Below are 71,547 nucleotides of genomic sequence, written 5' to 3'. Positions count from 1 at the left end.
TGGGTTTGATTGGACCTGTATACCTTCTACTTGTTGTTGCCTGTGATGACTTTCACAATGGCCTTGTCCTCTTGGCCTCTCCACGCACACTCCTCCAACTGCACCTCCCCCTCTACATGCTCACTCTTCTACCTGCACCTCCCCCTCTTCATGACATCCACTCCCCCTCCCCCCTCTCATCTCCATCCCTCCCTCCTTCCCTCACCTCCCTCCCCCTTCCCTCACCACCCGCAGTGTCTCCTCACCACAGGAGCGGTTACAGATTACAGATTATTTTTTCCGAAACTCCTTAGGATCTCTAGGATTATCCAGGTGCTTATCCCCGGAGTCGGCTTTGGGAAGCCTGCTTTAGTCTCTCTTACAGCACAAGATTTGGAATCCTGGCAGCTCTGACTAATTAGCATGGGCTCACTTTTAACACCCTGTATCGACACACAACCACACACAACCACACACGGACACAATTAGGAACACACAACCACATACAACCACACACATGAACACACAGGCACACAAAAAGACACAGAGACACACAAAGGTATTCACACTCACGCACACATGCACGCACACACACACACACATGCACATGCACAATTGATGAACTGTACTACCCAGTGTACCAAATGTCTTCTCAGAACAGTCATCTGTATGGTACATTATTCTGTACAGATTTGTTACTATATGGTGCTTTATTTATTAATTTAAAAAGTTATAATTCAGTGTAAGCCTTTTCTCGTCTGACAGAAATCAGTGACACATTGCTGGGTGAGTTTTTTGTTTATTTATTTGAAATTGTGCAGATATATAAAATATTGCAATATGTTCATCAATATATTTACAATTAATTTTCTTCATATACAGAATTAATCAAATGCAATATACATGTATAATATTACAGTACAAATCTGGTGTATTACGTTTCAAACAATAAATAGTGCAATATCGTACTTTGGTGCTTTGGTACTCTTATTTGTGCCAGCCAGCCACAGATTTCACAATCATACTCAATACATCTCTCTCAGCCATCTGTCATACAAAGAACAGGCCAACATCCAACACGCATCCAATTCTATGTGGTTCTATTGAACCGGAGCGTGGTTGGGTGTCGTCTGGCCTGCAGGCTGGGCCAGCTCCAATACATCCTGGCTGAGAGGTAGGACAGAGGGTGGGCCGCGGAGAGAGGGTGGGCTGGGGGACAGCACCAGCACGACACCCCCCTGGGCCTATGGAGGGGGTAATAGGGTGTGTGCAGGGTGTAGGGGAGCTGTCCTGTCACCCTGCGGATCCTGCGGCGAGCCCGGCGCCGATGGTAGTCCCCATTGGAGAAGTCCTGGAAGTTAGCGGGGTGGATGGCCCAGAAATGGCCTTTACCATTGTCACTCCGACCAGCCTTCACAAAGCACTCATTCAGGGACAGGTTGTGTCTGACGCTGTTCCTCCAGTTCTTATCCTGTAGAACAACAATAAAGTTGACATATGAGACATGAAGTATAAAGGTGAGTAATGAATTAAGTGTTGTATGTGGCCCTGGAACAGAAACTGTTCAACATATCATCCTTGTCCTCATTTATTAGAAACCAATAATCGTTTTACCTCACGGCTGAATCCCCAGTATATGCATTGATACACTGTACTGAGAATATGGCAATTTGCCCTTGCTTTCATTTAATTGGTGCCAAGTTCATGTGAAGGGTCCACGGTGACCTTTGGTCAAGTTTGTTTGAGTTGGCTGCCAGACGAAACCACCACATTCACCTTGTCAAACTCCCCCAATCCTATGAGGTAAACCTGTTGTTACACCTGTTAAAGACCTAGTTTTAGTTTTTAGCCAGTTGCGGCTATCAACAGGTTTACCTATAGCCTTGAGATTACTTAGACCTTCCATGCAACAACAGGACCAGCCGAGCCAGGGTCCTGCATGCAGTAATTATACTTATTACTGAATCAGACCACCCTGTTTCAACAGTTCACAATAGGAATATAGTGAACATTTAAAATTATAGATATACTTTTTTCAAGCTCTTTATTTTCAGATGCTGCCTTTTGACTACAGTAGAGGATGTGTGTAATGTCCCAAATAGTACTTTAAGTTTTGGAAACTTTCCACACACTAGTCATTGCTTGATCAAAGAGCTTTGCAAAGGTTTTTCTCATGAGTATCTTGTCTACTGTTATTCAGTTAAATTGATAGGAATATCAGTAATTGGCTATTGACTATACAGGGAGTTGTCAATTTCAATTAAATTCAGTCCATATAAGAAGTGAGTTGAAATTGCATTTCAAGAATAGAAAAAATCTGCTTTCAAAATAAATTGCACTCTTTTCAATTATTGAATTGGAATTGGAATGTACTGTATCTCCTGAATTGAAATGAAACTGACCCCAACCCTAATTCAGACAAATTCTCAACTTGAAATGAACCCTGAAATGAATCACTTGGACATACCTTGCTCTTGAAGTAGGGGTAGTTATCCATGATCCACTGGTAGATGTCACACAGCAAGAGCTTCTTCTCCTCTGAAGCAAGTATGGCCATGGAGATAAGGGAGATGTAGGACTGGGAAGGCTTGTCCTGTGGGCTGTCTGTAGTGGTTGCCTCTTGGTCTTTTCCCCCTTTGATCTCCTCCTCCTCCTCATTCTCCTCCTCTGACCCCTCTTCTTCTTCTGGCCCCTTCTCAGGGCTCCCAAGTTTGATACGTTCCCTCTCTGAGAGGATGTCAGGACTCTGCCCCTCCAGTGGGCTATGAGGGGTCTGCTCCACTGGGGGATTAGTTTGCTCTTCTCTCATGCACTTACTGTCCTTGTTGTACAGCAGGTAGTCTATGGTGAAGCATATTCCCAAGCGCTCCCGGCCTCTGTTGCAGCTGCTTCTGTCCTCCATGGTCCTTCTTACACTTTTAAGGCAGTTACTAATACTTGCTATGTAGATTACCTATGCCCACCACAATAGGCAATTGTCAGCTTCTTTCACAGGTGTTTTTGTTTCTTTTTGTGTCTAGGACACTGCTGTGCTCTCCATCAGGTAGGATGCCTCTCTTCAATGTCCTTTGGGTAAGTAAGTTAATGACTGAAGTCTCTCTGGTCACAAGATCAAGTTAGGACAATTAAAAGGGATCGTCCCAACTTACTCTAATTGTTTGGTGACTCAAACTCAATGTGATGCCAAAGCTTGAATAGGTTTAGAACAATCTAATTTGTTAGACCAAATAGATCTGATAGAGAAAAAAACGGTATTTTTTAAAAATCTATGCAGTGTTACTCAACTGTATCTTGTGGACACTAGATCAGAATGGATCACAGTTGTGAGGGTACCACTATTTAAATGTCTGTGAATTTATCCTTCACAGTGAGAGGCAATAGAGACAGGAGAAGCGCAGGTAGGGGGTCTAATCGAGGCAGATTAATTTGATTAACCACAGCAAATCTTTGTAATTACGGGAGATTAAACACTCTGATTTAGTAGGACATGGTGTTCAGAGGGTGCTTCAGCAGCACCAAAAGGCATTTAAACAGCGTTATCCCTACTTAAATGGTTTTCGGACAGAGGATGCGCTGCATAGTGCGCATTATCAGAGTTGGGCTTACTGTAAGCCATTCTGTTAGAAAACAATAAATCATTTATCATAAATTATATGCTAAAATCAAACTACTTTTTTCCTGTTCGAACTTGCAGTGAAGCACAATGACAATAGCCAAGAGGCTAGACATACTAATTAAAACTATACTGAGTAGAACCACCTTGCTTGAGTTGATTTACTTAATCTAAATTCAATAATTTGGTTGCAGATGTTGAGTGCCGAATCAAGAGCAGAACTATCTCAACTTCATTATTTTACGATTATTCTACTATTTCTCGCATAGGTCTTGTCACGGTTGCGAGGTTCCAAACTGAATATGAAATGTTTAATTGTTCTATGTAAAAAGCTTTAATGCTGCTGACTATTTGTAACTATTATAACACCGACAAGTGTTGCACTTGTGCTATTCTAGTGTTAAACTACAATAGGCCTAGCCCTGTTCTCTGTATAGAAATGATGCTACTGCATTTTGTTCTGTACATCATCTTGCTATAAAATGTATTATACTCAATTATATTTCATTTCATTTGGTTAGAGAGCACACTCAAAGTGCTACTTTCCAGAAATGTCCCTAGTGTCAGTAATACAAAGCTAAGTTGTAGTACTGTTTTAGAACAAATTATCTCACACTGGCCAAGAATGAGAGGAATGAAGAACCACCAGTGGACTATATCACCCTCGTCTGTCTGAGTTGTGGAACTACTACTACAACCTGCCTGTACAGTCCCATCCAAATAGAATGAATGAGCCATGTGGTAAAATGTATCATTAATTCAAGCTAGAATCCTTAATGTAAAGAATAACAAAGCGGTTACATCCACCTATGTTTTGGTAAAAAGCTGAGGGATTGACCTGGAGAAATGTAACCACTCACAAATGTATAGACAGAGCTATGGATGCAAGCACTGACCATCCATGATATGAACATTTTGAGGCTATACAGCAGGGGTGTCAAACTCATTCCATGGAGGGCCTAGTGTCTGCAGGTTTTAGTTTTTTCTTTCAATTAAGACCTAGACAACCAGGTGAGGGGAGTTCTTTAATTAGTGACCATCATTCATCAGTCAAGTACAAGGGAGGAGCGAAACCCCACAGACATTCGGCCCTCCATGGAATGAGTTTGACACGTGCTATACAGTGGTTGTTTACAATTACATTGTTTACAAAGATTGGAGTAAAACAAGCTTGTAGGGTTCAGATGGAGTATGACAGTTTAACTAAGCTCATGAGGCATTTTTAAGTTATATTCTTCAAGAACCATGTATAATTAATGTATAAATCCATAAATTGATGTAGCAACTAAGGAGTCCAGCTTTAAATATAAATGATTCCGTAATATAAAATATTATAATACCAACATCATGTTGTAGCCTATCAACCAAACCCCACACTGTTTGATTATAATATGGAGGATATATTTTAAAGAACTGGAGGCATTGCAAGACACCGTTCCGTGAATATAATTTGTGCTTGAATTTGTGTGTGCAAACCAGATGTAGTTCTGTCCTTGAGCTGTTCTTGTCTATGAATGTTCTGTATTATGTCATGTTTCATGTTTTGTGTGGACCCCAGGAAGAGTAGCTGCTGCTTTCGCAACAGCTAATGGGGAACCTATTTCAATTGACTGAAATAGGTGTCAGTACTCATTTTCTGTGCCAGTGAGTTGACACACTGATGGTTTCGCAGAACTGATGGCTTCTATGGTTGTGGCTTGATGGAGTAGGCCTATTGCATTTTAGCTAAGCCTTACCATAACCCTTTTCCCAACCTTAACCTAATTTCCCTAACCTGGTACGTTAATTCTCCTAACCTGGTACTTTAATTCTCCTAACCTGCTACATTAACTCACCTAACCTGCTACTTTAATTATCCTAACCTGCTACGTTAATTCTCCATCTAGTCACAACGTAGAAGCCATCAGTCCAGAGAAACAGTGTCAGCACACCTGTGCTGTTTATATTTAGGTGCAGGAACTCTGCAATACTTTTGCACTAATATTCTGTAAGAGGTGCAGTAACTTAAGCAGTAGAACAATTGCGGTGCCGGTACTCAGTTCCGGTGAGCTCTTGCCACAGTCAAGCAAGCACTTGTGCAAACAGCAAAAAATAAAACACAGGGATGAAATGAAAGTAGGCCTACATAGAGCAGAGTTAGGCTACTATTTATTGTTCCAATTGTTTACTTAAGTTATGGCAAATTTGAGGTGAAAGTAAAATCATGCAAAGATGATATATGACAGTGTATATCATCTTTTAATTAGATTTTATGAATCAATTTTTAACCATTTCTGTTCTTCAGCGCAAATCAAGAAGTTTGGAAATCCAGAAATGGATTCAGGGCAGAGTGTGAAATCTGGATTTATTTAAGGCATTACATTTACATTTTAGTCATTTAGCAGACGCTCTTATCCAGAGCGACTTACAGTTAGAGTGCATACATTCTTTTTTTCATACTGGCCCCCCATGGGAATCGAACCCACAACCCTGGTGTTGCAAACGCCATGCTCTACCAACTGAGCTACATCCCTGCCGGCCATTCCCTCCCCTACCCTGGACGACGCTGGGCCAATTGTGCGCCGCCCCATGGGTCTCCCGGTCGCAGCCGGCTACGACAGAGCCTGGATTCGAACCAGGATCTCTAGTGGCACAGCTAGTACTGCGATGCAGTGACTGCTCTTATTCAATGCACTGCATTTTCAAATTGATAATCAAGTATAACCTCTTATCAGAACGTGACTTCAGTACGCAACATCTGTGTACTGCATTTTCACTTGGCTCCCTGTGATTATTTAGATTTTGTGTTAAAAATAGACAAAGCATTTATAGTTGATAGCTAATAGTTCATTGCAAATCCCGAAGTGGAGTTTTTCACTCAGACAGGAGTTGATTTGGCCATGTGCCTCTCCCCATTTAACAGGTCATGCTTTCCTCTTGTGTTGAATTTGAATTATTTCCACAATGCATATTCTCTTTGACTCGATAGTATAAAACTCAGCAACCCCCAACGTTCAGCTATTTGGAGGCTGGTTATGTTTTCTTATAATTGAGGCCTAACATAGAGGTGAGGCCTGTCTTTGAGTGTTTAAAAAAAAGTTGTACTGTCACTTTAAAATAATGCTGGCACGCCTACTTTCAACGCACTCCTTGAAACTCGTAATGTAGTTGCGCTGTGATTGGAAGCAGAGAATCGTCGACCAGCGACCCCTCTGCTCTCATTGGCGAAGGACTATCTTTCGGTTCTGGCTCTCGCGGGGCTGCTTTACGAAGATGGCGGCCGAACTGGTGGAAGCAATGGTAAGCAGAGCTCCGCTCGCCAGGGTTGATAGAAAAGGGGCTGCTGTAGTGTTGGAGATGGGCTGCTAGGCTAGGAAACTGTAAGGGTGTCTCATGAATACTGTCTAAAATGATTTAACTTCGCTACCTAGTGATGGTTGATTAATTGGTACATTGAAACTGGTTTCCCTGCGCTGCTAAGTGCGTCTAGCTAACAGCAGGGACATGGCAAATTAATGATGAGACCATAAAAACATTCGCCAGCAGGGAGTCGGCGTTTAATTGTATCATTCAATGTTTAAGCAAGATATTGCATTAAGCATTCAGTCCATCCACTGTCCATTTGACATGGATTTATTTTCAGTATTGGGGGGTGACAACAGAACAAGTGGAGTTAGCTTAGCTAGCTAGCTATGTAACCAATAGCCTAGCCTCTGTTGTCAGACAAGGCAATTGCTCAATGTCTCTGTCCCCCTATACATGCGTACTGTCTTAACAAAACAGCCAGCATGTCACTGTAAGCCTAACACACGAGCTGTAGAAATTAACTCAATTGATGAGATTGACTGATGTAGCTACCTAGCTAGCTTGTAAGATACATTTCCTAACTAAATAGCTAGCTACATGCATTGCTGGGTATTCGACTACACCGGTGTTGTATCCTACAGTAGTTAAAGAAGGGACCAGTCTAGGTTTTGCTTGCAGGAAATATATTATATGCATGGCGTTAGGAACAGAAAGGGGTCATGTTACTGAATTCTGGAGGGTATGGAGGGGAAATATTGCTCCAAGCAAATACTAACACGAATATTTCAACCGAGTTAAAAAATAAATAATCTGAGTGTACACTTTAAACAACTTTTTTAGACACCTGTGCACATCTCTTTGTGTAGTATAGGCTACCTTTCTTATTGGGACTTGCCTAGCTCAAGGAATCCAAAGATGGTCATTCAAAACCTCCCCTCTTCTTCCTATCTCTTTCTCCTTTGTCTTCCCTCCAGAACATGGTAAAGAATTTTCGGGTGTCTGACCTGCAGACGCTGCTGGCCTCCATGGGCCGCAGTAAAAGTGGTCTGAAGCAGGACCTGGTGGGACGGGCGCTGAGGCTGGTGCAAACAGAGTGCAGCCCAGAGCTACTGAAGAATGTGCGGCAGCTCTATGAGTCACGCTTCCCCAAGGCTTCGGGTTGGCTGGCTGCCCGGCGCCCGGAGGTGGTCCCGGTGGCCTACTCCTCCCTCAGCTCCTCGCCCACGGGCACACAGGGCGCAGACTACCTCAACGGCATCCCCAAGCTGTCCTCCACACCTGCAGCTGAGGTCAAGCTGGTGTCACTGCCCTTCTACCAAACTCTGGAGACACTGTTGCCGCCAACGGAGCTGAGTGAGTGATTTCTCTTCAGTGAGATGTAGAGATTTCAGGCTAGTCATGTCCTTGTATAGAGGCCCAAACGTTTTTACTGATCGACCTATAACTAAAGCTCAGCAGAATACTTCCTGGTCAGGTCTTATGGTCAGGAAAAACCCTGGCAACCGGGCCCTGGCACTACACATACAGTGCATGCGGAAAGTATTCAGACCCCTTGACTTTTTCCACATTTTGTTACATTACAGCCTTATTCTAAAATTGATTACAAATAATAATAATCCTCAATCTACACACAATACCCCATAATGACAAAGCAAAAAATGTTTTTTAGAAATTTATTAAATACAAAACCCCAGAAATATTACATTTACATAAGTATTCAGACCCTTTACTCAGTACTTTGTTGAAGCACCGTAGGCATCGATTACAGCCTCGAGTCTACTTGGGTATGAAGCTACAAGCTTGGCACACCTGTATTTGGAGAGTTTCACCCATTCTTCTCTGCAGATCCTCTCAAGCTCTGTCAGGTTGGATGGGGAGCATCGCTGCACAGCTATTTTCAGGTCTGTCCAGAGATGTTAGATCGGGTTCAAGTCCGGGCTCTGGCTGGGCCACTCAAGGACATTCAGAGACTTGTCCCGAAGCCACTCCTGCGTTGTCTTGGCTGTGTGCTTAGGGTCGTTGTCCTGTTGGAAGGTGAACATTTGCCCCCAGTCAGAGGTCCTGAGCGCTCTGGAGCAGGTTTTCATCAAGGATCTATCTGTACTTTGCGCCGTTCATCTTTCCCTCGATCCTAACTAGTCTCCCTGCCACTGAAAAACATCCCCATAGCATGATGGTGCCACCACCATGCTTCACCGTAGGGATGGTGCCAGGTTTCCTCCAGACGTGACGCTTGGCATTCAGGCCAAAGAGTTCAATCTTGGTTTCATCAGACCAGAGAATCTTGTTTCTCATGGTCTGAGTCCTTTAGGTCCCTTTTGGCAAACTCCAAGCGGGCTGTGATGTTATTTTTACTGAGTAGTGGCTTCCGTCTGGCCACTCTACCATAAAGGCATGATTGGTGGAGTGCTGCAGAGATGGTTGGCCTTCTGGAAGGTTCTCTCATCTCCACAAAGGAACTCTGGAGCTCTGTCAGAGGGGCCATCTGGTTCTTGGTCACCTCCCTGACCAAGGCCCTTCTCCCCCGATTGCTCAGTTTGGCCGGGCGGCCAGCTCTAGGAAGAGTCTTGGTGGTTCCAAATTTCTTCCATTTAAGAATGATGGAGGCCACTGTGTTGTTGGGGACCTTCAATGCTGCAGAAATGTTTTGGTACCCTTCCCCAGATCTGTGCCTCGACACAATCCTGTCTCGGGGCTTTACGGACAATTCCTTCGACCTCATGGCTTGGTTTTTGCTCGGACATGCACTGTCAACTGTGGGACCTTGTATAGACAGGTGTGTGCCTTTCCAAATCATGTCCAATCAATTGAATTTACCACAGGTGGACTCCAATCAAGTTGTAGAAACATCTCAAGGATGGTCAATGGAAACACAATGCACCTGAGCTCAATTTCGAGTCTCGTAGCAAAGGGTCTGAATACTTATGTCAATAAGGTATTTATATTTTATGTTTAATACATTTGCAAACATTTCTAAAAACCTGTTTTAGTTTTGTCATTATGGGGTATTGTGTGTAGATTGATGAGGACACAAATGTATTATCAATTTTAGAATAAGGCTGTAACGTAACAAAATGTGGAAAAAGTCAAGGGGTCTGAATCCTTCCCGAATGCACTTTAATGACAGAAACCTGCCATGGCATTACAATGAAAAATGCTAAGGACATTTTGGACATTACAAAGCATAGTGATGTTGTGCAATGTGTTTGATCTTCTTTTTTTTCTGCACCTGTCCTTGTAGTTGCCCAGAACAGTGAGAAACTGCAGGACAGTCAATGCGTATTTGAGTTAACACAGAGCCAAGCGGACCAAGTCAGAAACTCAACGTGAGTATAACACTTTTATTAAAAGTTAACTGTCTATTCTACTGCTTGTGACTTTTAATGAGCACTGAGGGTACCATCATTTTCCCCTCCCTTGTTGTTTCAGTGAGCTTCGACCAGGAATGAAGGCAATCCAGGTGGTCCTTAGGTGAGTTAAGAGTTCTCAACTGTTTTACACACAGCAGCACCCCAATCCCACTGTTAATATAATTGCATAGGTAGTTAGCATATTGCATATAGTTGATACATATATACATGTTAGGGACATACAGTTGATTTGCCCAATCAAGTATGCAGTTATAGCCTATGCTATATCAGTAGCTAGGTTTCCATCAATTTGTAAAAAGATTTTCATGCGAATATTTGTTTAAAATATGCATATTTTACCAGCAGTGGTCTATTTCCATCAAACTGTCTTCTTGTTAATTAAAAGCTGTGCGTAATGATGTATTGCACATAAAAAGCACTTTGTCGTATAACTTCTCATTTACCAAATAAAAAACAAGGACAGTGTGTTTCCATCCCATTTTTAACTGCCGTTGGTTTTGGCACAAAAAGTCTGCAACAAACAGAAAATGTGCCCACTGTTCTTAGCGTGTGCGCTCTAGCCAACAGATCGCAGATACAGAGCAGAGGGTAGGCTTCATGATGAGGTTATGGAGAAGAGCAAGATCATTTTTATTTGTCAATTGACAGCCAAGCATTGATCGTCATGTCACTAGCATCAAACTAAGACCCTCAATATTTACCGGAAAGGAGCATCAAGATCATCCCTGTGCACTTTCACAACCCTGTGAAGTTCATAACTATTTCATCTGTAGCCTAATAAACTGTGCAGTGTGCATGCTTTTCCAAGTCGTGGGAGAACCACACAACAAAGCATAGCGTGACTGCAATTTTACTTTGAGATGATGGTTATTCTATCAAAAATGTGCATCTTAGCATTTCTACTGCATTTGCAGCATGATAGAAGGATTACTGTTATACAGTGAGGGGTAAAAAGTATTTGATCCCCTGCTGATTTTGTACATTTGCCCACTGACAAAGAAATGATCAGTCTATAATTTTAATGGTAGGTTTATTTGAACAGTGAGAGACAGAATAACAACAAACAAATCCAGAAAAACGCATGTCAAAAATGTTATAAATTGATTTGCATTTTAATGAGGGAAATAAGTATTTGACCCCTCTGCAAAACATGACTTAGTACATGGTGGCAAAACCCTTGTTGGCAATCACAGAGGTCAGACGTTTCTTGTAGTTGGCCACCAGGTTTGCACACATCTCAGGAGGGATTTTGTCCCACTCCTCTTTGCAGATCTTCTTCAAGTCATTAAGGTTTTGAGGCTGACGTTTGGCAACTCGAACCTTCAGCTCCCTCCACAGATTTTCTATGGGATTAAGGTCTGGAGACTGGCTAGGCCACTCCAGGACCTTAATGTGCTTCTTCTTGAGCCACTCCTTTGTTGCCTTGGCCGTGTGTTTTGGGTCATTGTCATGCTGGAATACCCATCCATGACCCCTTTTCAATGCCCTGGCTGAGGGAAGGAGGTTCTCACACAATATTTGACGGTATATGGCCCGTCCATCGTCCCTTTGATGCGGTGAAGTTGTCCTGTCCCCTTAGCAGAAAAACACCCCCAAAGCATAATGTTTCCACCTCCATGTTTGACGGTGGGGATGGTGTTCTTGGGGTCATAGGCAGCATTCCTCCTCCTCCAAACACATTGAGTTGATGCCAAAGAGCTCCATTTTGGTTTCATCTGACCACAACACTTTCACCCAGTTCTCCTCTGAATCATTCAGATGTTCATTGGCAAACTTCAGACGGGCATGTATATGTGCTTTCTTGAGCAGGGGGGCCTTGCGGGCGCTGCAGGATTTCAGTCCTTCACGGCGTATTGTGTTACCAATTGTTTTCTTGGTGACTATGGTCCCAGCTGCCTTGAGATCATTGACAAGATCCTCCCATGTAGTTCTGGGATGATTCCTCACCGTTCTCATGATCATTGCAACTCCACGAGGTGAGATCTTGCATGGAGCCCCAGGCTGAGGGAGATTGACAGTTCTTTTGTGTTTCTTCCATTTGTGAATAATCGCACCAACTGTTGTCACCTTCTCACCAAGCTGCTTGGCGATGGTCTTGTAGCCCATTCCAGCCTTGTGTAGGTCTACAATCTTGTCCCTGACATCCTTGGAGAGCTCTTTGGTCTTGGCCATGGTGGAGAGTTTTGGAATCTGATTGATTGATTGCTTCTGTGGACAGGTGTCTTTTATACAGGTAACAAGCTGAGATTAGGAGCACTCCCTTTAAGAGTGTGCTCCTAATCTCAGCTCACTACCTGTATAAAATACACCTGGGAGCCAGAAATCTTTCTTATTGAGAGGGAGTCAAATACTTATTTCCCTCATTAAAATGCAAATCAATTTATAACATTTTTGTCATGCGTTTTTCTGGTTTTTGTTGTTGTTCTGTCTCTCACTGTTCAAATAAACCTACCATTAAAATTATAGACTGATCATTTCTTTGTCAGTGGGCAAACGTACAAAATCAGCAGGGGATCAAATACTTTTTTCACTCACTGTACTATTCCAGGTATTTCTTAAAGAGGTAGGGTTTCAAGTGTCTCCGGAAGGTGGTCAGTGACTCCGCTGTCCTGGCGTCGTGGGGGAGCTTGTTCCACCATTGGGGTGCCAGAGCAGCGAATAGCTTTGACTGGGCTGAGCGGGAACTGTGCTTCCGTAGAGGTAGGGGGGCTAGCAGGCCAGAGGTGGATGAACATAATGCCCTCGTTTGGGTGTAGGGTCTGATCGGAGCCTGAAGGTAAGGAGGTGCCGTTCCCCTCACAGCTCCGTAGGCAAGCACCATGGTCTTGTAGTAGATGCGAGCTTCAACTGGAAGCCAGTGGAGTGTGCGGAGGAGCGGGGTGACATGAGAGAACTTGGGAAGGTTGAACAGCAGACGGGCTGCAGCGTTCTGGATAAGTTGTAGGGGTTTAATGGCACAGGCAGGGAGCCCAGCCAACAGCGAGTTGCAGTAATCCAGACTGGAGATGACAAGTGCCTGGATTAGGACCTGTGCTGCTTTCTGTGTAAGGTAGGGTCGTACTCTGCGAATGTTGTAGAGCATGAACCTACAGGATCGGGCTTTGATGTTAGCAGAGAACGACTGGGTGTTGTCCAGGTTACGCCAAGGTTCTTTGCACTCTGTGAGGAGGACACAATGGAGTTGTCAACCGTGATGGCGAGATCATGGAGCGGGCAGTCCTTCCCCGGGAGGAAGAGCAGCTCAGTCTTGCCGAGGTTCAGCTTGAGGTGGTGATCCGACATCCACACTGATATGTCTGCCAGACATTGCAGAGATGCGATTCGCCACCTGGTTATCAGAAGGGGGAAAGGAGAAAATTAATTGTGTGTCGTCTGCGTAGCAATGATAGGAGAGACCATGTGAGGATATAACATAACCAATGATAACCTCCTATGCTGTTTCTATGATCCTTTACAGAATCTGTTACACAGACTCCATTGGTGTCCAGGAAGATCAGTACCCTCCCAATATTGCTGTCAAAGTCAACCAGTCTTACTGTCATGTACCAGTGAGTAGTCAAGATGGGGAATCCGATGCCATCAGGCATACAAACCAACTAACTAATCAGAAGAAAATGCCTAAGCCTATATCTTAGAGGCTTAACATGTCTATTTGTTCTGTACAGGGTTACTACCCTTCTAATAAGCCAGGTGTGGAGCCGCGTCGGCCCTGTCGCCCAGTCAACATCACACCCTGGTTACAGCTCTCCACTGCCACCAACCGGGTCACCGTCACATGGGGCAAATTTGGGAAGGTCAGTCTCTGGTTGACATTTTGTTCTGTTATTTTAAACCTCGCTGCTGTATTCCAAACTTGTTTTGATTCATTTCCATTACAAATATTTGAAATGGTGTGGTTTGTTTTCTGTAGCTGTTATACTGCTTAGAAAGCAGATATCTACTGCTTTCTAGTGTTCATTCCGCTCAGTGCTCACTCCTCTCATTCTGTGTGCAGCGCTACTCGGTGGCAGTGTATTTAGTGAGGGTCTTCACATCAGCAGAGCTCTTCAGCCAACTCAAACACTGCTCAGTGGAGAGTGCAGAACGCTGTCGTGAACGCAGTAAGTGGCCTCGACATTTTTCTCTTTCTCCCTGTTTTTCATGCTTCATGCATTTTAGTAACATTCACCGCATAATGCAGTGTGATGTTGAACTAGTTTCTCTCTGCTCTGTCCAGTCCAGGACAAGCTACGCTTTGATCCAGAGAGCGAGATCGCTACCACAGGGCTACGGGTGTCCCTCATCTGTCCTGTGAGTATCTGCGCTCACACCCTAATCCATATCCACCCAGTCATGCTTTGATTTCTTATTAGAGAGGAAGTCACAAACCTTTCAGTTGTTACTGACCAAAACATAGAAAAATCACAACACGACGAACAGGCTACAACCCACCATTTGTCTACAGATTAATACTAATGACATATCTCCCTTTCCTCCTCCTCTCAGCTGGTGAAGATGCGGATAGGCGTGCCGTGTCGGGTGCTCACCTGTGCCCACCTGCAGTGTTTTGACGCCATCTTCTTCCTGCAAATGAATGAGAAGAAGCCCACGTGGACCTGCCCTGTGTGTGACAAACAGGCTCCCTTTGAGCTGCTCACCATCGATGGGTAAGTAAGGCATGCTGAGGCTTGACACTTAACAGCAGCACCACTACCATTCACTCTGCAGGAATTTGAGAACCACGCTTCCTCTTTGCATGAGTCATTGCTTGTTCAACCTTGGAAACAAACATTTGCATTTTTGGAGCAATTTGTAGACTCCTGTTAACTTGCAATGGCCTACCTACACTGGGCTCCATTTTCAATACGGCTGTTGTCTCCCTGTTCTATTGTGGAACAGAGTAGAATAGTAGACCTAATCAAACCATTTCTACAAACTTCCTATCTAAGATTTGAGAGTTGATAATGAGTGTTGTGGGACACATCTGATCGATCCCTGCTTGTGTGTCCTGGTATGATATGTACTGACGGACTGTTTGTCTCATGTTCCAGGCTGGCATCTGAGATCTTAAAAGAGACCCATGAGGATATCGAGGAGATTGAATATCTGACTGACGGTTCATGGAGACCCATCCGAGATGAGAAGGAGAGGGACGGGGAGAGGGAACGGAGCAACACGCCTGACTACCCTGTTCTGGATATATGTAAGTGCATGTCAAATATTGCCTTTACAGCTGTTGCAAACGAACGTTTTGATTTCTAAAGTTAATTTAAGACGCCACGCTGCGTAGGTCATCTCTGTCTGTTTTGTAAAGAATGCTATTGGTTTGTAATAGTGTGTGAACCTGCTCCCTCCTCCCAGGTGTTCCTGAGGCGAATGGCCACTCCCCGGCCCACAGCAGCACCAGCCAAACGGGGAAGTCAGGAGCTGGGTCCACGGCGGGGGGGGCGGGAGGAGGAGTGGTGGTTGATCTGACTCTGGACTCTGAGGAGGAGGAGGAGGAGGAGGAGGAGGGGGGGGGAGGGGCTGGAGGAGACAGCGACGACACTGAGGACAGCCAGGACAGCCCCGCCCCCAAGAGGGGCCGATATGACTATGACAAGGACCTGGTAACAGCCTACTGACTGGCGGACTGACCCCACAGACTGGGAAAGAGGGTTGGGCTAGATTGGAGGACAGGAAATCATTAGTCCCTACTACATCCCCCGCCCGCCCTCTCTACTCTGGCATATATTCACACACACAGACACATACTGTCAACCTCTGGAGTGGTTAGGCTTCCTCAATACACCACTGGGAAAAAAACAGCTCCCTAACAATTGTGGCCCTCCCCCTCCCAGCATTCAAATCCTGTATCCTCCATCATAAAGACAATTGAAAAGAGTAACCTCCCAAACTATTCCCCCCCCCCCCCTCTCCATCTTGTACTTTGTATTTGACTTGAACTTAAGGCTCTCAAAGCCACAAGCATTTGGTGTTTGCGTCTCAGAATTTTGCCACTTTCTGTGATCGCAGGAAGTGGGAGATATGGAGCCTCCTCCGTATTTCAGTGGTAAGAGTTCAAAATAACTTATATGAAGAATTTGGGACACGAGCCACAGACTAGATTTTTCTGGAATATGATGGAATTGAACAACACCCCTACTTTTTCTTTCTGTTTAATTTATTCAGACAATGAAGACAAAAAATTTGCTCTAACAGTGTTTAAAAATGAGTTGTTTTTTTAAGTCCGATTTGAAAATCCCTAAAAACCTTTGGTTTGATACTACCCCCATTTTTATTTTGTCTTTAGATGCTGACAAACCTACCTCAGTCATACACAGCAAACTTACTTGACCAGAGAGAGTAGCACCTGAACTAAGGTTGCTATAGTATTTTAACAAGAGGGTCTACTTTTGTATTATTTTCTTTCGCTCACTCGCCTCACTTTTCCAAACAGTTTATGTATGGCCTTTCTAAGGAAAGGGTTCTGGGAAGCAGGGTCGTGTTCATTAAGGCAGACTTAGCAAAACATTTTTTTAATGGTTTGTAACGGAAAATGAGCATTTCTTATTGGACAAGTACAGTTGGTGCCTCCCTGTTTAACTCCATTAGGGCATTTTTGTTCCGATTTGTGCCTACTGAATACGACCCAGGAATGCTGTATCTTTGACAAGTTCTTGTATGTACTCCCCACTGCATGGAAATCTATGATTTTATTTGTTGGCTGAATTTTTTTATTTATTTTTATTATTTTTTTCACCTGTATGAATTCATATGACAAGCAATTGTCTTTGTGGCGCATTTGCAAAAACAAGCAGTTATCATTTGAGGTTTTGGAACATACTCTTTTCAGATTCTTCCCAATGTTCTGTTTTGCCAGTGTTGTTCATATTGATCAAGGAAACAAATGCAGGATGGATTCTTTTCACTTGCCTATTTAATGTCAGTTTTCAACAGTTGGATAGTCTAAAGACTGACTACTGCTCCATTCAATCTTCCCCTGATATCCTGAGAGCTTTGCAGGATTTTGAACTGGACTAGAGTTTTTCTTTTTGTTTTAAGTTTGCTGAGAATTTTTTACTGAACAAGGCTCTAACTAAAATAATGATCATGTCACAAATATTAGTATCCACACAAAACTGGTCAAAACCATGTTGAGGCAATTGTGCCAAAGCAGATTTGGGTCAGTTATCGCTTGTTGTTATGTCTGAGTTGGGTGCCTTTTTGTTTTGAGTTAAGATTGGTGGAGGCTGGAGCCCACAGTTGTTTGGCTAGTTGAGCTGGTCTACACAGGAAGGCCCAGTAAGTAAATACATTATTTGAGACCGTCATTAACTTTTTTCTTTTCCCTGGAGTGGAGGACTTGAAGAGGGATGTATCTTCAGATGTGGGATGGGATTAATTTGTGAGTGTCGACATCCTTTTTGACTTAATTTTCTTCGTCTTAAGTATTTTATTTATTGCTAATTGATTGCTTCACATCTTTGTTTTATTTGAATGGCAGTTTGTATTAAAATGTACATATGTGGCAATGGAGAGAGTGCTTTACCAGAGCCATTTATATATGGCTCTTATCTGTACATGTTTCCAGTAAGGGATAGCAGAACACTTACGAAGCTTGGACTTTTTGTGGCAGATTGAATGATTGAGGCTCAAAGCACTGCCATTGTTAGACAGGTTCCATTCCTTTTCCTCTGAGTAAACTTAGCAGTTCTAACCAATTACACATTCTGTCTCCTCCCAGTTCAATGATATTACCCTCAGAAATCAGCATTTATTATCACATACAGTGGGGGAAAAAAGTATTTAGTCAGCCACCAATTGTGCATGTTCTCCCACTTAAAAAGATGAGAGAGGCCTGTAATTTTCATCATAGGTACACGTAAACTATGACAGACAAATTGAGAAGAAAAAAATCCAGAAAATCACATTGTAGGATTTTTTATGAATTTATTTGCAAATTATGGTGGAAAATAAGTATTTGGTCACCTACAAACAAGCAAGATTTCTGGCTCTCACAGACCTGTAACTTCTTCTTTAAGAGGCTCCTCTGTCCTCCACGTGTTACCTATATTAATGGCAACTGTTTGAACTTGTTATCAGTATAAAAGACACCTGTCCACAACCTCAAACAGTCACACTCCAAACTCCACTATGGCCAAGACCAAAGAGCTGTCAAAGGACACCAGAAACAAAATTGTAGACCTGCACCAGGCTGGGAAGACTGAATCTGCAATAGGTAAGCAGCTTGGTTTGAAGAAATCAAGTGTGGGAGCAATTATTAGGAAATGGAAGACATACAAGACCACTGATAATCTCCCTCGATCTGGGGCTCCACGCAAGATCTCACCCCGTGGGGTCAAAATGATCACAAGAACGGTGAGCAAAAATCCTAGAACCACACGGGGGTACCTAGTGAATGACCTGCAGAGAGCTGGGACCAAAGTAACAAAGCCTACCATCAGTAACACACTACGCCGCCAGGGACTCAAATCCTGCAGTGCCAGACGTGTCCCCCTGCTTAAGCCAGTACATGTCCAGGCCCGTCTGAAGTTTGCTAGAGTGCATTTGGATGATCCAGAAGAGGATTGGGAGAATGTCATATGGTCAGATGAAACCAAAATAGAACTTTTTGGTAAAAACTCAACTCGTCGTGTTTGGAGGACAAAGAATGCTGAGTTGCATCCAAAGAACACCATACCTACTGTGAAGCATGGGGGTGGAAACATCATGCTTTGGGGCTGTTTTTCTGCAAAGGGACCAGGACGACTGATCCGTGTAAAGGAAAGAATGAATGGGGCCATGTATCGTGAGATTTTGAGTGAAAACCTCCTTCCATCAGCAAGGGCATTGAAGATGAAACGTGGCTGGGTCTTTCAGCATGACAATGATCCCAAACACACCGCCCGGGCAACGAAGGAGTGGCTTCGTAAGAAGCATTTCAAGGTCCTGGAGTGGCCTAGCCAGTCTACAGATCTCAACCCCATAGAAAATCTTTGGAGGGAATTGAAAGTCTGTGTTGCCCAGCGACAGCCCCAAAACATCACTGCTCTAGAGGAGATCTGCATGGAGGAATGGGCCAAAATACCAGCAACAGTGTGTGAAAACCTTGTGAAGACTTACAGAAAACGTTTGACCTGTGTCATTGCCAACAAAGGGTATATAACAAAGTATTGAGAAACTTTTGTTATTGACCAAATACTTATTTTCCACCATAATTTGCAAATAAATTCATTAAAAATCCTACAATGTGATTTTCTGGAGAAAAAAATTCTCAATTTGTCTGTCATAGTTGACGTGTACCTATGATTAAAATTACAGGCCTCTCATCTTTTTAAGTGGGAGAACTTGCACAATTGGTGGCTGACTAAATACTTTTTTCCCCCACTGTAGATCCTAGATAAATGTCCTCTCTACATCAGTAATAGCTGCTTCAGAGGAGCTTTTTCCACAGGCACGGTTAAAATTGTAATAAACAGTTAGTCTTTTGGGTATCAACAGTTGTTGAGAGAATTGGGCTACAGGGTTGATATGAGTTTAAATATCCTCTCACTTTTATTTACTTTCCTGGTCATTAGATTCCTCACCCCAGGATAGTCCCTGTTTTAAATCTGTACTGTAGAGATGGCATTTGTCTGTTTTTATAGAACTGTGTGTTCTGAATTCCTAAAATGTCTCAAATGGTATTGGTAATGCATGCATTTGACTAGCATATTGACATTCTGTGATCATCCTGAATTCAGACTTGCGTAGACATTGTGTCCAAGGTGTAGTAGTATACCTAATCTAATAATCAGGAGATGGTAACGACTGAGGAAATGTATGGGCTCTGGTCTTTATGTTCACCTGGTCTTCCAATTTTCTGCAGTACTCATGACATTTCCATATAGCTTGCAGATTGTTATACCGATTGGTGAGTCCTGTAAACATGGGAAACTCGCAATGATTGATGGCACTTCCTCAGTAAAAAAAAAAAAAAACGTAGCCGTGTCCCTGAATAGGACCGTCGTTGTACGATTTAATGCATTTACGCAAATGTTAATACATCTTGCAGAAATCCATCTTCAACGATCTAACAGAAATTACTTTACAGATTTAAATCACATTTGTGATTTTACAAGTGCAAAAGTGTAGAAGAACATCACTACGCCGATAACAGATTTCCTCAAGCTTTTTCATATCGTGGGCGAGAGAGGTGAAGTACATGTTGTTTCTAAGGAACTGAGCCAGTGAAACCTGGGTTAGGGGGCGGAGTGGGTTTTAGGCAAATGGAGCGTCAGGTCTTGATAGTGACAACCCTTTTTATTAAAATAATGCTTAAGGTACCATGGGCATTGGCTTGCAATCCATTATGTAAATGTTTTGTTTGTCTTTTTATATGTTTAATATTAAAAGACAATACAATTAAAATAATATTTTATTAAGCTTTGAATTGCCTCCAGTTGTTCCAAAAAATCACAAATACCAGTGTTGGAACTGATGCCACTTTAGGGGTAAGAGAGGTGGTTGAGGTGTAGATGGGTGTGATGTCCTGTACCTGATGCTGTGGCCTCTGACACATTTGGCTCCTGTTCAAAAAGAACTGTAAAATTCTAAATAATCGTAATCGAACACCTGCTATTGACGTGTGGAACTAATTTTAAAAAATGTTTTATCTAATTGTCTGCTAAGTAATTTAGCTTTAAAAGTATCTAACTGAAGTTCCTTCTGGAAAAAGTTATTCAAAACATTTAATCATGATCAAATTACTTTTGCTAGTTTCCCATAGGTAATCAAATTGTATTTGTCACATGCTTCGTAAACAACCGGTGTGGACTAACAGTGAAATGCTTACTTACGGGCCCTTCCCAACAATGCAGAGAGAAAGACAATAGAGAGATAATAGAATAGTAAAACACGTAATAATAAAAGTAATAATAGATACACAATGAGTAACGATAACTTGGCTATATACAGTACAAGGGGTACCGAGTCAATGTGCAGAGATATGAGGTAATTGAGGTAGATATGTACATATAACTAGGAATAAAGTGACAGATGGTAAACGGTAGCAGCAGCGTACGTGATGAATCAAAGTCAGTGCAAAAAGGGTCAATGCAGATAGTAGCTATTTTGTTTATTATTTAGCAGTCTTATGGTTTGGGGGTAGAAGCTGTTCAGTGTCCTGTTGGTTCCAGACTTGTGTGTCGTTACCGCTTGTCGTGCAGTAGCAGAGAGAATCGTTGACCATGTTTAGGGCCTTCCTCTGACACGGCCTGGTATAGAGGTCCTGGATGGCAGGTAGCTCTGACCCTGTGATGTAATGGGCCGTACGCACTACCCGCTATAGCTCTGTGCGGTCGGATGCCAAGCAGTTCCCATACCAAGTGGTGATGCAGCCAGTCAAGAGGCTATCAATGGTGCAGTTGTATAAACTTTTGAGGATATGAGGGCCCATGCCAAATCTTTTCAGCCTCCTGTGGGTGAGAGGCGTTGTCTTGCCCTCACGACTGTGTTGGTGTGTTTGGACCATGATAGATCCTTAGTGATATGGACACTGAGGAACTTGAAGCGCTCAATTCGCTCCACTTCAGCCTTGTATATGTGAATGGGGGCATGCACGGCCCTCCGTTTCCTGTAGTCCACGATCAGCTCCTTTGTCTTGCTGACATTGCGGAAGAGGTTGTTGTTCTGGCAGTAGACTGACAGGTTTCTGACCTCCCTATAGGCTTTCTTATTGTCTGTAATCAGGCCTACCACCCTTGTTTCATCTGCAAACGTAATGATGGTGCTGGAGTCGTGCCCGGCCACGAAGTCGTGGGTGAACAGGGAGTACAGGAGGGGATTAAGCATGCACCCCTGAGGGGCCCCTGTGTTGAGGGTCAGTGTGGCGGATGTGTTGTTGCCTACTCTCACCACTTGGGGGTGTCCCGTCAGAAAGTCCAGGATCCAGTTGCAGAGGGAGGTGTTCAGTCCCAGGGTCCATAGCTTAGTGATGAGCTTGGAGGGCACTATGGTGTTGAACGCTAACTGAAGATTTCCCTCCTAAATGTAATCCTTAAGAGTCTATTGATGCACCCATCTAAGTAACATAATAAAAACATCCCCATCAAAATCTGTCAGTTTAAGCAAGAGATATGTTTTTTTGCATGGGCTGCATCTCAATCCACCGCATCCACCTATGTTGGCCTTCCACATCTGCGGTGGAAGGTGGCCGAGCTACAGCGGTGTTTGTCAGACCATGAGACATCCAGAAAATCAGTCTTCTCATGAAAACGTCTGTAGCATCCGAACCATTCGGGCTACAAACTAATATTACCCCACTATGGAAAGGGAAGTTTCTCACAAACACAATGTTCTCCGTTTTGCTTTAAGACCCCCCACAAGTGTCACAGGACTCGTGTGAAGGTAACCGGTACCATTTTTTATTATGGAAGTATGGAGGTCGTTTTGTGTCCATTAAACAATATTTCCTTAGCTTTCTTATATCTCCTAGATATAGGAAAGACACTTCAAAACCTTATTCTCTGATTTTTATTTATTTTTTACTGCATATTTTGCCATTTTATGAATGTGTTTTTCAGTGCGCTTCTATGGGCTATAGTAGTCAAATTAAAATATTTTATCAAAACAAATTGTATATAAACTCAGCAAAAAACGAAACGTCCTCTCACTGTCAACTGCGTTTATTTCAGCAAACTTAACATGTGTAAATATTTGTATGAACATAACAGGATTCAACAACTGAGACATAAACTGAACAAGTTCCACAGACATGTGACTAACATAAATTGAATAATGTGTCCCTGAACAAAGGGGGGGGGGGGGTCAAAAGTAACAGTCAGTATCTGGTGTGGCCACCAGCTGCATTAAGTACTGCAGTGCATCTCCTCCTCATGGACTGCACCAGATTTGCCAGTTCTTGCTGTGAGATGTTACCCCACTCTTCCACCAAGGCACTTGCAAGTTCCCGGACATTTCTGGGGAGAATGGCCCTAGCCCTCACCCTCCGATCCAACAGGTCCCAAATGTGCTCAATGGGATTGAGATCCGGGCTCTTCACTGGCCATGGCAGAACACTGACATTCCTCTCTTGCAGGAAATCACGCACAGAACGAGCAGTATGGCTGGTGGCATTGTCATGCTGGAGGGTCATGTCAGGATGAGCCTGCAGGAAGGATACCACATAAGGGAGGAGGATGTCTTCCCTGTAACGCACAGTTTTGAGATTGCCTGCAATGACAACAAGCTCAGTCCGATGCTGTGACACACCGCCCCAGACCATGACGGACCCTCCACCTCCAAATCAATCCTGCTCCAGAGTACAGGCCTCGATGTAACGCTCATTCCTTCGACGATAAACGCGAATCCAACCATCACCCCTGGTGAGACAAAACCGCGACTCATCAGTGAAGAGCACTTTTTGCCAGTCCTGTCTGGTCCAGCGACGGTGGGTTTGTGCCCATAGGCGACGTTGTTGCCGGTGATGTCTGGTGAGGACCTGCCTTACAACAGGCCTACAAGCCCTCAGTCCAGCCTCTCTCAGCCTATTGCGGACAGTCTGAGCACTAATGGAGGGATTGTGCGTTCCTGGTGTAACTCGGGCAGTTGTTGTTGCCATCCTGTACCTGTCCCGCAGGTGTGATGTTCGGATGTACCGATCCTGTGCAGGTGTTGTTACACGTGGTCTGCCACTACGAGGACGATCAGCTGTCCGTCCTGTCTCCCTGTAGCGCTGTCTTAGGCGTCTCACAGTACGGACATTGCAATTTATTGCCCTGGCCACATCTGCAATCCTCATGCTTCCTTGCAGCATGCCTACGGCACGTTCACGCAGATGAGCAGGGGCCCTGGGCATCTTTCTTTTGGTGTTTTTCAGAGTAAGTAGAAAGGCCGCTTTAGTGTCCTAAGTTTTCATAACTGTGATCTTAATTGCCTACCGTCTGTAAGCTGTTAGTGTCTTAACGACCGTTCCACAGGTGCATGTTCATTAATTGTTTATGGTTAATTGAACAAGCATGGGAAACAGTGTTTAAACCCATTACAATGAAGATCTGTGAAGTTATTTGGATTTTACAAATGATCTTTGAATGATAGGGTCCTGAAAAAGGGACTTTTTTTTGCTGAGTTTGTTTTTATACCTACAGGGGTCCTAAAATTCAAAATCAAATAGCTAAATGATCCATGGTATCAAATTTGATTTGCCACATGCGCCGAATACGACAGGTGTAGACCAAATAATTAAAGAGCAGCAGTAAAAAGTAGGGAGGCTATATACAGGGGGTACCGGTACAGAGTCAATGTGTGGGGGCACAGGTTAGTCGAGGTAATTGAGGTAATATGTACATGTGGGTAGAGTTAAAGTGACTATGCATAGATAATAAACAGAGAGGAGCAGTAGTGTAAAAGGGGGTGGGGTGGGGAATACAATGCAAATAGTCCGGTAGCCATGATTAGCTGTTCAGGAGTCTTATGGCTTGGGGGTAGAAGCTGTTGAGCCTTTTGGACCTAGACTTGGCGCTCCGGTACCGCTTGCCGTGCAGTAGCAGAGAGAACAGTCTATGACTAGTGGCTATATAGATATCCTGGATGGGAGGGGGAGTAGAATTCAGCAGGGAGGAGAATGTGGCAAAGAGCTTCCTAGGGTTAGAGGCAGATGCTTGGAATTTAGAGTGGTAGAAAGTGGCCTTAGCAGCAGAAACAGATGAAGAAAATGTAGAGAGGAGGGAGTGAAAAGATGCCATGATTTGGACCATGATAGTTTGGACCATGATAGTTTGTTGGTGATGTGGACACCAAGGAACTTGAAGTTCTCAACCTGTTACACTACAGCCCTGTCGATGAGAATGGGGGCGTGCCCAGTCCTCTTTTTTTTCCCTGTAGTCCACAATCATCTCCTTTGTCTTGATCACGTTGAGGGAGAGGTTGTTATCCTGGCACCACACGGCCAGGTCTCTGACTTCCTCCCTATAGGCTGTCTCATCGTTGTCAGTGATCAGGCCTACCACTGTTGTGTCGTCGGCAAACTTCATGATGGTGTTGGAGTCGTGCCTGGCCATGCAGTCATGGGTGAACAGGGAGTACAGGACGGGACAAAGTCCAGGATCCAGTTTCAGAGAGAGGAATTTAGTCACAGGGTCCTTAGCTTGGTGATTAGCTTTGAGGGCACTATGGTGTTGAATGCTGAGCTGTTGTCAATGAATAGCATTCTCGCGTAGGTGTTCCTCTTGTCCAGGTGGGAAAGGGCAGTGTGGAGTGCAATAGAGATTGCATCATCTGTGGATCTGTTGGGGCAGTATGCAAATTGGAGTGGATCTAGGGTTTCTGGGATAATAATAAGGGTTTCAAGTCTCCCGAGTGGCGCAGTGGTCTAAGGCACTGCATCGCAGTGCTAGCTGTGCCACTAGAGATCCTGGTTCGAATCCAGGCTCTGCTGTAGCCGGCCGCAACCGGGAGACCAATGGGGCGGCGCACAATTGGCCCAGCGTCGTCCAGGGTAGGGGAGGGAATGGCCGGCAGGGAGGTAGATCAGTTGGTAGAGCATGGCGTTTGCAACGCCAGGGTTGTGGGTTCGATTCCCACGGGGGGCCAGTATGAAAATAAAAAAGAATAATGTATGCACTAACTGTAAGTCGCTCTGGATAAGAGCGTCTGCTAAATGACGTAAATGTAAATGTAATAATGGTGGTGTGACTATCTTAAAACAATGCCATATGTTAGCTTAGTAGAATCCTTCTCCAGGCTAAGACTTTTATAGGTTAAATATTCAAATGAAACACACATCTAATCAAACCTTTTGAAAAGTGAAGTAAGTTTGTAGTCTGAACTGAAGTAGTTGAGTAGGAAGTTGTAGAAAACGGCTTGATTGTAATTTCTACAACCTTCCATTGGAGGTCGCTATTCATGAAACAGACCTGTCCTAAAATACCGCGATAGTTCAATTGCTATGCTCATGATTGCTCAGTCTCGCGATTTTTGGAAGACCCCATGTTGCTTGGTCTCCACTAGATAGTACATTTAGACTTTCTGGTCGCGCTATCGCAAAAATGTGTTAATGTAAGGTTAGGATTAAGCATAAGTGTGGTTACGGTTAGGTTTACAATCAAAATTTAAATAGATACATTTTAGAAATAGGCGGGGTTTATAACTGTGGCAACGACCATGTTTCTGTTTCCTGTACAGAAACCCCGAAGCAACAATAGCTCACTTAGGCCGTTTACCATTGGAAAAAAATAAGTCAGTTCCGGTCTACTTAACTGAGTGTGTCTCACATAGACACCAATACAATAGCAGCTGGGTCCATTAAACCAGAAGAAAAAAAATAGAGTGGGGTGTCTCGCTTCCTTTTCACTCTGCGGAAGCCCTTCTCCGCAACCAAACTTCACACCCCGGCTGCATACAAGGGAAGGTCCACCGCTGCACCCCCCAAACCTTCGAAGGCCAACCATCCTCGGTCAGTGACCAGTCCTGTCAACCACCGCCGCTGTCCTTTCCGTGAGACCTGAGTGGCGAGGGCCGCTCCGATTTGAAGAACGCACCACACGATTTTCGTAGGGGAGCCGGTTCTAGAATCTAGTTATCGCCTAGCAGCTAGCTTGCTAGCTAGCCAAGAAGCGAAAGGAACAGTAACGTTAATGTGTTGTGTAAGAAATACAGATAGTTTGTGAAATATTCTGTACTCGTTAACTAGCTAAATTAGCTATCTAAATAGCCAAATGCACCTGACCTGATGGTGACGTGCATCTGGGATTGTCTTTAAACACTTATCTGCCATGCTCGCAAAGTAACGTTAACCAGCTAAGTCACAGACCGCCAGCAACATTTACCCCTGTTGCTCTTTTAGAACAACGTTGAAATATCAGTTAATTGTATTGATTTGCTTCGGAAAGTCGTCCAGGGCACTGTCAAATATTTCGAAATGGCTCCGAAGAGAAGACCCGTTCCCCTAAATATCACGCCCATTGGAGAGGGGCAGTCCATCTCCACGAACATCGATGCTGCGTCTGAGTGAGTACTCATGGGATGGCTGAGGGCATGTCTACTGTACTGATATTAGGGAAATGCTGGCTCCGGGGACTGTAGATGGACAATTTAGTTCCAGGCCAAAACTAACCTAAGTAACACTAGCTTAACACACCTGATTCAAACCAATCACGGGCTCAGTGATTAGTTGCTTCCGGTTACTGCTGGGCTAGAACAAAAATGTGCAAAGATGTGTTCCCAGGAAAGAATATGGTTGTTTAATATTCTACTGTGCCATGTATATCTCCTTCTTAGAGCCAATCTGGAGGCGTTACAGAAGAAGCTAGGAGAGCTAGATTTGGACGAACAGCAGAGGAAACGTCTGGAGGCTTTCCTCACCCAGAAAGCCCAAGTGGGCGAGCTGAAGGATGATGATTTCCACCCCATATGTGAGCTGGGCGCTGGCAACGGTGGAGTGGTCAACAAGGTCCGCCACAAACCCTCCAGACTGGTCATGGCCCGGAAGGTGAGTCTAACCTTGTATCTACTTTTGACATTTTTCTCCAAACCCAGAGTTTTAGATCTATGCTACACTACTGAGACTGTTGAAAGAAACCAGGTCTACACACAAGTCTAAGTCGGTTTATGACTCTGAAACTAATAAGTTATTCTAGATGAGCAGTAGACCCTCTTAGGCCTCACTCCCCCCTATCTGAGATACCTACTGCAGCTCTCATCCTCCACATACAACACCCGTTCTGCCAGTCACATTCTGTTAAAGGTCCCCAAAGCACACACATCCCTGGGTCGCTCTTCTCTTCAGTTCGCTGCAGCTAGCGACTGGAACGAGCTGCAAAAAACACTCAAACTGGACATCTCTTCATTCAAAGACTCAATCATGGACGCTCTTACTGACAGTTGTGGCTGCTTCGCATGATGTATTGTTGTCTCTACCTTCTTGCCTTTGTGCTGTTGTCTGTGCCCAATAATGTTTGTACCATGTTTTGTGCTGCTACCATGTTGTTGCTACCATGTTGTTGTCATGTGGGGTTGCTACCATGCTGTGTTGTCATGTGTTGCTGCCATGCTATGTTGTCTTAGGTCTCTCTTTATGTAGTGTTGTGGTGTCTCTCTTGTCGTGATGTGCGTTTTGTCCTATATTTTTATTTTTAATCCCAGCCCCTGTCCCTGCAGGAGGCCTTTTGGTAGGCCTTCATTGTAAATAATAATTTGTTCTTAACTGACTTAAGGTTAAAAATAGATTATTCTGATGTTGATCTGATCTCTTCTCCTCCACAGCTCATCCACCTGGAGATTAAGCCTGCCATCAGGAACCAGATCATCAGAGAGCTGCAGGTGCTCCATGAGTGTAACTCTCCCTACATCGTGGGTTTCTACGGGGCCTTCTACAGCGATGGCGAGATCAGTATCTGTATGGAGCACATGGTAAGAGTGAGAGAGACCAAGGTTTGAGTTGAGGGGGAGGGTCTGATTTACCTCAGTCATTGAACTAACTGTCCTGGAATGATGCAACGTGTTGGAAGACAATGGGGGTCCATGGCAAAAAGGCAGATGTGTGAACATTTGTGTGTGGTTTTAAGACTGCAATGGTGCTTATTATAGGACCTGTGGGATAACACTAGCAAACCAGTTGTAACTTTGTTTTAACAAGTTGAGATGTTGCAATAGTTGTTACGATATACCTTAATCTTGTCATGCACCTGGAGTTATTGTGTATTACAGTATGACAAAACAATACAAAATGCTGACCATGTACAGTAGCTGTGTGTGTCAGACATTAAGCCGTGGCCTGTTGGGTACAGGATGGAGGCTCTCTGGATCAGGTACTGAAGGAAGCCAGGAGAATCCCTGAGGAGATCTTGGGCAAAGTCAGCATAGCAGTGAGTATTACACAACAATGAAGATTTTAATGTATTATTTGTGCTTCATTTAATGGTACTTGTTTTATTTTGTAGATGTCTAGTTTTATCTAGTTTTATAGCAAATTTTCTGCAATTCTACGCATATTGCCATAGGGTGGAGAGAAATGTTTGCAGTTTTTTAAATGCTGACCTGAGTGACTAACAAAAGCAATTTAAACAAGTTTAGATAGCTGGCCATAAGACAAATTACCAATCTAAAAAGTTTTAGCTGACAAGGGTTAATTGAGTGACTGACATAACAAGATAAAAACTACTGATGCACAACCACATTTTGAGGGGAATTGATCTGCGGGCCACAACAACTCCCTGCTCTAAACACAACAACTTCACAGTATGTCACACCTGTGATCAACTGCACTCTGGTTAAAGGCCCAATGCAGCTGTTTTCATGTCATTATAAAATAATTTCTGGGGAACAATTAGTACATTACTGTAATATTTTTTCATTAAAATTGTTAAAAAAAAGAAACAAATAGCTTTTTTGCGAAAAATTATTTATCAAACAAACATTTTGCTAGGAATGTCTGGGAGTGGCCTGAATGAGGGGCCTAATAGGAGGGACATATAACCTGAAAACTATCTGCTATTGGCAGAGAGGTTTGGAACTCACTTTGTGGTCTATTAATTAATACCGCCAGGCAAGCCAAAACTCCACCCATGCAAACCCTGCTTATTAGAAGTTCCTGTGTAAATTGTATTTTCAGGAAATAACACTCATACATTTTTTTTCTCTCACTTTTACAGTGTTAGTTTCACCAGTTGTTGTAGAATATGATAGGAAAAACAGAATTTGGACTGCACTGGGCCTTTTGGAAGGAGTTTCTTATTGTTTCTCAATAGACTGCTTTTTCTCCTGTCATTGTGATAATCAGGAGTCACAGGAAGCTCGACATGCAAGACCTCACTGTTCACACTGTGTGTTTTTGATGTGATATCCTGAATGGATGTAACTATGGACCCAGGCAGGGTGAAACATCTCAGAGCTGGTCTTTGTGTATGATTTCAGGACCAGGAAGTGTGGATGACGATGTGTTGTGTTAAATAAAATGTTTGCATCTCACTTTTAAAGGTACTCAGAGGACTTGCCTATCTGCGGGAGAAGCACCAGATCATGCACAGAGGTAAGAGACATCTCTCCATATAGAATGTATGTGTTTTTGTGCATATTAACGATATGATTTGAGACCCTGGGTAGTGTTTTATTTGGATGTATTGAATTAGTGTGAGGTCTATAGTGTATTTGGGTGTATCTGGAGATGAGGGGATGTACTGTAAAAAATAAATTAAAAAAAACCTGTTGTCTTTAAGGTTTTGCTGTCTAGTGTTGTTCTGGAGCTGAGGGCGGTGGTGAAGTGTTTTGAGCCGAGTGTTTTTTTTATTTTAGTTGAGGGCCCTGATGTATATGGAGCCGATGGGGTGGGCTCTGGTGTGTTGGGGTGTAGTTGAAGGCGGAGCTGAGGGCCATGGTGTATGTTAGTGTTTTGGGCTGTGGGGTTGTTAGGCAGCAGAGCTGAAGCAGAGCAGAGCTGTCTAGGAGCCCAGTCGGTAATTACAGGCTCTCCAGTGTGATTACATGGCAGCCACGCCCTGCAGTCCCCTCTCTCTGTCACGCCACCTCTCATACTTGCCCCTCTGTCTGCTCTGAAGTGGGAGGGGTCACCACAGAGGATGGATAGCAGGTCTACTACACCCCATTATTGAGAATTTTTCCAGACTAGAGGGATTGAGGAGGATTTGGCTTGTTTGTATGGTCTCAACTGTAAATGTTGCGGTCAGTGCTAGCTAGCAGAATCAGTGGCTTTGTGAAATGTGTCAGTGGTGAGGTGTCTGGCATGGGACAGGGACAGGGACAGGGAGACATGGGGAAGGCGCAGCTAGGGCTGCTGGGTCTGGGCCCCCGGCCCTCTCGCTCTGACACCTCAACTGTCCTCCCTGCTCTGCCACACAGACGTCAAGCCCTCCAACATCCTGGTGAACTCACGCGGGGAGATCAAGCTGTGTGACTTTGGCGTGAGTGGCCAGCTCATCGACTCCATGGCCAACTCCTTCGTGGGAACGCGCTCCTACATGTCGGTGAGTCAGCTCTCCCTCCCCTGCCCAGGCCGCCCTGCCAAGAGCCGAGGCCGTACCCAGTAGAGGGCTGTGTGGCACGGAGGCAGCCGCTGCCAGCCCTGTCCCCTTCCCTCAGACACCTGGAGGGAGTGATGCACAGAGCCGCCCGCCCTGCCTGCCCATTTGGCCCACTCTGGGTGTGACGTACGTGTGTTTTCCTCAACAGCCGGAGAGACTGCAGGGCACACACTACTCTGTGCAGTCGGACGTGTGGAGCATGGGCCTGTCCCTGGTGGAGCTGGCCATCGGCCGCTACCCCATCCCCCCGCCTGACGCCAAGGAGCTGGAAGCTATCTTTGGCCGGCCTGTACAGGACGGAGCCGAGGGGGAACCACACGCCCCCTCCAACCGCCTCCCCAGACCACCAGGAGGACGACCAGTCAGCGGTTAGAACACACCTGAAGCCCTTTCTTCTCACGCAATATTACGACACAGTAATAATATAAGTGCTTTTCAAACAGATTTATTTTTGCTTTTCAATAAAAGGTATCCTGGAAGCAAAACAAAATATATATATTTTTGAATGTTTTATTTTATTTACGATTTCTACATTTCTCTCCATATTCTCCTCTTCCTCAGGACATGGGCTGGACAGTCGACCTGCCATGGCTATATTTGAGCTGCTGGACTACATTGTCAATGAGGTCAGATGAACTGCTGACTCCACATATTATTCTCCTTATTACACGTTCTCCTTGTCCGTGTGCTCTGGTCATTTTAAATGAGTTTTGTTCTCTTGCATACCTTCTCCTCATTCCCAGCCTCCTCCCAGGCTTCCACTCGGTGTCTTCACCAACGATTTCCAGGAGTTTGTGACAAAATGGTGAGCCCAAGCATTCATCATATAAGAATACTGCCCATTACCTCAGCACCTTTTATTGTCAGCATTCAGACAGAATCCCCAGTTGGTTTACTATGACTGTTTGGTGGCTGTGTGTGGGCTCTCCACACACCTTGTGAATTGCATCCACTAGGCAGAGCCTAGAGCAATGTGGCACAAACTTAGATTCAAACGTCATTTTCTCATCTCTAGAGAAATTACTTTATATTCGGTCAAGTCAGCAAAATGAGAAGGTGCTTATTGTGATTTCCTGTGCTGCTAACCTACTCCAAGAACTTCTGGAGGGATTAGAGACAAACATATTTCATAGTGGAGAAAGCTTTCCTTTTATTTCTCTATGCGGGGTTTTCTAATGATTTCTTGGGAGTCATGGAGGTTATCAACTGTTTGTGTTAATAGTCTGATCAAGAATCCAGCGGAGAGAGCTGACCTGAAGATGCTGATGGTGAGTAGCTAGCAACTGTTATCGCCATTGACTGTTACTTGAAGTGCATCTACAGTTGAAGTCGGAAGTTTACATACACCTTAGCCAAATACATTTCAACTCAGTTTTTCACAATTCCTGACATTTAATCCTAGTAAAAATTCCCTGTTTTAGGTCAGTTAGGATCACCACTTTATTTTAAGAATGTGAAATGTCAGAATAATAGCAGAGAGAGTGATTTATTTCAGCTTTTATTTATTTAATCACATTCCCAATGGGTCAGAAGTTTACATTCAATTGTTTAACTTGGGTCAAACGTTTCGGGTAGCCTTCCACAAGCTTCCCATAATAATTTGGGTGAATTTTGGCCCATTCCTCCTGACAGAGCTGGTGTAACTGAGTCAGGTTTGTAGGCCTCCTTGCTCGCACATGCTTTTTCAGTTCTGCCCACAAATTTTCTATAGGATTGAGGTCAGGGCTTTGTGATGACCACTCCAATACCTTGACTTTGTTGTCCATAAGCCATTTTGTCACAACTTTGGAAATATGCTTGGGGTCATTGTCCATTTGGAAGACCCATTTGCGACCAAGCTTTAACTTCCTGACTGATGTCTTGAGATGTTGCTTCAATATAGCCACATTATTTTCCTTCCTCATTATGCCATCTATTTTGTGAAGTGCACCAGTCCCTTCTGCAGCAAAGCACCCCCACAGCATGATGCTGCCACCCCCGTGCTTCACGGTTGGGATGGTGTTCTTCGGCTTGCAAGCATCCCACTTTTTCCTCCAAACATATCGATGGTCATTATGGCCAAACAGATGTATTTTTGTTTCATCAGACCAGAGGACATTTCTCCAAAATGTACGATCTCTGTCCCCATGTGCAGTTACAAACCGTAGTCTGGCTTTTTTATGGCAGTTTTGGAGCAGTGCCTTCTTCCTTGCTTACCGGCCTTTCAGGTTATGTCGATATAGGACTAATTTTACTGTGGATATAGATACGTTTGTACTTCTTTCCTCCAGCATCTTCACAAGGTCCTTTGCTGTTGTTCTGGGATTGATTTGCATTTTTCGCACCAAAGTACATTCATCTCTAGGAGACAGGACGCGTCTCCTTCCTGAGCAGTGACGGCTGCGTGGTCCCATGGTGTTTATACCTGCATACTATTGTTTATACAGATGAACGTGGTACCTTCAGGCGTTTGGAAATTGCTCCCAAGGATGAACCAGACTTGTGGAGGTCTACAATTTGTTATCTGAGGTCTTGGCTGATTTCTTTTGATTTCCCCATGATGTCAAGCAAAGAGGCACTGAGTTTGAAGGTAGGCCTTGAAATACATTCACAGGTACACTTCCAATTGACTCAAATGATGTCAATTAGCCTATCAGAAGCTTCTAAAGCCATGACATCATTGTCTGCAATTTTCCAAGCTGTTTAAAGGCACAGTCAACTTAGTGTATGTAAACTTCTGACCCACTGGAATTGTGATACAGTGAAATAATCTGTCTGTAAACAATTGTTGGAAAAAGTACTTGTGTCATGCACAAAGTAGATGTCCTAACCAACTTGCCAAAACTATAGTTTGTTAACAAGAAATTTGTGGAGAGGTTGAAAAATGAGTTTTAATGACTCCAACCTAAGTGTATGTAAACTTCTGACTTCAACTGTATGTAGTTGGACAGTTTAGCTATGTTAGTTAATTGAGGTTTACAAACACTTTTTTTTTTTTGCAAATTGGCTCAGGGGTCGTATTAGCGTTCAGAAATCTGCGTTTTCAAAACGCAGACATTCAAAAAAGATGCGTTTTAAACCCTTTCACCTGCGTTTCATATTGAAAGTCAATTGTTTTTTTTTCTTCAATAAAGTGATCAGGGGCGTGCAACTACAGTTTTCCTTCACACAAAATGCAACACATTCGGCAGAAAATTGCTTCATTTTCATGAGATGACCATGGCCATCATATCTAATGTTTATCATAGAAAGAATGTAGCCAGCTACATTTCCTAATGTTTTGCTTTAAGTTAATCTTCCATTTTACCAGAGAAAAGTACAAAGAGAAAAGTACTGGATAAAAGTAGCTTCACATCAGTCAGAGCACTGTCTGCTGATGGAATGCCTGTTCGTGAATGTGGGGATTTGATTGGTCTGATGTATCTGAAGCCAAGCAGAAATTACAATAAGAAGAATTTAAGATCTGCGTTGATAAAACGCAGCAATATGTTTCTTATGCGTTTTATCACATTTCTTCTGTGTGGAAAAACGCCAAATTCTGCGTTAAAGTGACCACTGTGGCTATGTTCCCTACTGTACATGCCCTTTCGATATTAGCCATGAACTAATTCTAATATATTCATTAACTTGCGTTTGTTATTTGTTTAGAACCACACGTTTATCAAGCGTGCTGAGGTGGAGGAGGTGGACTTTGCTGGCTGGATGTGTAAAACCATGGGCCTCAACCAACCCAGCACCCCCACCCGCGTCACAGAATGAACAGCCCAGCGCCAAGCTGCTTCCCACATTAGGATCCCTGGTGTCTCACTGTCACACACACACACACACACACACTTTGGCACCTGTTTCGTCTTGCTCTTAAAGGTTTCAGCACTCTCTCTAAAGTACACTTATCATCAACAGGGCCCATTGACTCATTGTATGACCACAGATTTCCCATGCCAGTGTCAGGGTAGATCTACACACAAGTCATGCTCTTTTTCTCCAATCATCATGTTAACGAGAAGGTACAAAGCATGAAAGGGCTGCCAGTTTATAATTTATTAATTGCCATTGTTATCATCTTACCACATTTGTATTGTGGCCTCCTGTAGCTCAATTGGTAGAGCATGGCGCTTGCAACGCCAGGGTTGTGGGTTCGATTCCCACGGCGGGCCAGTATGAAAAATGTATGCACTCACTAACTGTAAGTCGCTCTGGATAAGAGCGTCTGCTAAAATGACTAAAATGTAAAAATGTATTGATAAATTCTGTATTAATATTGGCAAGAGAGTTGTTAAGGGTTTGTGCAACTGCATATTAGTGAAGGCTGTAGAGGGGCCATCTTTGACAAAGAAAAGGTGTCCATGACAGAAATCACTGGAGTCAAGTGCTTTGTATTCACAGGAGGACAGCAAACCAAAGAAGGTACTCATCATGACTACTAATGTTTTGCATATAATGCCTTATCAAAGTACTTAGTTTTGTACATTCATGACCAGTATTTTTTTGAGAGAGGAGTACTTTGAATGTTGACATTTTTATTTGATTATAATGGTAATTAAGCAGTTAACAAATGTGTTCATTTTACAAAATGGCATGATTTACTATCTTATATATTTTCCAGACTCCCAAGATCATGTTTTTTTTTTTTACTTGTCTCTGTATCAACTGCCTGAAACGCTCATCTGTGTCAACTCAGAATCTGTCCAACACCTTGACTACAGCTGCTCTGAAATGTTCAGATTTTTGCCAGTGTACTCAATTTATTCCCCCAAGTGTTTTTGGTTCTGCTCGCACTGTTCTGCTTTGCGTGAGTACGTGTAACTTACACGCCAAGCTTTCTTTTGGTGAAGCCGTGGTGACTGGCTCTGGTGGGGTGGTGGTGGTAAAATGTATTAATTAGCCTGTCGTCTGTAAGAGACCCCGTATGTATCATCTGCTTCTGGCTGACATTCAGAATTCCCAATAGACTTGCATTCGTTGCTAACAAAGTGAAAGCATTGTCGCCTGTATGTGTATAAAGCTATATAAACTGTACGCAAGTGCTATTTTGCAGTCTTAAGGAAACCATTTTTGACTCGTTTAGACTGAAATGGAAGAAATGTCATTTTATCTAAAAAAAAAAAGGGTGTTGGATATTGTTATAATGTAAAAAATAAAACGTATTTCTGAATGTATATGGCAACCTTGTTTTTATGTGGGAGGGTTTTGTGGTTAGTTGTTAAGGAGCAAATATTAAATTGTGCTTTCTATTGGGAGAACTTAATGGCTTTGCCCTATTGCAGGAGCGTTCCTTTAGAAACCGAAGTTGCTACCTAATACTTAAGGAGGAAAGACGGGAGGTAAGTGCCAAATGATGCTCTTAACCCAGGTTATAACATGCTACACAAATCTAAGGTGTCTTCAACTCTTGAGTTATGGAGCTGCAACACATAGCTTCCAGTTAAACAATTCTTTGGATACGTATTTTAAAACCAAAACACTTTAGGAGATACATTCCGTATTGCTCTTAAGTATTGTTTGATTAAAGTGTCTCGCCTTTGGCCTGAATTAAATCGAAACCATGACTCAGCCACAAATGACAAAAGCAGAGTTGCTGGTGGGTGTCCGTGGTGGGGAAGACTACTTTATATTGGACTGTAAAACTGTATTGTAATAAACATGGCTGACATCATCTGGCCTGCCAACCAGAAGGGAAAATTAACCAGTCTGATTGTTCGCTAATTATTTTAGACTTGTAGGAAAACGGTATAGTTAAATCGTTCAGATGTACAATGTATTGGATGTTAAACTGCAGAACTGTCACAAATATTAATTTATTGATTTATCGCTGTTATTATAGATTGTAAATTGTTTATATCAAGTGTCCGTATAGCAGGGGTATTCAACCCTACGAGGTCCGGAGCCTGCTGGTTTTCTGTTCTACCTGAAAATGAATTGCACCCACCTGGTGTCACAGGACTAAATCAGTCCCTGATTAAAGGAGAACAATGAAAAAACGCAGTGGCACGCGCTTCGAGGTCCAGAGTTCAGTTTGAGGGATGTATAGCATAGATCCTGATCAACTAAAATGATCATGCATAATTTTGTATATTCAGCGTTTTGTCTGTGTGAACTACCTCTGCTACCTGCTGTAGTGCTGACACTGCCCTCTAGGCTGGGTGTGTGTTACTGCCTCCCCCATGCTGTCAGAGCATGTCTAGCCGAGTTCTCCTCACAGTGCCAAGCCATGCCACACAGTGTGGGGTGCAACAGATTCCAGTCAGACCAAGGAGACACCGGTCATGGCTAGCTGTTTCATCACATTACATAAGGTAAGCTGTCACTTCATACATGATGTGTTCATACTCAGTGTGTTGTCTGTTAAAGATAGTTTAGAGTATGGAAGATCTCCATCCCACGCTGACTGGGACTGTCCAGGTGTGCAGTGTAGAAAATTGAAAAAGTGCATAGGCATGTTAGAAATTAGTCAAAATGAGTTGTCCTTATAAGAGATATAAAGCCGAACGATTTGATTTTGACTGGTGCCTTACACGCCACCGAAGAAACATTGGTAAAAGTGGGCTTAGTATGACTGAAGAGGTGAGGCATGTTCTGTAGGCTTACCTGGAAAAGGTACAGGTATTCCAGTACAACGTGAGAAGGGGGAGGGACAGAGGTAGAGGGAGAGACTGAGCGTCTCGAGGGGGTTGCTGGCAGCCCCTGTGCCCTGGAATGTACCAAGGCTTGTTTTTGGGGTGGGACACTGACCTCAGGCTATGGGATGGGTGGGTGCGATTCGTCTCGCGCAGAGAGAGAGAGAGTGAGAATATACAGTAGAAGAGAGAAAATACGAACTGCAATCAAATCATGCCCAATTAATATGGACTCTGTTGACAACTGTACCGACATCTATTTTCAACAGCAAGAGGATGAAGTAAAGTGCTCATTTTTTATGTCATTAATATAACAAATGTCCATTCTTGATCACAGACGAATATCTCTTTTACTTTTCTCCCCAGAGAGGAGCGCAAGAGAAACATCTAGGGGAATGCTGTTTCTTTAAGAGAGAAAGAGCGAAAGGGAGGGACCTCTTTGCCCTCCAGAAACCAGGAAGGGAATTGAGTTGATCTGCTGCTGCTTGGTTAGCGCATATGGGGCTTTGAGCAGCACGACAGTTAGAGAGAGAGGGAGAGAGAGAGAGAGGAGGAGAGGAGGGCTGACCCATAACAAGCACCACCACGGCCATCGCAGGTGAGCAAAAAGCACTCCCGCTGTCCGCCCTGGGCCTGTCGACCGGAGGGAGCAGGCACAGGAGGAGAGGAGAAAGGAATGAGGGAGGGAGACAGAGGAGAGGGGAGGGGGAGGGGGAGGGGGGGGGGGGTCGCAGTCAGTAGTTATGGTTCTGTTTTTATTTCTGCTAAAATACTTATCTGATTCCTGCTTTTACCTTTTGGGGGATGATGAGTTTTATTTGGTGTGTTTGAGGCATTAACTTTTCGGGCAGGTGGAAGCACTTAGAGGATGAGGTGGATGGGGGGGCGGGGGTGGGTTCTGAACAAGAGGAAGGAGGAACCAAAAATAATTATATAGAACAAGGTACGATGACAAGCGAATGACATTAACTTTTCGGAATTTGTCATTCACTAAGAACTCATGCTTGGAGAGAAAAGTTACGAGCAATGTGTGTTAAATATATTTTAGCTGGGTTGGTCATTCTTTCCTGCTGATTTGGAATTGATCAGAATAGAAATTAGTCTTAATTTAGGTCAGGCGTCTTGAAGTGTGTTTAAAACGTAGACAGTGGGGTAGTGCCACTGAATACAGTGTTTGGATGTGGCTTTGACAGTTTTGGTCGAGAGTCTTTTGTTAGTATGCAGCACAGCCCTGTTTGATGGCTGGTTTGTACTTTTAATACCTGGCATCCTGCTAGTAACATACTGTAGTGTATAATTCTGCCCTGAGTGCTTACGTTGGAACAGGCTTGGAGCAGTGGGGGTGGCGAGGGACGGAAAGCTGGGACTCGTAGTTCACAGCAAGGGCTGTGTAGCAGGTCAAATAGCATTTAAGGACTCCACATCCCAGAGTGCCTTGCCCTTGGCCATACAGGAAAGGAAACAGCTGCCAGCCTATCCCAGCAAGGAGGTGTGGTGAGTGAGTGGCTGTCAAGCCAATCACAGATGGGGAAGACATGCCAGAGCAGTGGGCTGAAAATAGAGGGGAGTGTAGGTGTCTGCTTGTGTGGGATCAGGCAAGGGCTTGCCTGTATGAATAGGGCCACTCGGAAGTTTCCTGTCTGCAAAAGCTCCAGTACTGAGGCAGCAGGCAGGGCCATACCCAGACACGGAGACAGGAGAGCAGGCAGGAGAGCCGGACAGGGCCTGGGGAAGGGACACACGCTTCTGCCCAGCTGGTAAGAGCTCAAACTGCACTCTCTCTCCCCTGACACTGAGGAGAGAGAGAGGAGGAGGAGAGCTGAGGAAATAAATACCAGGTTCTGTGTGTGTGAGAGCGAGCGAGAGAGAGAGAGGGATGGGATGGGGCTTGGTAGAGTTCAGAGCTCCTGACCCACTTGCAGATATGAAAGATGGCAAATAGGGCATTTCTCAGAGCAGGTAGAGCACATCATGTTTAGAGAGACAGTTGTCTTAAAGATTTGGCTATATACACTGTGCCCTTTTAACCCTTTACTTACTGGGTTGATTTAAAATGAGGATTGTTAATTTGATCATCTGAAATAGTGTGATTGTGTGTACTGTTAATGGTTATTAATGTTGTTATTATTGTAATAAATGAGTCAGCTACAGATGATATCTCCTTCCTTACCCTCAGACACAAATGTGACATGATGGAAGAAAATGTGACACCTCTTGTGGACAATTTCCCCTCATTAGTGAAGTCTAGTGAACGAGCCCCCACTGGAAACTTTGCCCACTGCCCTTGGGAACTCCTGTATTTGTTTATTAACTTTCAGTTCTTCTTCTCCCCGGCTGCCCACACTCTCCTTTTTGTCACTCTCTTCATCCCTCTCGCCTCATGTAGCCCTCTTGGCATTGTGTGATTTGTGTCACAACATATTTTAGCCTACAGTGTCTGTCTGTCAGTTGGTGGTTTGTCAAAAGACGTTGCAGGAACCATAACTTATTTTTCTAATTCACAGATGCGTATTTCTGGCAACCCATACTTGTTGGACTTGTTTTGAAGTGTGTGGGTAAGAGAGAGAGAGAGGAAGGGGTGTATTTTATTGTAATAAAGACACCCAGAACTGAGAGGTGTTTAGATACACTACCGTTCAAAAGTTTGGGGTTACATAGAAATGTCCTTGTTTTTGAAAGAAAAGCAATTTATTTTTCCATTAAAATAACATCAAATTGATCAGAAATACAGTGTAGACATTGTTCATGTTGTAAATGGCTATTGTAGCTGGAAACGGCTGATTTTTAATGGAATATCTACATAGGCGTACAGAGGCCCATTATCAGCAACCATCAGTCCTGTGTTCCAATGGCACGTTGTTTGCTAATCCAAGTTTAGCATTTTAAAAGGCTAATTGATCATTAGAAAACACTTTTGCAATTATATTAGCACAGCTGAAAACTGTTGTGCGGATTAAAGAAGCAATAAAACTGGCCTTCTTGAGACTAGTTGAGTATCTGGAGCATCAGCAATTGTGGGTTCAATTACAGGCTCAAAATGGCCAGAAACAAATAACTTTCTTCTGAAACTCGTCAGTCTATTCTTGTTCTGAGAAATGAAGGCTATTCAATGCGAGAAATTGCCAAGAAACTGAAGATCTCGTACAACGCTGTGTACTACTCCCTTGATGTTGTGCCCACTGTGACTATTAAAACCTACCCTAACCAGAAACCGTGGATAGATGGCAGCATTCGCGCAAAACTGAAAGCGCGAACCACCGATTTTAACCATGGCAAGGTGACTGGGAATATGGCAGAATACAAACAGTGTAGCTACTCACTCCGCAAGGCAATTAAACGGGCAAAATATCAGTATAGAGACAAAGTGGAGTCGCAATTCAATGGCTCAGACACGAGACTTATGTGGCAGGGTCTACAGACAATCACGGACTACAAAAAGAAAACCAGCCACGTCGACGACACCGACGTCTCGCTTCCAGACAAGCTAAACACCTTCTTCGCCCACTTTGAGGATAACACAGTGCCACCCGACGAGGCCCACTACCAAGGACTGTGGCCTCTCCTTCTCCGTGGCCGACGTGAGTAAGACATCTAAGCATTTTAACCCCCGCAAGGCTGCCGGCCCAGACGGCATCCCTAGCCGCATCCTCAGAGCATGCGCAGACCAGCTGGCTGGTGTGTTTACGGACATATTCAATCTCTCCCTTTCCCAGTCTGCTATTCCCACATGCTTCAAGATGGCCACCATTGTTCCTGTACCCAAGAAAGCAAAGGTAACTGAACTAAATGACTATTGCCCCGTAGCACTCACCTCTGTCATCATAAAGTGCTTTGAGAGACTAGTCAAGGATCATATCACCTCTACCTTACCTGTCACCCTAGACCCACTTCAATTTGCTTACCGCCCCAATAGATCCAGAGACGATACAATCGCCATCACACTGCACACTGCCCTATCCCGTCTGGACAAGAGGAATACCTATGTAAGAATGCTGTTCATTGACTATAGCTCAGCATTCAACACCATAGTACCCTCCAAGCTCATCATTAAGCTCGAGGCCCTGGGTCTGAACCCCGCCTTGTGCAACTGGGTCCTGGACTTCCTGACGGGCACCCCCAGGTGGTGAAGGTAGGAAACAACATCTCCACTTCGCTGATCCTTAACACTGGGGCCCCACAAGGGTGCGTGCTCAGCCCCCTCCTGTACTCCCTGTTCACCCATGACTGCGTGGCCAAGCACGCCTCCAACTCAATCATCAAGTTTGCAGACGACACAACGGTAGTAGGCTTGATTACCAACAATGACGAGACCATCTACAGGGAGGAGGTGATGGCTCTGGGAGTGTGGTGCCAGGAAAATAACCTCTCCCTCAATGTCAACAAAACACAAAGGAGCTGATCGTGGACTTCAGGAAACAGCAGAGGGTGCACCCCCCTATCCACATTGACGGGACCGCAGTGGAGAAGGTGGAAAGCTTCAATTTCCTTGGCGTACACATCACTGACAAACTGAAATGCTCCACCCACGCAGACAGTGTGGTGAAGAAGGCGCAACAGAGCCTCTTCAACCTCAGGAGGCTGAAGAAATTTGGCTTGGCACCTAAAACCCTCACAAACTTTTACAGATGCACAATTGAGAGCATCCTGTTGGGCTGTATCACCGCCTGGTACGGCAACTGCACCGCCCGCAACCGCAGGGCTCTCCAGAGGGTGGTGCGGTCTGCCGAACGCATTACCGGGGACAAACTACCCGTCCTCCAAGACACCTACAGCACCCGATGTCACAGGAAGGCCAAAAAGGTCATCAAGGACATCAACCACCCGAGCCACTGCCTGTTCACCCCGCTATCATCCAGAAGGCGAGGTCAGTACAGGGGCATCAAAGCTGGGACAGAGAGAATGAAAAACAGCTTCTATCTCAAGGCCATCAGATTGTTAAATAGCCATCGCTAGCACATTAGAGGCTGCTGCTGCCTATTGAAATCACTGGCCACTTTAAGAAATGGAACACTAGTCACTTTAATAATGTTTACATATCTTGCAATACTCATCTCATATGTATATACTGTATTCTATAATATTCTACTGTATCTTAGTCCATGCCGCTCTGTCATTGCTTGTCTATATATATATATATATATATATATATATATATTCTTAAATTTCATTCCTTACTAGATTTGTGTGTATTGGGTATATGTTGTGAAATTGTTAGATATTACTGCACTGTCGGAGCTAGAAGCACAAGCATTTCGCTACACCCGCAATAACATCTGCTAAACACGTGTATGTGACAAATACAATTTTATTTGATTTAATCGAACCCACAATTGCTGATGCTCCAGATACACAACTAGTCTCAAGAAGGCCAGTTTTATTGCTTCTTTAATCAGCACAGTTTTCAGCTGTGCTAACATAATTGTAAAAGTGTTTTCTAATGATCAATTAGCCTTTTAAAATGATAAACTTGGATTAGCAAATACAACGTGCCATTGGAACAACTGATGGTTGCTGATAATGGGCCTCTGTATGCCTATGTAGATATTCCATTAAAAATCAGCCGTTTCCAGCTACAATAGCCCTTTACAATATTAACAATGTCTACACTGTATTTCTGATCAATTTGATGTTATTTTAATGGACAAAAAATGTGCTTTCCTTTCGAAAACAAGGACATTTCTAAGTGATCCAAAACTTTTGAACGGTAGTGTAGCTTTCAGAGGCAGAGTTTTAAACATGCTGTCAAATATCGAAGTGTTGATGTTCTGATGTTACTTTTGCTACCCCTGAGTACCAATTGCAAAAGGCTGTACTTTCTTTCAGCCTGAGTAAATTCCACTAAGAGGTTAAGTCAAGACGCTCCATGTTACCCACAATAGCATCCAGGGGAATTGCAGGGGATTTCAGTGGTTGTGGGTAGGCCCTAGACACCACCCATCAATTTGGCGGTGAGAATGTTGAATACAGTTTGATATTCTTGTATGTTGTGCACCATAAGGCCCCAAACTAGCAGGTCCACAGTGACAGGAGGAGACAGGTTGCATGCATGCTTACTGCCAGTCTTTGGAAGGCCTCATTTTGAGGTAATGTTGCTTTTGGGTGGTGCACTGAACAATAATCTGCCCCCTTATTAAGGGAGATCTCCCCTTGTCAACAGCTAAATGTCCCACTGTTCCTGTCCCAAGTAGACAGACAGACAGACATGGCTCTGTATGATGTGTTGTTGTCGTGGTGTCTGGGGGGAGTGAAAGGGGCTGTCCTGGGCCTGCTGGCTTATGAAGCAGCTCACACAACCTGATCAAATTAGAGGCTGAGATGCAGCCCAGGATTAGAGTAGGCCGTTGTGTTGTGAGTGTGACTTCACTTTTTACACTATTTCCTTTTACAGAGTCGGTTGTCTCCACGATGTCACACTTTGTTGTGGCTTTGCTGGTTGTTGTCGTTGTTTTCATAAGACTAAACAACCTAATTTGGTTTTCTGACAACTATTGTCTGAGTAATCCCATGTTGACCTTGGTACTACGTATGGAGAGAGGAGTGTTCGCTTAGGTTTCCTGTGATCAGAGAGTACCATATGACAATCTCATGGCTGATGAGTTCCCGTCTCATTTCCAGACGCTGGGTGTTTTAGCCTCCTCAGCAGGCTGAAGGGGATGTGGCCGATGTGGTTGGCCAGCAGGGGCACAGCTCAATGCATTGTCTGGAAGAGAGAGAGAGAGAGGGATGGTCATCTGATAACAGAGCGGGTTCTGTTACATGCCTGTCACAGACACACAGGAAGTCCTCTGCACACAATGCACAGCCGCCTGCACAGAATGGCGCAGGGCTGAGGGGAGGAGGGCTACGGCTGCTGGACCTGGCACTACTATGGGTGTAGCTAACCGCCTACTAGGGATGCTGTTGATTTTAGTGCTGCGTGTGAGTTTGGATCCACTACTTCCTGACTGACAGCATGGCAGCGTTAGGGATGTATAGTTCCAGCAGTAGAAGAGGTTGTGTCTCTGTCTGAAACGCTGCTGCCAGATGTGCAGGTCTGTTTCTGGACCAGCTAGCTCAGGCTGGAGGAGGGAGGCAAGGAACGCCAAGTCGAGCCTTCACTTTGGTTTCCTTTACTTTGCTTTGCTAGGAGAAGGGGGATGGGACAATAAACCCATACAGTAGTCAGTTAGTGATTCCCAACAGTGGCTCTCCAGCTATCTCTTGATCTCTGGGGTAATGGTACCCTTAAAGAACTTAGACCTTTGATATGAAATCATAAAAATCTCCCACTTCCTCTTGCACTTAACCTTTATTGACAAACATGATATAGGGATTTTATATAATGGTGTCTAACCCCTACTGCAGTGTGAAGGGTTAGTTTCTTACAGTGGCTAAGAAAAGGTTTCTCGAGTCTCTCAGACACTTTCGAAGCACATTCAATTTGCAGTATACCTTGGGCTGATGTCAAGGTTGTGAGTTTGTTTAAGATTGCCTCGCCCACTACCTTTCAGTCAGGGGCATTGTGTCTGATTCTTGGCAGCCGTCTGCCGTGTTTCAAGTTGAGCAGCACAGCCCCACCTCCAGTTTTATCAGTTGTTCGCCCTCTTCCTGCTCAGTACCAATCAGGCTTCTTATCCTAGCAAGCCTGACAGTAATGACTCCCACAGCCACACTAGGCCAGGCAGGCTCAGCCTCAGTCAGAATCCTGTTCTTCTTGGAACTTGCCAGCCCCTGCCCCCCTCCTCCCCATAGTATTTCGATTATCCTGTAATATCCTCTGTGACATGACCTTGAACCCTGGTGACCCCGGTCCAGTGATTCCCTTTCTCTGGGCTGCCTGCGCTCCGGTCACTAATCACCAGGGGGCTGGTCTTAGCCCGTGACAGTCAGCCAGGGAAAGACAACCTGTTTGAACTCTGCTGTCTATCTATATTACCCACCCTATGCTTCTAGGAGTTATACCCTGGTCTGCTGTCATTTTTCCACTCTGGTTGGAGTTCAATTATTCACAAATATACCACTGATCCCCCACACACTTGCACTGCTTGTTCTGCTAAGGATGCTTGTTTTCTGATCTCTGTGTTCTCCCTTCAGCAGAGAAACAATGAAGTGTGGGGTTGACTGCTTTTCAAAAGCATCATAGCAAAACACTCAGTTTCAGCAACTTTCATTTTGGTCATGTAAGGAACGCCTGAGATTGTCTTGGGTAAGGTTGATAGTCTTTTTACTCCAAGAATGAATGGTATGTGTCAGACAGACCGTAGCTTCTTTGATCCTGGTCCCAGTTGACCTGAGATGATATTTCCAGTAAAACGCACCACCCAGTTTACTACCAGTATAACCACGACATATCACTGTATTGGTCATTCAATAAGAAGGGTTCTAACTAGGACATAAGCCCATGTATCACACTCAGGTGTTAAACGCCAAATAGACAAAGTTCAATAGAAGTGAAACAAAGTCAACGTTCAGCTCAGAGAGTCTTGGTTTGGATCATCCCCGAAATCTAATCTTGATAGCTGCTCGCCACGTTTGCTGGGTGCGCACGGTAGGGGGGGGTGATCTGCATATGCAGCAGTAAGTAGTGGTTTGACTTGCAAAGCAGCACCCTGTGCGTGCGAAGTGGGATCCAGTGAACTAAGCAGGCAACGCTGGGTCGGTGGTGGCACTGGGAACTGAGACTTTGGGGACATGGTGTGGCGCTGCGGCCGCTGTCACCCACAGCAATGAATAAGTGATAAGAAATGTTTCAAGCCATGAGGAGGTGTCAGGATCAGGTTTGTTTGCACTGTGTTTCCTCCTCTTTCTTTCTTTGTGGCTCTCTGTGGGTTCATCCTGGCCCCGGCCTCTTCTCCTCTCCCCCTAGCTGCTCTGTACAGGACAGGGCACCTGCATGCCTCAATGGTTGGGCTGTATGAGGTAGCCTATGGGACTGTTTTTAACTCCTCTCAGCTTCCACAGATCTTTGTGTGACCCGGGGTCGGGCATGTATGTCCTGAGGATAATGTGTAAGCAGGTTTGCACCAGGGGCCAGCCCAGCAGCTTGGTGCAGTAAGCAGCAGCATCAGTGAGAGCAGGTTGACTTGGCTGAAGTCTCTGTGGGCTCACCCAGGATCTATTTCCACACTGTGAAGGACGTGACCGTTAACCCTGCAGTTGCCTTCTCTCTCTCTCGCTCTCTCTCTCTCTCAGTCAGTCAGTCTCTCTCTCTCGCTCTGTCTCTGTCCTCGCTCCCCTCCCTCAGCATATTCAAATGAGAGGTGGAGGATAATAAAATGTTCCCACGTCAGACAGGGCAGTTTTATCAGAAAGACAATGGGAGAGGTTGTAGTGGCGGTGTGGTCAGATGCATATCAAAATAGTAGAGGGTTAAAGGAGAAAGAAAGTGGGCTAACTTGGCTTGAGCCGAAATGAAAGGCCATTGTGTCATGAATAAAATACACACTACTCTAAGTGGGACAGCATTATATGCATTTGCAAGCTTGTTTGTTTTAAGATTACCACGAGACAGATGTACTGGTTTTCCATATAAAAGCATTTATATGTCACACATTGAGGTGGCATGATTGACAGGTCTTGTTAAGGATTTTTACCTCTGTGTTGGAGTGGAGTTAACAGAGAAAGTGCAATTAGGTTTCTAGCACTACCCAGAGTTGACTTGTGGTTAGTGTTGCTGCGGTGCTTGATCTCTAGGTGTGGAGAGAGGCGTTGCTTTGTGAGGAGGTGTGGGAGAGAGCCAAGCAGGGGAGAGGAGAGGCAGCCAAGTTGAGTACGGCTAGTGTACATACCAGGAGGCTTGATCTGAAGGAATGTCATTTGAATGCGTTGCTCTTATAGAGAATAATCCCACTGGCCTCACCCCCTGCTGGGTCTCCCTGGCAGATGGAGAGGGGAGGCTTTCTTTCGTGTTTGTGCTTGTGTATGTGTGTTTATAAATGGACAAATCAGGGAGGACTTGTGTTGCCGAGCCCCCCTCCCCCGCGCATTGCAAGCTTCAGTCGATCATTTTAATCTCCCCCACCCCACACACACACACACACGTGAGCGAGGGGACAGCCTTTCCTGAAACTTGGCACACAGTAAAGGGTGGGGTAACCGGCTCAGACCGGATTGACAAAACTCCTTTTTTAATACCATTCCCTCGCAGCTTGTGCTTGTCCTCCTCCTCCAGTGAGGTTTTTCCATGGGGTCTGTAACCCTCCCGTCCCCCTCCTCCCCTAACTGACACAGAGCGACGCACACGCTGCTGTACAGTCCCGGCCCTGCTCCTCCCAGCATGCACTCTGATCCTCCCTGCTCTCCCTCAAACTGCCCTTCACTCTCTCATGGTAATAGGTTCAGCAGTGGGCCAATACATCCAGCATTCCAGATACAGCATGGATGACGGCTATCTCAACACTGACTATGTATGGGAGATGTTGGCCAAAAAGGATGTATGCCATAGCTATACTGTAGTTTATATTAGATTGGTCTGTAAAGACAGTATGTGGGCCAGTAGCTGTTCGTCAATGAAATCAATGGTATCTGTAGTGTTGTACGGTGGTGATGTTACAACATGGCTCACCTCCAGGGTCTTCAGGCTCTTTAATGAATTCTGGGGCCTGGTGTTGTAGAGGACTGTAGTGATGGGATATTGACAGAGAAATCAGCTGTTTTTGTAAACTTTGGGTTCTTCAGCTAAACTGGCCAATAGGAACTCTGACGTGATTTAATAGTGATTGATCGACAGTATCAACTTTTATTCGGTGTTGGTTCTAGGGCTGTGAAGATACCAGGATCGCAATATTTTTTCCATGACAAAAATTTAAACACGAAGCAGTTCAAACTCTTTGGTCCTTTAAAAACCTGTTGTATGTAAGATATTGTGGGCTATAGCTTGGAAAATAATTAATGTGACTCTGGATGACAACATAATGATATTTGTTTCCAACATTAGGGCTGTTTTCCTAAGAAAGTTACTTTTGCTTCGTGTTTTGTTTCCTTGCCACGACACAAACGAGTATCGCAATACTGGTATCGTCCGGACCTAGTTAGTTCAATGTAATTGAATTGAAATGATGTGGAAGAAACGCTGATTCAGCCAGTGTGTGCCCAGTGGGTAGTGTGTCACGCCACATTATTGTGGCATTAGTGAGCAACATTTTAACACTTGCCAATATTATTTGTATTTTCTCAGGTGTGAAGGTTGAAGCCTGCCGGAGCACTTTAAATTACTTTCTTACACAATTTCTAAATAACCACCAACCCTTACCCTGAGGCACTTCTTGTAGATCTGGGTGGATGGAAGAATTACAGAGAAAATTCCACCTAGCCTACCACGTGGTCAGGGCCGTAACCAGGGTTTGAGTTTTAGTGAGGTCTGGAAGTTGAAGATCATTTAATGCATTCTATACACTAAAAAAAATACGTTTATATGCTATTTGGAGAAGAGCAAAAACAAGCAAAAATGACTCCAGCCATTATCGCCTTGGCTAGTGTAGGTTCATTCGCCTCAGTCAATTTAGAAACACATATCCTAATAGCAGAGGAGGCATGTTGGGAGGAGCTACTGTGGCTTGCGAAAGTATACACCCCCCTTGTCATTTTTCCTATTTTGTTGCCTTACAACCTGGAATTAAAATGGATTTATTTGGGGTTTGTATCATTTGATTTACACAACAGGCCTACTACTTTGAAGATGCAAAATATTTTTTATTGATAAACAAACAAGAAATAAGACAAAAAAACTGAACTTGAGCGTGCATAACTATTCACCCCCCCAAAGTCACTACTTTGTAGAGCCACCTTTTGCAGCAATTACAGCTGCAAGTCTCTTGGGGTATGTCTCTATAAGCTTGCCACATCCAGCCACTGGGATTTTGGCCTATTCTTCAAGGCAAAACTGCTCCAGCTCCTTCAAGTTGGATGGGTTCCGCTGGTGTACAGTAATCTTTAAGTCATACCACATATTCTCAATTGGATTGTTGTCTGGGCTTTGATTAGGCCATTCCAAGACATTAAAATGTTTCCCCTTAAACCACTCGAGTGTTGCTTTAGCAGTATGCTTAGGGTCATTGTCCTGCTGGAAGGTGAACCTCCGCCCCAGTCTCAAATCTCTGGAAAACTGAAACAGGTTTCCCTCCAAGAATTTCCCTGTATCTAGCGCCATCCATCATTCCTTCAATTCTGACCAGTTTCCCAGTCCCTGCCGATGAAAAACATCCCCACAGCATGATGTTGCCACCACCATGCTTCACTGTGGGAATGGTGTTCTCGGGGTGATGAGAGGTGTTGGGTTTGCACCAGACATAGTGTTTTCCTTGATGGCCAAAAAGCTCAATTTTAGTCTCATCTGACCGGAGTACTTTCTTCCATATGTTTGGGGAGTATCCCACATTCCTTTTGGCGAACACTTAACGTGTTTGCTTATTTTTTTCTTTAAGCAATGGCTTTTTTCTGGCCACTCTTCCGTAAAGCCCAGCTCTGTGGAGTGTATAGCTTAAAGTGGTCCTATGGACAGATACTCCAATCTCCGCTGTGGAGCTTTGCATCTCCTTCAGGGTTATCTTTGGTCTCTTTGTTGCCTCTGATTAATGCCCTCCTTGCCTGGTCTGTGAGTTTTGGTGGGCGGCCCTCTCTTGGCAGGTTTGTTGTGGTGCCATATTCTTTCCATTTTTTAATAATGGATTTAATGGTGCTCCGTGGGATGTTCAAAGTTTCTGATATTATTTTATAACCCAACCCTGATCTGTACTTCTCCACAACTTTGTCCCTGACCTGTTTGGAGAGCTCCTTGGTCTTCATGGTGCTGCTTGCTTGGTGGTGCCCCTGGCTTAGTGATGTTGCAGACTCTGGGGCCTTTCAGAACAGGTGTATATATAATGAGATCATGTGACAGATCATGTGACACTTAGATTGCACACAGGGTGGACTTTATTTAACTAATTATGTGACTTCTGAAGGTAATTGGTTGCACCAGATCTTATCTAGGGGCTTCATAGCAAAGGGGGTGAATACATATGCACGCACCACTTTTCTGTTATTTATTTTTTAGGATTTTTTTAAACAAGTTATTTCACTTCACCAATTTGGACTATTTTGTGTATGTCCATTACATGAAATCCAAATAAAAATCCTTTTAAATTACAGGTTGTAATGCAACAAAATAGGAGGGGGATGAATACTTTTGCAAGGCACTGTATAGGAGGATGGACTCATTGTAAAGACTGGAATGGTATAAATGGAACGGTATCAAACACATCAAACATATGGAAACCACATGTTAGACTCAGTTCCATTGATTCCATTCCAGCCATTACAATGAGCCCGTCCTCCTGTAGCTCCTCCCACCAGCTATTAGCTATACAATTGTAATGTTATACCCCTGAAAGGGGGGAAATATGAGAAATGATTCACACTGACAAGTAGCAGCAGCGACTCTTTACATAGATACAGTGCATTCGGAAAGTATTCAGACCCCTTGACTTTTTCCACATTTTGTTACGTTACAGCCTTATTCTAAAATGGATTTAATAAACACTTTTCCTCATCAATCTTAGCACAATACACCATAATGACAAAGCAAAAACAAGTTTTTAGACCTTTTTGCAAATTTACAGAAATACCTTATTTACATAAGTATTCAGACCATTTGCTATGAGACTCGAAATTGAGCTCAGGTGCATCCTGTTTCCATTGACCATCCTTGAGATGTTTCTACAACTTGATTGGAGTCCACCTGTGGTAAATTAAATTGATTGGACATGATTTGGAAAGGCACACACCTGTCTGTATAAGGTCCCACAGTTGACAACGCACGTCAGAGCAAGAACCAAGCCATGAGGTTGAAGGAATTGTCCGTAGAGCTCCGAGACAGGATTGTGTCGAGGCACAGATCTGGAGAAGGGTACCAAAAAATGTCTGCAGCATTGAAGCTCCCCAAGATCACAGTGGCCTCCATAATTCTTAAATGGAAGAAGTTTGGAACCACCAAGACTCTTGCTAGAACTGGCCGCCCGGCCAAACTGAGCAATCGGGGGAGAAGGGAGGTGACCAAGAACCCGATGGAGCTCCAGAGTTCCTCTGTAGAGATGGAAGAAACTTCCAGAAGGACAACCATCTCTGCAGCACTTCACCAATCAGGCCTTTATGGTAGAGTGGCCAGACGGTAGCCATTCCTCAGTAACAGGCACATGACAGCCTGCTTGGAGTTTGCCAAAAGGCACCTAAAGACTCTCAGATCATGAGAAACAAGATTCTCTGGTCTGATGAAACCAAGATTGAACTCTTTGGCCTGAATGCCAAGCGTCACTTCTGGAGGAAACCTTGCACCATCCCTACAGTGAAGCATGGTGATGGCAGCATCATGCTGTGGTGATGTTTTTCAGTGGCAGGGACTGGGAGACTAGTCAGGATCGAGGGAAAGATGAATGGAGCAAAGTACAGAAAGATCCTTGATGAAAACTTGCTCCAGGACCTCAGACTGGGGCGAAGGTTCACCTTCCAACAGGACAACGACCCTAAGCACACAGCCAAGACAACGCAGGAGTGGCTTCGGGACAATTCTCTGAATGTCCTTGAGTGGCCCAGCCAGAGCCCGATCGAACATCTCTGGAGAGACCTGAAAATAGCTGTGCAGCAGCGCTCCCCATCCAACCTGACAGAGCTTGAGAGGATCTGCAGAGAAGAATGGGAGAAACTACTCAAATACAGGTGTGCCAAGCTTGTAGCGTCATACCCAAGAAGACTCAAGGCTGTAATCGCTGCCAAAAATGCTTCAACAAAGTACTGAGTAAAGGGTCTGAATACTTATGTAAACATAATATTTAAGTAGTTTTTTATATACATTTGCAAACATTTCTAAAAACCGGTTTTTGCTTTGTCATTATGGGGTATTGTGTGTAAACAATTTAATACATTTTAGAATAAGGCTGTAACGTAACAATGTGGAAAAAGTTAAGGGGTCTGAATACTTTCCCAATGCGCTGTATCTCTTTTCTCAAATTACATAGCGTTCACATTTGTATTCCTAGCCATTACTAATCAAGCTCCGCACAGACAGACATCAATAGAGCACGCAGATGATCGTATTATCACATACAAATTAATTATTAGAATATTACTTATGATTCTGTATTAATATCAGTGATGTAGTGGTAAAAAAAAGGTGGGTAGTGGGTAAACTATAAACTCCATGTGCTGCTAAAAAGGCAAATCCGGGAGGTAAATCTGGGGAGTGCAGGCGAACATAACGAACAAACCACTGTTCGTGATTCCAATCGTTCGCAAACAGGCAGGCGCGATTAGAACTCAGTCCGATCAAGAATATAAGCGTCCTGAGCATTGATGAACACTGGGAGCAATATTTAGATGTTGATCCGTAATTGATTTCCTTTATTGTGTACAAAATATATATTTATATTATTATACTTTTTTTCAAATTAGAAAGAAATATAGTGGTCCGGACCTCTGTGTCCCCATATGTAGTTACGGCCCTGCACGTGGTGTTATTACCATATTGCCACTGTAATAACTACCAAATCGCTAGGAGTATGGGCTAGGAATTGAATTGGGCATCTGTGTATTTTTGTTTTAAAGACTGAGAACTGATTCTCTCCTCATCCTTTTCTCCCCCTCTTCTTCCTTCCTCAGACAGGCAGACGGACAGACGGCAGGACGGACACTCGGGCGGCGGCTGTGATTGGCGGCTCAGCGGCAGGCTGGTGGAAGATGTCGTTGGGAGCCGGTGGGAGGGGCGGGCGGCGGCTCAGGGGCACTGGGGGTGGGGGAGGAGGGAGAGGGGAGGCGGCGGAGGAGGGCCCGGTGGGCATCCCCTTCCCCGAGCACAGCGCAGACATCCTGGGCAGCCTAAACAAGCAGCGCCTCAGCGGCCTGCTGTGCGACGTTCTCCTGGTAAACCAGGAGAGAGAGTTCCCCGCCCACCGCTCGGTCCTGGCCTCCTGCAGCTCCTACTTCCACAAGCTGTTCACCTCTGGCCCCACTGCCGACCAGCAGCACATCTACTCCATTGACTTTGTGGCGGCCGAGGCCCTGGGCGCCCTGCTGGATTTTGCCTACACAGCCACGCTGACCGTCAGCCACAGCTCCGTGGGAGACATCCTGGCCGCTGCCCGCCTGCTGGAGATCTCGCCCGTCCAGGAAGTCTGCACTCACCTGCTGGACACCAAAGTGCTCTCCCCGCCGGTAGGCTGGTCATCATGACAACGCTAACTTACTAACACTCTGTCAACAGTCTCTGTTTTACCATTACATTACATCACAGGCCTTGCATCAAAATATGGTCACTTAGCAAACGCTCTTATCCAAAGTGACTGAAAGTTAAAATACATGTATTCAGTATGGCCTCTGTAGAAATTAGTCGAACCACTCTTGTTTTGAGTTGTTAAAACTATGGTGTTGTAAGTGCCATAATGGAGCTCCATCCAACTCCGCCACCACAGACCACGTACCACACAACCTCATCGCGTCACGCTAACAAACTAACACTCAGTCATCAGTCTTTGTCTGGCCATCACATCATGCTCTTTATTAGTGTCTCTCTCACACACTGCCAAACACACATCCACACCCTGGGGTCACAATAACACTGACCTCTAAACATTTACCCATGCTGAGCCAACACCAGTCTCTCAGTCTCAGGACATGGTGCTCTTTCACAAGCTGCATTCTACAGACAAAACATATCGCAGTTAAGCTCCAACCTTCACATGGCGGGGAGCGTGTAGAATAGAAGTAGCATGTCCATATTCATGATCATGTACAGTACCAGTCAAAAGTTTGGACACACCTACACATTCAAGGGTTTTTCTTTATTTTTACTATTTTTTTTATATTGTAGAATAATAGTGAAGACATCAACATTATGAAATAACAGATATGGACTCATGTAGTAACCAAACAAGTGTTAAACAAATCAAAATATTTTTTTACATTTGAGATTCTTCAAATAGCCACCCTTTGCCTTGATGACAGCTTTGCACACTCTTGGCATTCTCTTAACCAGCTTCATGAGGTAGTCTACCTGAAATGCATTTCAATTAACAGGTGTGCCTTGTTAAAAGTTAATTTGTGGAATTTCTTTCCTTCTTAATGCGTTTCAGCCAATCAGTTGTGTTGTGACAAGGTAAGGGTGGTATACAGAAGATAGCCCTATTTGGTAAAAGACCAAGTCCATATTATGGCAAGAACAGCTCAAATAAGCAAAGAGAAACGACAGTCCATCAATACTTTAGGACACGAATGTCAGTCAATATGGAACATTTCAAGAACTTTGAAAGTTTCTTCAAGTGGATTCACAAAAACCATCAAGCGCTATGAAGAAACTGGCTCTCATGAGGACCGCCACAGGAATGGAAGACCCAGAGTTACCTCTGCTGCAGAGGATAAGTTCATTAGAGTTACCAGCCTCAGATATTGCAGCCCAAATAAATGCTTCACAGAGTTCAAGTAACAGACACATCTCAACATCAACTGTTCAGAAGGGACTGTGTGAATCAGTCCTTCATGGTCGAATTGCTGCAAAGAAACCACTACTAAAGGACACCAATAATAAGAAGAGACTTGCTTGGTCCTAGAAACACAAGCAATGGACATTAGACCGGTGGAAATGTGTCCTTTTGTCTGGAGTCCAAATTGGAGGTTTTTAGTTCCAACCACCGTGTCTTTGTGAGACGCAGTGTGGGTGAACGGATTATCTCCGCATGTGTATTTCCCACCGTAAAGCATGGAGGAGGAGTTGTTATGGTGTGGGGGTGCTTTGCTGGTGACACTGTCTGTGATTTGTTTAGAATTCAAGGCACACTTAACCAGCATTGCTACCATAGCATTCTGCAGCGATACGCCATCCCATCTGGTTTGGGCTTAGTGGGACTATCATTTGTTTTTCAACAGGACAATGACCCAACACACCTCTAGGCTGTGTAAGGGCTATTTGACCAAGAAGGAGAGTGATTGAGTGCTGCATCAGATGACCTGGTCTCACAATCCCCCGACCTCAACCCAATAAGATGGTTTGGGATGAGTCGGACCGCAGAGTGAAGGAAACGCTGCCAACAAGTGCTCAGAATATGAAGGTGAAGCTGGTTGAGAGAATGCCAAGAGTGTGCAAAGCCGTCATCAAGGGTGGCTATTTGAAGAATCTCAAATATGAAATATATTTTGATTTGTTTAACGCTTGTTTGGTTACTACATTATTCCATGTCTGTTATTTCATAATGTTGATGTCTTCACTATTATTCTACAATGTAGAAAATAGTAAAAATAAAGAGTAACCCTTGAATGGGTAGGTGTGACTGGGTAGAATGGGTACTTTTGACTGGTACTGTATGTTTCTGTTGTGTGAATATGATATGTATGTGTCCACTCACATTCTAGACGTTGTATGAGAGTTATGGAATCCTGTTTGTTTTTTCATAGGCGGGTAGTGAGCGAGGAGAAGAAGAGGATGATGATGAGGAAGAGGAGGGGAAGGGTGGAGGAGGAAGGGGGGATCAGGGGAATCGGCTGCGGGCCCAGGAGTATCTACAGTACTTCCAGAGAGGGGCCCTCTGGAGCAGCAGCTGCAGCACTCCAGAGCTCAGGGACATGCCCACACACCTGCACTTTAACCACGGCAATGGGGCCCACAGCAACGGGGCCCCCGGAGGCCCCAGCGAGTACTACTCTCCCCTGCACCTGGCCCAGGCCCCCACACAGGACCCTGAGAATGAGGAGGAGGAGGATGAAGAGGACGAAGGGGAGGTGGAGCACTCCGAAAGTGGCAGGGACATGCTGGCCTGGGCCAGGGGGAACGGAGGGGGGCCAGGGGCCTCTTTATACACCCCAGCCCAGAACGGCCACTTTTACCTCCCAATGGAACCCAAACTGGAGCCTGAGGAAGAGGGGGAGGAAGAGGGGGTGCGGGACGAGGAGAGGGGCTCGGCCAGCGCCCTCCTGCAGCAGATGATGGACTCCATCGAGAGGCAGAAGGAGCGGGCCGCGGCCGGGGTGGAGCTGGGGGAGGGGGAGGACCCGGACGTGGAGTTTTACTTGAATTACTTTAACAGCACGCAGCATGATGACGCCACCGCCGTCTCACAGGGACTGCTGCCCCTCTGGGCGGCACGGGGCGGGTCCAGCCGAGAGAGAGGGGGAGGAGAGAGGGGAGGAGAGAGGGGAGGAAAAGGAGGCGAAGAGAGAGGAGGAGGAGGAGGAGGGGAGAGGAAGATGCGCTCCAAGGCCTTCCAGAAGTGCCCCATCTGCTCCAAGGTCATCCAAGGCGCAGGCAAGCTACCCCGCCACATCCGCACGCACACGGGAGAGAAGCCCTACGAGTGCGGCATCTGCAAGGTGCGCTTCACCAGGTAAGCCCCAATTAATGCACTGACCACCCATGTCACATCTACTCATGGTGAGGATGCGTGATGGAGCAAAAACAAGAGCACTGTTGTCCCACAGCCAAGGACACTCCTACTTAGCATTAGCCAAATGTTTTCTCTCTGTCAATTAATTAGTGTACTAATGTACTAATTAATGTACTATCCTGAAATAAAAGTGAGAAACGTTGTTGAAAGCATAGTAAACTAATGATCTCCTAGATGTCCCCTACCTATGTGGTAATGTGGATCATTTTGCCAAGACCTTTCTGAAAAACGTTAATCAGAGATGAACATGTTTGATATTTCATCTAGTGGATTGGATCAGGGTGTCATAAAGACGTGTTTTATAGAGACATGGCTCATGGCAAAGTCCTGGAATGTTAACGGGGTGGTATAAAAGAGGGTTGTGACACGTTATCTAGGAGGAAGCTGCTGTAAAGTGTTCTGTTCTGATACTGACAGGGGGATTACCAGCAGAGTGGTGCCTTATCTGTGTCAATGCCGTCATTTGAATTTGTGATCCCTGGTTTTGTTGATTATTGCCCACGGCAGAACCGACTGGACCTCTCTCTCCCCTCCCTCTCCCAACCGACCAGCCCCCTCCCTCTTCTAGATCTTAGCCAGCTAATGAAATCTGTCTGCTCACAGTCAGGCTGCCCAGCTAGCTACAGGCCAGGGTGGACTCCTGGACTAGAGTGTTGTGTCACTGGTCTCCCTGTATTTAAGAGCACACCTCTTCCTTGAATCCATCCCCTTAATGAATTAATCAATGGACTTGCATTGGAAATAGATGCACACTGGAAATACCCAGGATTGGGTTGCAAAGGGATGGTATATAACTGGAAACTTTTGAAGTTTACCAGTAAGCTACCAGAATTTTGGTAACTTTCAAATAATATATTTAATTTTATCAGATGACATCTAGTGGCCTTTTGGATACTTCAGATTATCACAGGTGTCTGTAATTATCTCTGGCCCTCTTGTGTGGCCTTATCACATGTAAAATATATTAAAAAATCTAATATGATGATTTTAAAATAAAAAATGGAATGACAAAGCTGTAAAACATTATCCTGAATATAAACCATCAACTTAGTGAATACCATTAGCGTTTTAATATGAGGGTTTCCACATGAAATATCCTTTATATCTATATACCCTTTGCGATGGTGGGCGGGCAGGCCTGATCTAAATGGGCTTGCTTCTAAATGCAGCCAGTCGGCAGTGAAGTGGGAAGGGGGTATTGTAATCTTAATCCTATTTGATCAGGGTTACGAGTGTGCCGCTTTCGCACTGTAATAAACCACTCCTGTCCTTTAATTATTTCACCCTGTGTCACTGTATGTGTGTAGAGGTGCGGGGGGGTCATTGGTGTGTAAGTTAAGGTCAGTGAGTGGGTCTGCCTGGCTACAGTGTATGTCTTTATTTACAGTGGCTTTACTATACCATATGTACCTTGTAACTATGGTAGCAGTAGTGCCTCTATGTGACTTGTGTGCGTGCTAAGTAGTTGTCCTTACTCCAGAGGTTTGTTTAGGTGCATTCTGGGTGCTGAAGGGCTGGATGGCAGACAGACAGACAAACATTATGACTGGGTGGGTAGGTGAGGGATGCTGAAGGACTGATTAAAGTAGAGGGGCCTGAACATGGCACTAGTAAGATGTACAGCTAGCTGTCCTACCTTTACAAGATAGCACCTCTACAGACCATAATCGTGGTGTATGTTTTGTCTTCTAGTTTTATTTGACTGAAAACTTGCTGCTGATGTTTTAAGAGGAGCTATTCACCCATTGATTAGTCTCTGAAGAGTCTGGCTTTGTCCAAAAAAGTGACAAGAGAAACTAACGCTTCGCAACCCTTAATCTTAAATAAAGGTTCAATATTTATTTTTTTATCTACAGTTTCATTCACAAGCATTTTAGTTTAATTTATTTGATTTCCACTTTCCATTGTTGTATGTAATATTCTGTGAAGGTAGCTGCACCAGAAATAGATTTCCCCTGAACCTAGCCACACTGTCTGTGAACATTGAGCTCCGGGCCAGGTCTCTACGTGTACTTTAAGAAATGGTGTACATAAAGATGTAATGGTGTAGATAAATGTAAGGGAAAAGTAAAAAAAATGTTCTACAAGCAAAGAATCCTCAATCCCAGCATGGCTGGAACTTTACGAGGCCTTTCTTCCAAAATATCCACACTTAAGACCATGTGACCACTACTATTATTTTCCAAACTTTTTTATAACTTATGGCCTGTTCTCAGATGACCTTGCTGCCGTGGCAGAGTAGTCAACCTGGAAGTGGTCCATTAGGTGTTAGAGTGAAGGAGATAGACACAGGGAGACAAACAGTCTCCATAGGCATGTTCACCCTGGACAAATACCCTACTTTAAGATCACACAACATAAAAATAATATTTTATTTTATTTACAACATAACAATATGTACTGTAGCCTATGTTGCAAAGTAGTGGAACATTTTCTATTTTGTTTCAATGTCAACACAGACATGTTTTAAATTGTTGTTTTTCAAGATTCTGATTCTTAGCCTACTGTTTGGTTAATGGTTGTAGTTTGCTTAGTATTTTAACTACCCTTGTTGCTATCAGAGTTCCTACTGTGCTAATCAATTCTCTGTTGTTGTTTTTCTGTACTGAGCCTCTGTGTTCTTCCTCCGCAGGCAGGACAAGCTCAAGGTTCACATGCGCAAGCATACGGGAGAGAAGCCTTACTTGTGCACGCAGTGCGGTGCTGCGTTCGCCCACAACTATGACCTGAAGAACCACATGCGCGTGCACACAGGCCTGCGCCCCTACCAGTGCTCCAGCTGCTTTAAGACTTTTGTGCGTTCAGACCACCTGCACCGCCACCTCAAGAAGGACGGATGCAATGGCATCCCCTCCCGCCGGGGCCGCAAGCCTCGGGTGCGGGACCCTGGGCTCCTGGAGGTCCCCATGGGGCTGGCGGGCCCCGGCCCTCGGAGTGGCAGGGGGAGACGGCGCATGGAGGCGGCTTCAGCAGCGGTGGTGGAGGAGGCCTCCAGGGCCCATGCACACAGTCCTCAGCCCCAGGAGAGGGCAGGGGACCTGGGGGACTGAGACAGGGAGACAGGGAGGGACGCTGGACGCCATAGTCATACTGGGCCCCTGAGGGGCCACGCCGAAACCAGAGGGAAAAAAAAACCTGCTATGAACAACGGCAAACAAAATAAACACAACAACTAAAAATTCCTCTATATACCAAATCAGGGTGTCACCAATCTAATATTTTACGTTTATTTTATCCCTTTGCTTTAGGAAACAGAGTAGACACACAAACACAAGTCAGTGGTCTGTTAAAGAGCAAAGAATGCTTCAAATCACACCTCCATGATGTCTCCTTTCTGGATCATTTCTGTCTCATCTGGGTTTTTGTACATTTGGCAAAAGTGCTTTAGCATATAACAAAACAACAGAAAACCCTGAGCAACTATGCAGTTAAAATAGATTATATTGGTTTGGACTTCATAGCCTTCAAACTTTGAGGTGTCCCACATCTACTGGCTGCCACATGGGTGAACGGAGTGGGAACTCTCATATTCAGATGGAAAGCAACCAATCTTTTTCTATTCTTTTGCAGTTCTAAAATGTACAGTTACCATAGAAATAGTAGTATTGTCAGAATATGACAATATATGCAAGATTAACTCAACCACACCTCTGATGCAGAAATAATCATTTTTGTCAAATGCTCCAGAAAGAATCAGACAAGGGTTTGATTTAAGTGTTACTTACTCTATAAAATATATTTTAAAATCTATGGTTCATCTTTTTAAAATGTTAAATGTCGAGTTGAATCCACGTTTGGGGGGCTCTTCCATTGCAGGGGTAAGGAACGCGAGGGGAGGAGGGGGTGTGTTTCTAAAGCACGAACATCGTCATGTTGCCAGTTGACCAGGTCGTTGACTACCCCTCACAACCCTGCCATTTCAGCCTTCTATTTTCATTTGGATTTGTCTTCATTTTTTTTTCATTGTTGTTTGTTCCTTTTTTGAGTTGACTGCTTTGGGTACTTGACACCTTACATTTGTGTACATGTAGATACATTAGGCAGTGATTATATTGGTCCCTTTTTAATGCTGAGGTATATTAGCCTACCAATCGGGGTTTCCTTTGGCTTGACGTCAGATTTCTCACAGAGTGAAGCTTGTGGGTGAAAGAGAAAATGAACTGTATGAATGTTAGAGTATATTGAATTGAGAAACCCATTGGTCCTAAACTTAACACTTGATTGAGATGTATAGAGTTCCTGCCCAAAGGAAGAAGAGATACTAGCTATGTGCTTAACTTTGTGCAGTTCTGACAGGATCTGCCCTGGCGTGAGAAGGAGAGAGGGCAGTGTCTAACCAACAGCAGGTTGAAAGACGAAAAGCAGGGATAGACAGAGATGAGGAGAGACGAGCACCTTTTATACGTTTGCACAGCTTTACTAAAGATATCCAACAGAGAGAGGTATATTTAAAGGAGGTCGTCGAGAAAAGGAGGTGTGTAATAGTGCGTATTCCAATATTTTTTGCCCTGGGGACCACGAAACCATGAGGCAACCTGTGTGATGAAGAGAGCAATAAATACCTGTCCAAGTTGGGAGGCCAAATAAGCATGCAGCTGGGTGGTGGGGGATGGGTGGCGAGGCAGGGCAAGGGGAGGGGGATTTTACAATGTCTGTTGCATTCCAAAATATAATCTACTCGGCACAGCCATGTTTCCAGGCAGAACGGGTTCAAATCAGGACTTTTCTCTCTCCCACTTTAGTCCTCCAATGTCCCTGAACCAGTCTGTGGAGTGCAGGGTATTATAGAGCCCTGGGTAGAGGAGACCTGCTCGGTGGCTGACTGGACTGCTGCTGGGTGTTTGTATGTGTGGCAGCCAGGGTCTTTACTCTGGCCACATCAGCGCAGTGTGACTCACTCACAGACTTGGGCTGGGAGTGTCAGCAGCTCCTCCAGTTGTAGGCACGTTCAAACACGCTCCCCAAACTGCCGGCGCACTAAAAGCCAGGCAGCCACTAAAGTGGGCGAAAAACACGAGGGCAGCCACTAGGTGTTGCTCCACAGAATTATGACATGTGATTGGATATGGGCCACTGGCTCACATACGTCTGGACATGTTTGTCTTGGTCAGTACACTCTTTTAACCACACAGAGGAGAGGGTGCCGTGCCAGTGACTTAGATCGAATTCCCCTGCCATTGCTGCAATGCTGTGTCTTGAGTATCAGTCCTTTGCACCTTAATGGGAAAGAAGCAGGTTCTGAATGCACTTTGTTACTGAGAAGGTCACTTTTGTCAAAGAAACGGGTACTTTGAAACAAACTAAGGCGAATGAGCTTAATATCCCCATCGCAAGTGCTGCCGTTAAGCTTGTTTTCTAGTTTTGTTAAGTTTTTGACAACAAGCTGCCAAAAAAAAATAAATGTATGCGCGTTTTGGATCTCTTAAGAGAAGTCAGGCAGGTTCAGAAACGAACAAGTCGGGTTTTGTGACCTTAAAAACTTTAAAAAAGACAAAATAACCCCATGTAACTGATTGCACTTGAAGTTAGGTTTGGTTAAAAAAAATGTCTAGTGAGTTGTCTATATTCATGTCTTAATGCAGAGCAGGGGGACGGACGGAGGGTTTGGGGCAGAGGGGGTGGGGGCGGAGTGTGTGTGCATGGCTGGAGGGTCTCAGGGCAAGCCTGGATAAACAAACTATCTCCACCCATCTGTTCACCAGCTCCCCTCTCATAGCTCCACATATTATCACAGGGAAGAAAACACAGTCAGACACCAACTCCAACTGCATGGCAGTTCCATCATACACAGATGGACTATTTTCCAAGTAGTGGCTAACTAAGGGTGTGTGAGTATACTTGAAACATCCACACACCCTCAACCATATTTTCCATAGCTTTTCACCGCTTTGTATTCTGTTGCAATCTTTATTTCCCTCGAATTTGTTATTGAACAGTTTGACTCCTTCTTTTAGATGAATGTACTCAATAGTCTGTCAGTATGGACATCTACAATGATCAAGTCAAATACTTGGAGGTAGTAGATAAGGGGGGTTGATATGTATAGCCTGATTGCCAGGAGCTTGGTGTAGGGTCATGTATGTGCATAGGTCTGATGAAAGCCATAGTTCGGTGAGGTGTTAGGGTTCTAAGTTACCCCTCCCAAGCAAATGTAACCATTAAAACTGGTGACATTCTTGGGCCTAAGTATTGTGATTTCAAGTTGTATTCCTATTTAATTTCTTTAATCTTTGGCTAAGCCAAAATTGACCCAGATTGCGCATAGGACACTCTTATAGAGGTTTCCCGTAGTTGCTCTTCATGTCTGGTATATAATATGAAGGTATGAAAGTAATCCCAAACATTATATCTAGAATGGGACAGCCTCTGACCAAGCCACACACCAACAAAGCCCACCCCCTCTATGTATGCAGCAAATTGTGTGGAATCATACAACATTTACATGAGTTCACATTCTATCTCTTTATTTCCGTGGACTTTACAATGGTGTAGATGGAATAGCTTCTCCTTTATGTCTTTATGTAAACAATGTCTTAAAAGGTGCCGCTATAGCATAACTTTTTTTTTCTAACCAACTTTATGGCTGTGTGGGTGGGGGTCAGGGTATGGGATGTGGTTTAGGGAGGGTGGGGTATTTTATGAGGTCGGGTAGAGGGGTGTTTTGGGTGGGGTTGGGGATATAAAGCCTGATAGCACTGGAAATAGTGCTATAGCTGAGACAGCAAGAGTTTGCACTAAAGTAATGTCCTTGTCCTGCTAAGGGTAGGAGGGCATGAGACCTCAGCAAGGCCCTTGAGTTTCCATGAGCACAGGGTGTTACACACTCAACGGTCCAACACAGACAGTCCATCCATTCCCCTAACCAGCAGACTTGATCATGTAAAGGTTCTTCTGAGAAGTATACCAACATTAATTAACCAAACCAAAGCAGAAAAAGACTTTGATAAGTCATTGCACATTTAAGCTGTCCTATCATGTTGAATGTATACAGCAAAGCCTGAAGGTGCTTTGAAAGTTGTAGAATAGTTCACACAGAGGAGACTAAACTCATGTAACTACAGCGAATCTGAAACTCTCCCTCCATGTTTGAAATGTTGGAAACATTCAGACCCTATATATAGTTTATAAAGCCCTCTGGGAGGTAGTATGACAACCCTCTGAGCAGTGTGTTCAGCAGCAGTGTCTAGATTAAGTCAGGTGTCCTTCAGGTAGAGTGAGTGTTCTCTGGGACTCTGTGGCCTTGGCTGAGGACTAAGCTTTGTTTAATGGGTCCAGTAGCAGTCTGGGGCTGGGGCTCTGTCTGGCTGGCTGTCTGTCTGGCTCACCAGGTGGACATGGGACATGTCACGAGAACGTGACTTAAAACAGAAGGAATGGAAGAACCTCTCTCTCTCCCTCTTTCAAATTGTAGAACACCTTAATCTATCTTCCTTATGGTTAGTTAAAACATGTGGTTGTTGAGTTTGGCTGAATCTCTGGTGAGCCACACTCAATCAATCTCCCACTGTAGTGTTTGACTAAACTACTATGACTTGAATGAATTGGTAACTGTCAGAAGAGGTGGACCTATGAGAGAAATGTTCTACTGGTTGATGTTGTGGTGTAGCTCTCTGCTACTTCGTGGCCCTCTGTTCCTATACTCCCACTCCTGGTGAGACCTCCCAGCCTCAGCCCCAGACCCCTGTTACTCCGACACACGCTACACTGAGAAGGTGTCTCACAACTCCTTAAAGAAAATACTTATCGCTAGTGTTTATCCAAATCGACCTGATGTTTTGTTCCTAATTTATTAAGAAACAGAAAATAACATATCTGAAAGCATTAAAAACGACACAAAACATTTGATAACAATGATAACTGTAATAACAGAACAGGAGTGGGTAATGGTGGTGGTGGAGGAGGATATGTTTTGTTAGTGGTGCTGCTCATCTGAATGTCCAGGCTGGTGAAGCACAGCAAGCTGAGGATGACATGTAGTATGGCACAATGCACAGCGTGGCTCTGGCACTGGAACAGCCATCGCTGGGGCCTATCAGAGAGGCTATTGGCTGGTTGGTCGGCCAGTTTACTGTAGGAGTCGCTATCTACGTCAGTGGGGTACAATGGTTTGCACAAAGTGGGAGAGACCAGATCAGGGATGCTGTGCAATGGTTCAGGTTGCCCCATCTTGTTGTGTTTCACTGGAAATTATATGATGTAGCAAAATGGTTGACGATGTAGGGGAGTCATAGAACTGGCAATGGGGAAATTACAGGGGAATGTTGATGATCCACTTTTCTTTTAGTGCTTCTCAGGTGAAAGCAACACTGCAATGCATTGCGTTCCTGTTTCTGTTCAGTTTGTGGTTTGACCCGAGTAACATCCATTTGTACAATTGCGAAATTGTACCAATATTTAACGAAATGGTTCCCAGAACACGGAGTGCGGAAACAGTTGGTTCTCCATTGCCATGTGACTGTGACCCCTATTGCTTGACCTAATGTTGATTCAGTGGCTTGTCTGTGGGAGGGAGAGTGCTGAGAAGTCTGTGTTAATCAGGTTGAAACATGTATAAAAGTATCTGGGTATGAGAAGCACAGAGGGGAGGGGAGAAGGGGGGGGGGTTCTCTCTCCAGACCCTGGTGTCCATATCTCTAAAGACATGCTTTTGATTAGAGATCACAGGCCCTCAGCAGGGGAAGCTGAGGGAGAGAGAGATATACTCACTTGTGGTTTAAAGCCACCAACCAATAGAGGATACATTCCATAACTTCATACAGTAATTCCCACTTTTGAGTCTTGGCGTGGGGAGACGGAGGGGGTAGAGGGAGAGGAACAGTCAGCGTTTTACAGTCGAGTGTTTCAATCTGTCCGTCCCACCTCCTACCACCCCGTTTGACAGACAGACAGAGAGACAGGCAGGCAGGCAATAAGCTCGGCTTCTCCAGGCCTGGCCGTCCAACTGCCTGACTGTCTCAGCTTCTGCTATTGTAACAAAGCACTTTGCGAAAGGCCATCCAGAATATTGTTTGCTGTTGTTTTTTGGTTATTACTATTGTTATTATTGTTTATTCTTGTTGATCTTTTTATCTCATTATGGATTATTATTTAAATGCAAAGCTACATGAAAATGAGAACTTGAATATTTGATATTTGGGTTGAAGTCCATTCGAGCTGCCGCCCCACTAGGCCATACATACACCTCTGGCACACACACAGTCTCAGTTAATAGATGCAGCTCAGTGGGGATACACTCGGAGTGAAAGGGTTAAGGCAAGGTCTCCTTCATCTCCACATACAATCTCTTTGGAAAACAAGTCATATAATCTCATTGTGAGAGTTGCGCTGCGCAGAAACTTCCATAACAGTTGAGAAGCTTTCTGAGAAGGCTAACTGGGTTGTACTGCTTAATGTCAAACATGCAGTACTTTGTAGGTTTAAAGCTGTTTTATTTTTATGTCTCACGTCACTTACACATACTGGTTCATTAGTGTATGTGGTGTCTCTTTGCTGTACAATAGTGCCCCTTGTGTAGCTGGACTAAATTGCTGGATCTGGTATCCTCAAATCATTCTAAGAGACATGAAAATAGGAACGTCCAAATTATTGTGCCGTTTTTGTTTGGAGTTAAGGTTTTGGCCTTGACATAGATTTTTCAGTGAAAAATTCAATTAGTTTCAGCAAAATAGAGTAGTATGCAGACATATAGCAGAAGTGTGAGGGAGAAGAGATTGACTATCCATTGTAGATTGATTTCTAACTGTAAAAATCACAATTATCATCCATTCTAGTTTAAAACTCTGGGGCACAGTTGGGGGCAGCAGAGTATTCCATGTCTGTCAGGCTTGGACGCTAAAAACACTGTCCTCTTCAGAAAAGTCATTTTCATTAACATTGTCTGTCAGTGTATTTTGGAAGCTATGCAGGGGATAGGTGGTTCTGGAGAATTTGCACTTTTGGCTACAAAAATAAATTGTATTGTATATGAGACCACTAAATCCACAGCGTCTAAACATATAATTCCATTTGTTTTTGTTCTGTTTTTCTTTTTGTAATATATCCCAAAATGTCTGGCATCCTTGGTTTAAAGAAAATACGATCTTTCTATTAAAAAAACAATGTTTGTGACTTTTTTGTCTGCATGCACATGTTTGTTTATATCTAAGAAAGGACACTAGCAAATGCTTTGAAGAGCAAGTCTCTGGCTATTGACATTTCAAATGTCAGGCAAATGGTTTCTGTCTCTTTTCTTTTGCACACACACTAAAACCACATCAAGTAGCTTTCACAAGTATTAATTTCTCATCAAATATTATATAAAAACAGCTAATAGTACTGCAATAGTTTGCATAGTTAATGAATATGTATTTGTACATTCACAAAGTTTTGCATTTCAATATTTAGTCTAAATCTGCTTCACTTTAAAATCGTCCCACTGAATAATACAGCAATCCAACCTGTTTGTGAATTTTTTATAATTAAGAATATTATAAATTAGACATGTACCGAATCTATCAATGTAGTATCTGAGAAATGATCACTATCTTTTACAGTATTTTTCAATCGCTTTGGTGCTATTTTGTGTGGTGAATTTTCTAAACCCTTAGTACAAAACTCCAAATTGTAACACTTGTAATGCAGCAAGTCTCATATTCTGGCTCTAACCAGAATAGAAAGAGGAGTGGGAGGCCCCGGTGCACAACTGAGCAAGAGGACAAATACATTAGTGTCTAGATTGAGAAACAGAAGCCTCACAGGTCCTCAACTGGCAGCTTCATTAAATAGTACCCGCAAAACACCAGTCTCAACATCAACAGTTGAAGAGGCGACTCCGGGATGCTGACCTTCTAGGCAGAGTTGCAAAGAGAAAGTCCAGTGTCTGTGTTCTTTTGCCCATCTTTTCTTTTTATTGGCCAGTCCGAGATATGGCTTTTTCTTTGCAACTCTGCCTAGAAGAGGCCTCCCACTCCTCTTTCTATTCTGGTTAGAGCCAGTTTGCGCTCTTTCTGTGAAGGGAGAAGTACACAGCGTTGTACGAGATCTTCAGTTTCTTGGCAATATCTCACATGGAATAGCCTTCATTTCTCAGAACAAGAATAGACTGACGATTTTCAGAAGAAAGTTATTTGTTTCTAGCCATTTTGATTCTATGTTGCTGAGCCTATGTAGATATTCCATAAAAAATTGTCCGTTTCCAGCTACAATAGCCATTTACAACATTAACAATGTCTACACTGTATTTCTGATCAATTTGATGTTATTTTAATGGACCGAAAAATTGCTTTTCTTTCGAAAACAAGGACATTTCTAAGTGACCCCAAACTTTGGAACGGTAGTGTATATATACACCACCAGTCAAAAGTTTGGACACACCTACTCATTCAAGGGTTTTTCTTTATTTTTACTATTTTTTTTATATTGTAGAATAATAGTGAAGACATCAACATTATGAAATAACAAATATGTAATCATGTAGTAACCAAACAAGTGTTAAACAAATCAAAATATATTTTATATTTGAGATTCTTCAAATAGCCACCCTTTGCCTTCATGACAGCTTTGCACACTCTTGGCATTCTCTCAACCAGCTTCATGAGATAGTCAACTGGGATGCATTTCAATTAACAGGTGTGCCTTCTTAAAAGTTAATTTGTGGAATGTCTTTCCTTCTTAAGGCATTTGAGCCAATCAGTTGTGTTGTGACAAGGTATACAGAAGATAGCCCTATTTGGTAAAAGACCAAGTCCATATTATGGCAAGAACAGCTGAAATAAGCAAAGAGAAACAACAGTCCATCATTACTTTAAGACCTGAAGGTCAGTCAATACGGAAAATTTCAAGTACTTTGAAAGTGCATTCGCAAAAACAATCAAGCGCTATGATGAAACTGGATCTCATGAGGAATACCACAGGAATGGAAGACCCAGAGTTACCTCTGCTGCAGAGGATAATTGCAGCCCAAATAAATGCTTCACAGAGTTCAAGTAACAGACTCATCTCAACATCAATTGTTCAGAGGAGACCGTGTGAATCAGGCCTTCATGGTTGAATTGCTGCAAAAACACCACTACTAAAGGACATCAATAAGAAGAAGAGACTTGCTTGGGCCAAGAAACACGAGCAATGGACATTAGACTGGTGGAAATGTGTCCTTTGGTCTGTAGTCCAAATCGGAGATTTTTGTTCCAACAGCGGTGTGGGTGAACGGATGATCTCCACATGTGTATTTCCCACCGTAAAGCATGGAGGAGGAGGTGTTATGGTGTGGGGGTGCTTTGCTGGTGACACGGTCTGATTTATTTCGAATTCAAGGCACACTTAACCAGCATGGCTACCACAGCATTCTGCAGCGATACGCCATCCCATCTGGTTTGGGCTTAGTGGGACTATCATTTGTTTTTCAACAGGACAATGACCCAACACACCTCCAGGCTGTGAAAGGGCTATTTGACCAAGAAGGAGAGTGATGGAGTGCTGTATCAGATGACCTGGCTCCACAATCACCCGACCTCAACCCAATTGAGATGGTTTGGGATGAGTCGGACCGCAGAGTGAAGAAAAAGCAGCCAACAAGTGCTCAGCATACAGTGCCTTGCAAATTAATTCATCCCCCTTGGCGTTTTTCCTATTTTGTTGCATTACAACCTGTAATTTAAATGAATTTTTATTTGGATTTCATGTAATGGACATAAACAAAAAGTCAAAATTGGTGAAATGAAATGAAAAAAAATTACTTGTTTCAAAAAATTCAAATAAATAAATAACGGAAAAGTGGTGCGTGCATATGTATTCACCCTCTTTGCTATGACGCCGCTAAATAAGATCTGGTGCAACCAATTACCTTCAGAAGTCACATAATCAGTTAAATAAAGTCCACCTGTGTGCAATCTAAGTGCTACATGATCTCAGTATATATACACTTGTTCTGAAAGGCCCCAGAGTCTGCAACACCATTAAGCAAGGGGCACCACCAAGCAAGCGGCACCATGAAGACCAAGGAGCTTTCCAAACAGGTCAGGAACAAAGTTGTGGAGAAGTACAGATCAGGGTTGGGTTATAAAGAAATATCAGAAACTTTGAACATCCCACAGAGCACCATTTAAATCCATTATTAAAACATGGAAAGAATATGGCGCCACAAAAAAACCTGCCGAGAGGCAGGGACGGCCTGTTCAATAGGGCGATATGGGCGACGCACTGCCAAACGGGAAAAGGAAGGGATTTTTTTTCTAATCAATTATATCACGGCAACAGTAGTTATCAGTGTTCACGTCTGATCTGCCAGCCACTAAATGTCAAATCAGGCTAAAGTCGTGCTTCAAATGGCCCCGCCCGTTTTTGGGGCGATTTCAGTCAAGTTGAAAATCGCCCAGAAGTCTCTCATAGCCTGTCATGTAAAATCTATTTTTTTCAAATTTCAAAGCTTTCAATACATTCTCTATGGGTGTCTGTGGGCTTGCACTTACGCGCTTTCGTCATACGTGACGTAACCATGAACGTAACTAAGACAATAGCGGCTAGCAGCGTCTCTGTTGCGACCTGCAGTGTGGCGTTATTTTATGTTTTTAATTTGTAGACTTAGTTTACAAACATTCTGCCAACCATGGATTTCCAGTGGTTGGTTTTGGACTGATCTTGTTGATCGTGTACATACCCGCTACGAACGGACTAAATAATGAAAACGCTGCTGGCAGCGGAATCCCAATACAGCTGGGAGACTTGGCTGGATGACAGAGTCCCGGACAGAGAAGTGGAGCCGGCCGGCTTCACCCTGGTCAGAGCGGACCGCGATCCTGGTAAGAGAGCGACTCTGTACCCCGACATTGAACTGCTTTCTGTGTCATTGCGACCTTACTATCTGCCCCGTGAGTTCCCCCAATTGTTTGTTACCGTTGTGTACTGTTGATAATTACAAGTTTACTGGAGAACTGAGACCAAGTAGAGACTTTGGACAGGGTGGATATGGTATAATAAAGGCAGTTTATTCAGAGGTAAAGATATCTGGAATCGCGTGCACGGACTCGTTCGTCAAACTCTTAGGGAGAAGAGAGCCCCGAAAACATTGTGTGCAGACATTTTATACAATAAATGATGTAGGTTGAATCTAGTAGTTCTGATCTTCTGATTGGTCCTGATGAGTTGGGCGAGGTCCCCTCCACTGTTGCATTGGCTCTGAGTCGGGTTCTCTGTCTTCAAATGTTCAGCCTAAAGAGAGGGGATTTTTGTGTGTGTGTGTGTGTGTGTGTTTAACAGTGATGATGTGTGTGTGTGTGTGTGTGTGTTATCAGTGATGATGTGTGTGTGTGTGTGTGTGTGTGTGTGTGTGTGTCCTCAGAGCAAGAACTCGTGAGTTGGAAGAACTGAGAGACC

General features: G+C 44.1%; 3 protein-coding genes across 3 annotated transcripts; all 3 read left to right on the top strand.

Moving 5' to 3' along the window:
- The first annotated feature begins 6,792 nt into the window (after positions 1-6,792).
- LOC311148383 (E3 SUMO-protein ligase PIAS4-A-like) lies at positions 6,793-20,622 on the top strand. Its single transcript, XM_084185338.1, has 11 exons — positions 6,793-6,871; positions 7,852-8,230; positions 10,119-10,203; positions 10,307-10,348; positions 13,706-13,796; positions 13,914-14,042; positions 14,243-14,348; positions 14,465-14,538; positions 14,734-14,894; positions 15,279-15,430; positions 15,589-20,622. The coding sequence occupies exons 1-11, from the start codon at positions 6,845-6,847 to the stop codon at positions 15,849-15,851; spliced, it is 1,509 nt and encodes a 502-aa protein (XP_084041464.1). The 5' UTR covers positions 6,793-6,844; the 3' UTR covers positions 15,852-20,622.
- A 5,528-nt stretch (positions 20,623-26,150) lies between these two features.
- On the top strand, positions 26,151-36,361 carry LOC311149296 (dual specificity mitogen-activated protein kinase kinase 2). The gene is made up of 11 exons (XM_084186425.1): positions 26,151-27,195; positions 27,466-27,676; positions 28,450-28,596; positions 28,974-29,051; positions 30,163-30,214; positions 31,042-31,166; positions 31,372-31,591; positions 31,785-31,849; positions 31,967-32,028; positions 32,446-32,491; positions 34,851-36,361. The coding sequence occupies exons 1-11, from the start codon at positions 27,107-27,109 to the stop codon at positions 34,959-34,961; spliced, it is 1,206 nt and encodes a 401-aa protein (XP_084042551.1). The 5' UTR covers positions 26,151-27,106; the 3' UTR covers positions 34,962-36,361.
- Positions 36,362-39,483: 3,122 nt separating this feature from the next.
- LOC311149295 (zinc finger and BTB domain-containing protein 7A-like) lies at positions 39,484-67,305 on the top strand. Its single transcript, XM_084186424.1, has 4 exons — positions 39,484-39,576; positions 53,429-53,980; positions 56,213-57,138; positions 59,831-67,305. Exons 2-4 carry the CDS (start codon positions 53,507-53,509, stop codon positions 60,246-60,248), a joined length of 1,818 nt encoding a protein of 605 aa, XP_084042550.1. The 5' UTR covers positions 39,484-39,576; positions 53,429-53,506; the 3' UTR covers positions 60,249-67,305.
- Positions 67,306-71,547: the final 4,242 nt, after the last annotated feature.

The sequence above is a fragment of the Coregonus lavaretus genome (genome assembly GCF_964263955.1).
Source record: "Coregonus lavaretus genome assembly, chromosome: 21".
NCBI classification, from domain to species: Eukaryota; Metazoa; Chordata; class Actinopteri; order Salmoniformes; family Salmonidae; genus Coregonus; species Coregonus lavaretus.
Note: the sequence above shows the minus strand (reverse complement) of the source record. Positions and strands in the feature narration are given on the sequence as shown.

Bases quoted from the DNA above. Each gene is read 5' to 3' on its own strand.
- LOC311148383 (XM_084185338.1), top strand. From the start codon at position 6,845: ATGGCGGCCGAACTGGTGGAAGCAATG. The intron at 6,872-7,851 runs GTAAGCAGAGCT...TCTTCCCTCCAG, and splicing joins CCGAACTGGTGGAAGCAATG to AACATGGTAAAGAATTTTCG. The intron at 10,349-13,705 runs GTGAGTTAAGAG...GATCCTTTACAG, and splicing joins GCAATCCAGGTGGTCCTTAG to AATCTGTTACACAGACTCCA.
- LOC311149296 (XM_084186425.1), top strand. From the start codon at position 27,107: ATGGCTCCGAAGAGAAGACCCGTTCCCCTAAATATCACGCCCATTGGA. The intron at 27,677-28,449 runs GTGAGTCTAACC...TCTCCTCCACAG, and splicing joins GACTGGTCATGGCCCGGAAG to CTCATCCACCTGGAGATTAA. The intron at 32,492-34,850 runs GTGAGTAGCTAG...TTATTTGTTTAG, and splicing joins CTGACCTGAAGATGCTGATG to AACCACACGTTTATCAAGCG.
- LOC311149295 (XM_084186424.1), top strand. From the start codon at position 53,507: ATGTCGTTGGGAGCCGGTGGGAGGGGCGGGCGGCGGCTCAGGGGCACT. The intron at 53,981-56,212 runs GTAGGCTGGTCA...GTTTTTTCATAG, and splicing joins CCAAAGTGCTCTCCCCGCCG to GCGGGTAGTGAGCGAGGAGA. The intron at 57,139-59,830 runs GTAAGCCCCAAT...CTTCCTCCGCAG, and splicing joins TGCAAGGTGCGCTTCACCAG to GCAGGACAAGCTCAAGGTTC.